At 43.6% G+C, this 72,089-nt stretch overlaps 1 protein-coding gene across 7 annotated transcripts; it reads right to left on the bottom strand.

Moving 5' to 3' along the window:
- Positions 1-36,863: 36,863 nt before the first annotated feature.
- On the bottom strand, positions 36,864-71,288 carry LOC140195236 (uncharacterized). 7 transcript variants are annotated; one of them, XM_072253247.1, is made up of 6 exons: positions 71,267-71,288; positions 61,570-62,338; positions 57,156-57,296; positions 50,167-50,231; positions 45,616-45,876; positions 36,864-37,588 (listed from the first exon to the last, which is right to left on the bottom strand). In XM_072253247.1, exons 2-6 carry the CDS (start codon positions 62,315-62,317, stop codon positions 37,544-37,546), a joined length of 1,260 nt encoding a protein of 419 aa, XP_072109348.1. In that variant the 5' UTR covers positions 62,318-62,338; positions 71,267-71,288; the 3' UTR covers positions 36,864-37,543. The 7 variants fall into 7 exon arrangements, with proteins under 7 accessions (XP_072109348.1, XP_072109344.1, XP_072109347.1 ...); XM_072253243.1 differs by lacking the exon at positions 71,267-71,288 and adding an exon at positions 71,094-71,250; XM_072253246.1 differs by lacking the exon at positions 71,267-71,288 and adding an exon at positions 66,925-67,247.
- Positions 71,289-72,089: the final 801 nt, after the last annotated feature.

The raw sequence follows: 72,089 nt of genomic DNA, 5'->3' as shown, positions 1-72,089 counted from the left end.
GGTGTTGATGAGGAAGTGGACACCAGCCACTGTGCCTCCACGTCACGTGGTGGTTTTGAAAGGTTACAAGGCTGAAATTTTAAATATGGCTTACAGTGTGCCTTTAGGTGGACATCATTGTGTGAGAAATGAGGGAAATGGGAATGAGGGGGTTCCCCTCTTCTTATTTAGTGGTGGAGATTCGATTCAGAAGGCAGTGAAGGGTAATTTTTTGGAACCTGTGTTTAGTTACAGGCCAAAAGGACCTTTGACACTACTCAGAGAACTTTGGAAGGGATTTAGTAAGCTTTGCGACTTTGCCAAGGAAAGTTTACAAAATGGTCGAGTCAAAATAAGACACTTGTTTACTGAAATTTGCCGCTGGGAGAATTGTTGGAGTACAAAATGGAGTCATGAAATCTGATAATGGAATGGAAAAGCATGTTTGCCCACTGAATCTAGACTTACCAAGATGTCAGAATTCGATTCTTTTGAAAAATATTACTGATAAGGTCCACCAGTTGGACCCAAAGCCGAAAAAACAAGTAAAAGGACTAATTGGTGTTTTGAAATGGGGCACAGGTGCAATAAATGACGTTATTATGAATTTAGCCCAGCCTATGAAATGGCACCTTCACAGAGTGAACCTTGAGAAAAGTAAAATGGCTGAAGAAGGAATTAGAAACAAGAAAGAACAAAGAAAGAGAATGGATGACGGTATTGATAGAGTGGGGAAGGCTAAATACCTTATTAAGATTGACTTGTTAAAAGGATACCAAGGTGTTCCTTAACAGAGAGGGTTAAAGAGATATCAACATTTGTGACACCGTCTAGACTGTATGAATACAATGTTTTACACTTCGTGATGAAGAATGCTCTAGAGACATTTCGAAGAATAATCAATTCAGTGATTGGAGGGTCAGGAAGTACAGGGGTCCATTTAGTGGTCTGCAATGATACATGGAAAGAAAATATTGCAGCGGTAGAGAAACTGTTTGATAGACTTTCCAAGGCCAATCTTACAGAGAACCTCGCTAAAAGTGAGTTTGGCCATGCCACAGTTACATATCTGGGTTATGTGGTGGGCCAAGGCCCAACTGGCTCCTGTACAGGCCAAGGTCCAAGCTATTGTTGAAGTTCCTGTTCCAACTAGCAAGAAAGCTTTAAGAAGGGTTTTAGGAATGGTTGGGTATTATAGAAAGTTTTATAAGAACTTTGCTGACATCGCCCTCCCTCTAACAAAACTCCTGGGGAAGAGTGAAAGATTTGAATGGAGTGACCTTTGCCAGGAAGCATTTGAATGTCTGGAAACCATCCTGTGTTATCATCCTGTGCTCAAAGCACCGGATTTTTCAAAGCCATTTTCTAGAACAACAGATATTAGTGATGAAGCTGCTGGGGCAGTACTGCTACAGAAGGGAGGGGATGACATTAAACACCCAGTAGCTTATTCCTCAAAGAACTTTAATGTACACCAGAAAAATTATTCAACTGTTGAAAAGGAATTACTAGAACTTATTCTGGCTTTACAACATTTTGAGGCCTATGATCAGAGACCTCAAAATCTTTCTGTTGCTCAGAGACCACAAAATCTTTCTGTTGCTCAGAGACCACTTGTGGTTTACATGGGTTATAATCCGTTGATGTTTCTAACTAAGATGAAGGATAAGAATAGAAGGTTGTTAAATTGGAGTCTGGTATTGCAAGAAGGTGACAAAAAAAAATCAAACATGTGAAAGGTACTGACAATGTTATAGCTGATTAGTTATCCCATTATTAAGTTGGAAATTGTACACATTTTTGTTTTGTCATCTGATGTTTTTCCCTGTATTGTTTAAAACCCTGTGATGGACATTTAAAAAAAAATCATCTTCGACAATATTTTTTTCCCTGAGGAAGGGGTATGTGAGGGGATCCAGGAGTACCCCTATTAACTGTTTGGAGAGAGACATTTATCATTGATGGTTTGTTTGGAAAGGAGAGAGAGACAGAGTTATTTACCACTGATGTGTTGCTTTTGAAAAGAGAGAGAGAGACAAAGATTAACAGTTGGACTGTCACTTTAAGGCATTGGAAGTGACTTTGGATTTTTACTGGGTTTGGAGTTGGAGGCAGCACCGAGCAGCTCGAAGGTTGCTGTGGTGACCAAAGGCAGATTGTTGATGTTACTTTCAAGGACTTGTTGCCTGCTTGCACTCCTTTACAGACAAAGGAAGGAGGGACTCTTTGAATGACAGGTGATGCTCAGCCTGGTGAAATAAATGAGAGGTCAGATGATACAGACCTTAGGACACATGATCTGGACACTGAATGAGCATTGCTGTGCCCGCAGAGAAAGTGGGTTTTTGAGGATCGATCAGGCGGATCAATCCAAATTGCTATTCCAGTTTGAGGAGAAGGGGTTGACTGGTGGGGAGTTGTCTATGTGTCCACCCTTGCCGGGGTGATAGCTCCACCACAGGAAAACCGGTCTCCCTGGTTTAAGTCACAGTCGGTGACTTGTGAAGGATTTCGGAGGACGACGAGAAGATCGACGGCATCAGCTCACCTGAAGACTCAACTCACTCTCTCTCTCTCTCTCTCTCTCCTCTCTCTCTCTCTCTCTCTCTCTCTCTCTCTCTCTCTCTCTCTCTCTCTCCTCGACTAAATACCATGAACTGAACTGAACTTTACTCAACATCATAAGACTGTATCTTTTTACCCCTAGACTTAAAGCAGCTTGGTTTTTCATACATATATATTCCACACTCACTTTTATATATAATCATTGCTAACCTGTTTGATTTATTTAAATTTATATTACTGTATTGTGTAGTTACTAATAAATATTATTACTTTATAGCAATATGAGACTCCAAAGTGTTTTCCATCTCTGCTGGTTCTTAACCCCCGTCACGGGCTACGTGACACCAGGGCCCTATATAGCTGCAACATTACCCCTCAGCTCCAAAATTCAATTCCATGATTAATGAAGGCCAATACACCGTATGCGTTCTTAACCACAGAATCAACCTACGTAGCTGCTTAGAGCGACCTATGGACTCGGACCCCAAGATCCCTCTGATCCTCCACACTTCCAAGAGTCTTACCATTAATACTATATTCTGCCATCATATTTGACCTACCAAAATGAACCACTTCACACTTATCTGGGTTCAGCTCCATCTGCCACTTCTCAGCCCAGTTTTGCATCCTATCAACATCCTGGTGTAACCTCTGACAGCCCTCCACACTATCTACAACACCTCCAACCTTTGTGTCATCAGCAAACTTACTAACCCATCCCTCCATTTCCTTATCCAGGTCATTTATGAAAATCATGAAGAGTAAGGGTCTCAGAACAGATCCCTGAGGCACACCACTGGTCACCGACCCCCATGCAGAATATGACTCATCTACAACCACTCTTTGCCTTCTGTGGGCAAACCAGTTCTGATCCACAAAGCAATATCCCCTTGGATCCCATACCTCCTTACTTTCTCAATAAGCCTTGCATGGGGTACCTTATCAAATGCCTCACTGAAATCCATGTACACTACATCTACTGCTCTTCCTTCATCAATGTCTTTAGTTACATCCTCAAAAAATTCAATCAGGCTCGTAAGGCACGACCTGCCTTTGACAAAGCCATGCTGACTATTCCTAATCATATTATACCTCTCCAAATGTTCATAAATCCTGCCTCTCGGGATCTTCTCCATCAACTTACCAACCACTGAAGTAAGACTCACTGGTCTATAATTTCCTGGGCTATCCCTACTCCCTTTCTTGAACAGAGGAACAACATCCACAACCCTCCAATCCTCCAGAATCTCTCCTGTCCCCATTGATGATTCAAAGATCATCGCCAGAGGCTCAGCAGTTTCCACCCTTGCCTCTCGCGGTAGCCTGGGGTACATCTCATCCAGTCCCGGTGACTTATCCAACTTGATACTTTCCAAAAGCTCCAGCACATCCTCTTTCTTAATATCTACATGCTCAGGCATTTCAGTCCACTGTAAGTCATCCCTACAATCGCCAAGATCCTTCTCCATTGTGAATACTGAAGCAAGGTATTAACTAAATACTTCAAACACGAGGAATTCTGCAGATACTGGAAATTCAAGCAACACAACTCAAAGCTGCTGGCGAACTTTGCCTTCTATATATTGGCAAGACCCAACGCAGACTGGGAGATTGTTTTGCTGAATACCTGTGCTCTGTCTGCCAGAGAAAGCAGGATCTCCCAGTGGCCACACATTTTAATTCCACGTCCCATTCCCATTCTGACATGACTATCCACGGCCTCCTCTACTGTAAAGATGAAACCACACTCAGGTTGGAGGAACAACACCTTATATTCCGTCTGGGTAGCCTCCAACCTGACGGCATGAACATTGACTTCTCAAACTTCTGCTAATGCCCCACCTCCCCCTTGTACCCCATCCGTTATTTATTTATGTACACACATTCTTTTTCTCTCTCTCCTTTTTCTCCCTCTATCCTTCTGACTACACCCCTTGACCATCCTCAGGGTTTCCCCCCCTCCCCCTTTTCTTTCTCCCTGGGCCTCCTGTCCCATGATCCTCTCATATCCCTTTTGCCAATCAACTGTCCAGCTCCTGGCTCCATCCTTCCCCCCCTGTCTTCTCCTATCATTTTGGATCTCCCCCTCCCCCTCCCACTTTCAAATCTCTTACTAGCTCTTCTTTCAGTTAGTCCTGATGAAGGGTCTCGGCCCGAAACGTCGACTGTACCTCTTCCTAGAGATGCGGCCTGGCCTCCTGCGTTCACCAGCAACTTTGAGTTGTGTTGTACTAAGTACCTCTGCTATTTCCTCTGGTGCCATACATACTTTCCCACTGTCACACTTGATAGGTCCTATTCTTTCACATTTTATCCTTTTGTTCTTCACATACTTGTAGAATGCCTTGGGGTTTTCCTTAATCCTGCCCACCAAGGCCTTCTCATGGCCCCTTCTGGCTCTCCTAATTTCCTTTTTAAGCTCCTTCTTGTTAGCCTTATAATCTTCTAGATCTCTAACATTACCTAGCTCTCTGAACATTTTGTGAGCTGTTCTTTTCTTCTTGACCAGATTTATTACATCCTTTGTACACCACGGTTCCTGTACTCAACCATAACTTCCCTGTCTCATTGGAACGTATCTATGCAGAAATCCACACAAATATCCCCTGAACATTTGCCACATTTCTTCTGTACTTTTCCCTGAGAACATCTGTTCCCAATTTAAGCTTCCAATTTCCTGCCTGATAGCCTCATAATTCCCCTTACTCCAATTAAGTGCTTTTCTAATTTGTCTGTTTCTATCTCTCTCCAATGCTATTGTAAAGGAGATAGAATTATGATCACTATCTCCAAAATGCTCTCCCACTGTGAGATCTGACACCTGACCAGGTTCATTTCCCAATACCAAATCAAGTACAGTCTCTCCTCTTGTAGGCTTATCTACATATTGTGTCAAGAAACCTTCCTGAACACACCTAACAAACTCCACTCCATCTCCTGGAAGTTCTGGGAGACTCCTGCATATTAATAGTGGCGCTCTGATGCCTGGAAATTATATACAATATCCCGCAAATCGATTTTTTTTGAGAGGGAGAGCGAGAGCGAGGGCGAGCATCCTGAATGGTCTTTCTTCGTGCTAAGTAGACCGATCAGTTTTCTCTGTGGGCAGGCTTTACAGTTGACCTCAAAAGTGTTGCTCTCTGCACTGTTTGCAACAGTGACTTTTCTATTGTCCATGGCGGGTTAAGACTGTAAAAGACATGTTGAGGTGAGTTTAACAGGTGTCATTCATTCATTAGCGTAGCTAACATTATTTAAACTAGCTGGCTAGCTGCTAAGGATCTTCTCTATTGATGTCCTACATCAGTGGTCCCCAACCACTAGGCCGCAGACCGGTAACGGGCTGCAGAGCATGTGCTACCGGGCCGTGAGGAAACGATATGAGTCAGCTGCACCTTTCCTCATTCCCTGTCACGCACTGTTGAACTTGAACAGAGGGTTGCCAGCTGTCCCGTATTTGCCGGGACATCCGGTATATTGGGCTAAATTGGTTTGTCCCATATGGGACCACCCTTGTCCCGTATTTCCCCCACTAAGGTAGAGCATTCCTATGAAACCTTCCGTGTCGAAATGGCGTGAAGTGAAGAAGCAATTACCATTAATTTATATTGGAAAATTTTTTCAGCGTTCCCAAACCCAGAAAATAACCTACTAAATCATACCAAATAACACATAAAACCAAAAATAACACTAACATATAGTGAAAGCAGGAATGATATGATAAGTACACAGCCTATATAAAGTAGAAATAATGTATGTACAGTGTAGTCGGGAAGATGAAGGCAAAACCGATGTGTGGAAAAAAAATCGGCACGTATGCGCATGCGCACATCACACACGCACGTACACGCATGCGCACGCAGGTGCCGGCGCAAGGCTTCATGGTCATAGTAGTCTTTCCTGGGGGGTAAAGTGTCCTGGGATTTGACTGTTACTTTTGTCCCTTATTTGGGAGTGAGAAAGTTGGCAACCCGAACTGTAAAAGACATGTTGAGGTGAGTTTAACCCTACTTGGACACCCACCCGCCCCCGGGTCAGCCAGTCCGCAAGAATATTGTCAATATTAAACTGGTCCGCGGTGCAAAAAAGGTTGGGGACCCCTGTCCTACGTGAAGATGCCAAACTCCCTGTAGACTTGCTGAAAGTTGTAATAGAATAAACATGATAATAGAAGTACATATTTTAATGTCACATTTTCTGCATATACCCAACTTGGTTTACAGATTAGACAAAATCACTAAACAAAGTATTACATACACCCTTGGAGGTTGACCGGTGGGGGGGGGGGGGGGCAATATGGGGTTGTGGGGGGCAGGGTTGCTACCTCCCTGGAATGGTTGTGCTACCTCCCTGAAATGAGTTTTTGCAGGGTGGGATGTCTGCCATCTAAACCCCTCGCTCTAGGGAGATGCCAATCGACATTTGAGAAATTAAAATCTACTACCACAACAACTCTGTTATTATTACACCTTTCCAGGATCTGTTTCCTTATCTGCTCCTTGATATCCCTGTTACTATTGGGCTGCCTATAAAAAACACCCAGTAAAGTTATTGACCCCTTCCTGTTCCTAACCTCTATCACAAAGACTCCGTAGACAATCCCTCCATGACGTCCATCTTTTCTGCAGCCGTGACACTATCTCTGATCAACAGTACCATGCCCCCACCTCTTTTGCCTCCCTCCCTGTCCTTTCTGAAACATCTAAAACCCAGCACTTGAAGCAACCATTCCTGTCCCTGAGCCATCCAAGTCTCTGTACTGGCCACCACATCATATCTCCAAGTGCTGATCCACGCTCTAAACTCATCCGCTTTGTTCACAATACTCCTTGCGTTAAAGTAGACACATCTCAAACCGTCCATCAGAGCACATCCCTTCTCTATCACCTGCCTATCCTCCCCCACACACTGTCTCCAAGCTTTCTCTATTTGTGAGGAAACCGCCTCTTCCCCAGTCTCTTCAGTTCGGTTCCCACCCCCCAACAATTCTAGTTTAAACTCTCCCTGGTAGCCTCTGTAAACCTCCCCGCCAGGATATTGGTCCCTCTGGAATTCAAGTGCAACCCGTCCTTTCTGTACAGATCACACCTGCCCCAAAAGATGATCCCAATGATCTTGAAGCCTGTATCCTTGCTCCCTGCTCCAATCCCTCAGCCACCCATTTATTCTCCTCCTCACTCTATTCCTATACTCACTGTTGGGTGGCTCAGGCAGAAGTCCAGAGATGACTACCTTCGCGGCCCTGCTTCTGAACTTCCTTCCTAACTCCCTGTAGTCTCTTTTCAGGACCTCTTCCCTTTTCCTACCTGTGTCATTGGTACCAATATGTACCACGACCTCTGGCTGTTCACCTTCCCACTGCAGGATATCGTGGACGTGATCTGAAACATCCCGGACCCTGGCATCTGGGAGGCAAACTACCATCCGAGTTTCTTTCTTGTGTCCACAGAAGCACCTGACTGACCCCCTAACTATAGAGTCCCCTATCACTGCTGTCATCTTCTTCCTTTCCCTACCCTTCTGAGCCACAGGGCCAGACTCTGTGCCAGATGCGCGGCCACTGTTGCTTCCCCCCCAACAGTACTCAAAGAGGAATACTTATTGTTAAGGGGAACATCCACAGGGGTACTCTATAGTACCTGACTCTTCCCCTTCCCCTTCCTGACTGTGACCCAATTGTCTGTCTCCCGTGGCCCCGGTGTGACCACCTGCCTATAACTCCTTTCTATCACCTCTTTGCTCTCCCCCACCAGACAAAGGTCATCGAACTGCATCTCCAGTTCCCTTAGGAGCTGCAGCTCGACACAGCAGGTGCAGATATGGCTGTCCAGGAGGCTGGGAGACTCCAAGACCTTCCACATCTGACACCAAGCACGGAACACCGCCTGGCCTGCTGAGTTCCTCCAGTATTTTGCGTGTGTTGCTCACATAATCTTATATGTTATTTGTTATATAGAGAAGTGATGAGGGGTCAGAGGGCTGGGGTCCAGGTGCAGTTTGATGGGAGTAGGCAATTTATAAGGGTCTGGGCTGCTTCTGTGCTGTAATTTTCTATCACTTTATGACTCTATAAATTAAGGAACCAATTCTCTAAGATAATATGCACTCTATGCTTCTTAACAAAATGGGTTTGGGCGGGGCCATGAAACAGTAAGGGACAGCAGGCATGGTGAGAGGTTTTGGTTTCTGAACAATGGTTGTGATGTAGGGCGGGTAATAACACATTAAATTAGAGCTGGATATACCAGGCAAGACAGTAAACAATGGGCATCTTATTCTATACCTTCATTCATTCATTATGTGCCATGTCATATGACGTGGGCGATCATGGTCTTTTCAGGACCATGGCTGTCTTGGCAGCCTCCTTCTGGGCAGTGTCTTTACAAGATGGGTGACTCCCATCAATCAGATTCAGAGATTGTCTGCCTGGTGCCAATGATCACCTGAGCAGAACTTGTGACAAGCACCAGCTGCTCATACAGTCATCCCATGGCTTCATGAGACTCTAATCGGAGGGGGGTGGGGGAGCTAAGCAGGTGCTACACCTTGCCCAAGGGTGACCTGCAGGCTGGCGGAGGGAAGGAGCACCGTACACTTCCTTTGGTAGAGATGTAACTCCACCCCGCCAGCGAAACGAGTGGTAAGTATATTGAACGAGCTGCCAGAAGCAGTGTCATTTAATAAGCACTTGGATCAATTCATGGAAGGGCAGGGCTTATAGGGATATGAGCCAAATGCAGGAAATTGAGACCAGCTGGGTGGGCACAGTTATCTGCATATTCTGATTGGGCTGAAACCCTGTGTCTGTGCTGAATTGTTCTATGCTTCAATGATGGCATCTCTCATTCCTTAAAGAAATATCATGTTCAATCTTTCATCAGAAATCAACCCCACCTAGTGGGCTTTCGCACAAAGGAAACTGTATCCTTCTTTGAGTAAGAAGATCAAATTGCAATGTCGAGGTGTGGTTTTATCAAAGGTCTGGGCAATTGTATCTTGTCTTCCTTACATTTTTCTCCACTCTCTTTGTATTACATCTTTAAAATTGATAGCTGGACCTCTAGCTCAATGATCCTGGTCACATTTAGAATGACATCTTTATCCCCTTGTTTTCCTGAAGAAATTGGGTTTGTCCAAATATATTTCTGGCTTTGAAATTACAAGGACAGCTACTTAAACAAACAGCTCAAAAGGATGAAGTGTCAGCTCACAGACCTCAATAGATATGCATCTGAACCTGACAAGACAAACACATAACAGCTATTTGTGTAAAGGCATTTCCAGGTTTGTGGCAGCCTAACTATACTGTTGCAGTTTTAATCCAAAACTTCATGCACCTATACATTTCTGTCTTCACTGGAAGGTTTTCTGCTTTCAGTTCCTTTGCAAAGCTATTCTTTAACTCTATTTAATTACCTATCCCCAGACTGGCATTAAACAGAATTCATCCTGGCGATAACTCAGAGTGTGAGAGAGTTCTGCCCATCTCCCTCATTCTTACTTTGAAGATAAGGGCAACACAATGGCACTGGTGGATCCACTGCTTCACTTCTCCAGTGACCTAGATCCAATCCTGACAGCCAGTGGTTAACTCATGCAGATCTCCACAGATGTATAGTAGACAGCATTTTCCTTGGATATCTGCAGGCTTCAGTTCGGTATCTTTTAAATGCCTTTCAAACTCATTTTGTGCAATGACTGAAACAGCCAAACCAGTGTCCAATTCCATTTTAATTAATTTGCCATTCACTTCTGGTGTAAGCTACATTGTTGTCCATTGTTAGTTTTCACACTATAAATTTCAATGCCCTCCAGAATGCATAAATTTGAAAACACTGATTGTGCAGAGCAGTGTGGACGGAGTAACCAGAGATTTCAAAAAACGCTCTCGGGACGTGCCAGAACAGATGGCCGCAGCGCAGCATTTCGTTGTTTTCTTGAACGCAACCCCCCACATAACCTAACAATTTCAGAACAGACGGCAACGAGACTGAAGCCAGAAGAGTTAGAAATCTGCTCACCAAATACTTAGACCCATAGCTTACTGATAAATAAGTATACTCCCTTTGCCCTGTTTTCTATCCTTGCTTGTATGGTGATTTACCTATTTATGCAAGTACTTCTCTGACAATAGATGTGTAACAGCCTAATGTAACATTGAATGGAAATACAAGATAACACTAATGCAGACATGTTTTATACATTTAACAAGGTGCTTTATTAATGCAACAGAGTTAGTCAGTTTTCCAATGTTCGTCGTCAGCCGGGTCATACTGTCCGTGAACTCCCTGTCGGTTGCCTCCATACGCTCCAGTATTTGTTTTTTTTAGTTTTAAGTCCTCCTGGACAGGGCCAATGAACTTAACCTGTTCTTTAACAGATTTGACATTGTGGCCCCTGCCCATCCCCCACATGAGTCATCTGTTGTCGGCCCCCAACCAACACATATTCCACTCCCCTGCTACCCTTCCTCACACTCCCCCACCCTGCTCTCATGACTACACCCCTTCCCCACACGAAACCACCAGGGTGGGCTTCACAGCTGAACAGGTGAGAAGACAGCTGAAACATCTCAACCCAAGCAAGGCTGCAGGACCGGATGGTGTCAGTACCAGGGTGCTCAAAGCCTGTGCCCCTCAGCTATGTGGAGTACTTCGCCATGTAGTCAACCTCAGCCTGAGGCTCTGGAGGGTTCCTGTGCTGTGGAAGATGTCCTGCCTCGTCCCTGTGCTGAAGACACCGCGCCCCAGCGGCCTCAATGACTACAGACCGATGGCATTGACCTCCCACATCATGAAGACTCTGGAGAGACTTGTTCTGGAGCTGCTCCGGCCTATGGTTAGGCCACACTTAGATCCCCTCCAGTTCGCCTACCAGTCCCAACTAGGAGTTGAGGATGCCATCGTCTACCTGCTGAACCGTGTCTATGCCCACATGGACAAGCCAGCGAGCACTGTGAGGGTCATGTTTTTTGACTTCTCCAGCATGTCCCACACCATCCGCCCTGCTCTACTTGGAGAGAAGCTGACAGCAATGCAGGTGGATGCTTTCCTGGTGTCATGGATTCTAGATTACCTGAGTGGCAGACCACAGTACGTGTGCTTGCAACACTGTGTGTCCGACAGAGTGATCAGCAGCACTGGGGCTACACAGGGGACTGTCTTGTCTCCCTTTCTCTTCACCATTTACACCTCAGACTTCAACTACTGCACAGAGTCTTGTCATCTTCAAAAGTTTTCTGATGACTCTGCCATAGTTGGATGCATCAGCAAGGGAGATGAAGCTGAGTACAGGGCTACGGTAGGAAACTTTGTCACATGATGTGAGCAGAATTATCTGCAGCTTAATGTGAAAAAGACTAAGGAGCTGGTGGTAGACCTGAGGAGAGCTAAGGCACCGGTGACCCCTGTTTCCATCCAGGGAGTCAGTGTGGACATGGTGGAGGATTACAAATACCTGGGGATATGAATTGACAATAAACTGGACTGGTCAAGGAACACTGAGGCTGTCTACAAGAAGGGTCAGAGCCGTCTCTATTTCCTGAGGAGACTGAGGTCTTTTAACATCTGTCGAACGATGCTGAGGATGTCCTGCGAGTCTGTGGTGGCCAGTGCGATCATGTTTGCTGTTGTGTGCTGGGGCAGCAGGCTGAGGGTAGCAGACACCAACAGAATCAACAAACTCATTTGTAAGGCCAGTGATGTTGTGGGAATGGAACTGGACTCTCTGACGGTGGTGTCTGAAAAGAGGATGCTGTCCAAGTTGCATGCCATCTTGGTCAATGTCTCCCATCCACTACATAATGTACTGGTTGGGCACAGGAGTACATTCAGCCAGAGACTCATTCCACCGAGATGCAACACAGAGCGTCATAGGAAGTCATTCCTGCCTGTGGCCATCAAACTTTACAACTCCTCCCTTGGAGGGTCAGAAACCCTGAGCCAATAGGCTGATCCTGGACTTATTTCCTGGCATAATTTACATATTACTATTTAATTATTTATGGTTTATTACTATTTATTATTTCTGGTGCAACAGTAATGAAAACCAATTTCCCCCGGGATCAATAAAGTATGACTATGACTGCGCGAGAGCCAACAGCTGTCCCTCATTTGGCAATTTCCTTTTCAGCTTTTCTATTCTGTAACTGCACAAACGTGCACTTTCTCAGCGAGATCGGACACCAAACATGTCACTTGTTTTCTGTAGATGTGTCCTGCGCATGCCCAGTAGGAGGAGATTCGCCCAAATATCCGTTTTAATGTGGACGGAGGTATTTTCAAAAACGCTTTGTGTGGACGCCTATCGTTTATTACGTGAAACTGGCATTTTCAAAATTATCCTGTCTAGTGTGGACATAGCCCCAGTTCTGTGTCACTCTAATTATCCGATTTTTCAACAGCAGCATGCAAATTAGTGCTCTTTTTGAAACTACAGTTTGACTTTTTGTCTTTTTCTCTTCCCTGTACAGTCCTTTTTGTCACAGCCCCCACTGTTAATTCCCCATTTTCTTCTAATTCCCTTTGAATGTGTCACAGTCTGGACTGTTAATTCTCCATTTTCTCCTAATTCCCTTTGATGACAGCACACCTGGTTCTCATCAAGACCTGTAGCATAAGAACCCCGGCTTTGCATCCACTTGTTGCCAGATCGTTGTTTAGCCAGTGTGGTTATTAACGTTCCTGGCCGCTTAGGATTGTGTATTCTAAGTTGTACTTCAGTACCGAGGATCACCTGTGAAACTCTGTGTCAAGATAAGTATTTTAAGTTTACCTCAGTACTGAGGTTTACCTGTGTAACTCCATCTCTCCATGTCAAGAAAAGTATTGTCTACCACTTGGCTTTCTATGCTCCGTGTCAAGATAGGTTTTGCCTGCTGCCTGTCTCCTGTTTGCCGTTCAGCTCTAGCCACTCTCATACCCTCGTCTGCATCCTAACTCAATCTCCGTGCCAGTGTCCTGCGTTTGGGTTCTCCCCATTCTTTGCAACACTGTCTGCCCAATGTGCTCTTTAAAGATTTCTACTTTGTCACATTTTCTGCAAGTTTCACCTTCAAACCTGCATTGGTCCGGTATAAGTGAGCCCCTGTAGTATCAGTAACACAATTTGTTTGGGCAGATTTCTGTTTATACGTTTCAATTCTGTTCATGCTCACTTCTGTTCCTTTCTCCAACTCAACTGCATGTCTGTTTGCAGTTTCCATGGATACACTTAAATGATCTTAAATATACTCTTTTAAATGTGAGTTGTGTTTCAGTTAGGAGCCATTTTTGAATGTTTTCTTGTAAGATTCCACAATCTAAACAATTTGTAAGTGTATCATTAAGCCCATCACTGAACTGACAATGCTCAGACAATCTCTTCAATTCAGCCACATTCACAGAAATGGACACCCCTTCCTCTTGAATCTGCTTATGAAAGCTAAGGCAGTCTGTAATCAACAATGGTTTTGGTTCTAAATGTTCTTGTATTACTTTCACTATACTAGCAAAGCTCATTTCGTCTGTGTGACAAAGACCCGTCACTGATTACAGACCGCACACGGCGCACTCGGTAAGACACTCATCCCCAGCAGTAATAGTGACTGGGTCTGAAACAGAGCTGCTGCACGGAGCTGTCTCATATAGAGGCAGCAGCAACCTGCACAGGTGTGCTGATGGTGGAGGATACCATCTTTAATTGGATAATTGAGTTAATTAGCTTTTGGTTGGTCTAGGGGGAGGGGCTTGGCAGTTATAAGCCTCAGGTTACCATGGTTTTGGGGTTAGTTTTCTTCTGTGTTTAGTCTGAGGGTGGCTATATACATTGTTTTGTCCAGTTTTTGTCTTAGGCTATAAGACCATAAGACAAAGGAGCAGAAGTTGGCCATTCGGCCCATTGAGTCTGCTCTGCCATTTTATCATGAGCTGATCCATTCTCCCATTTAGTCCCACTCCCCTGCCTTCTCACCATAACCTTTGATGCCCTGGCTACTCAGATACCTATCAATCTCTGCCTTAAATACACCCAATGACTTGGCCTCCACTGCCACCCGTGGCAACAAATTCCATAGATTCACCACCCTCTGACTCAAAAAATTTCTTCACATTTCTGTTCTGAAAGGGCGCCCTTCAATCCTTAAGTCATGCCCTCTCGTACTAGACTCCCCCATCATGGGAGATAACTTTGTCACATCCACTCTGTCCATGCCTTTCAACATTCGAAATGTTTCTATGAGGTCTCCCCTCATTCTTCTAAACTCCAAGGAATACAGTCCAAGAGCGGACAAACATTCCTCATATGTTAACCCTCTCATTCCTGAGATCATTCCCGTGAATCTTCTCTATACCCTCTCCAATGTCAGCACATCCTTTCTTAAATAAGGAGACCAAAACTGCCCACAGTACTCCAAGTGAGGACTCACCAGCGCCTTATAGAGCCTCAACATCACATCCCTGCTCCTATACTCTATTCCTCTGGAAATGAATGCCAACATTGCATTCGCCTTCTTCACTACCGACTCAACCTGGAGGTTAACTTTAAGGGTATCCTGTACAAGGACTCCCAAGTCCCGTTGCATCTCTGAACTTTGAATTCTTTCCCCATTTAAATAATAGTCTGCCCGTTTATTATTTCTGCCAAAGTGCATGACCATACACTTTCCAACATTGTACTTCATTTGCCACTTCTCTGCCCATTCTTCCAATCTATCCAAGTCTCTCTGCAGACTCTCCGTTTCCTCAGCACTACCGGCCCCTCCACCTATCTTCGTATCGTCAGCAAACTTAGCCACAAAGCCATCTATTCCATAATCCAAATCATTGATGTACAATGTAAAAAGAAGCGGCCCCAGCACGGACCCCTGTGGAACACCACTGGTAACCGGCAGCCAACCAGAATAGGATCCCTTTATTCCCACTCTCTGTTTCCTGCCAATCAGCCAACACTCTACCCACGTATGTAACTTCCCCGTAATTCCATGGGCTCTTATCTTGTTAAGCAGCCTCATGTGTGGCACCCTGTCAAAGGCCTTCTGAAAATCCAAATATACAACATCCACTGCATAATGTAATAGGTTTGTCAGGCAGGATTTTCCTTTAAGGAATCCATGCTGAGTTCTGCCTACCTTGTCATATGCCTCCAGGTTCTCTGTAACCTCATCCTTGACAACCAACTCCAACAATTTCCCAACCACCGATGTCAAGCTAACAGGTCTATAATTTCCTTTTTTTTCCTTGCCCCCTTCTTAAATAGCTGAGTGACATTTGAAATCTTCCAGTCCTCCGGAACCATGCCAGAATTTATCGACTTTTGAAAGGTCATCGATAATGCCTCCGCAATCTCCACAGCTATTTCCTTCAGAACACAAGGGTGCATTCCACCTGGTCCAGGAGATTTATCTACCTTTAGACTATTCAGCTTCCTGAGTACTTTCTCTGTCATAATTGTGACTGCTCACACTTCTCTTCCCTGCCACCCTTGAGTGTCTGGTATACTGCTGATGTCTTCCTCAGTGAAGACTGATGTAAAATACTCATTTAGTTCCTCCGCCATCTCCTTATCTCCCATTACAATTTCTCCAGCATCATTTTCTATCGGTCCTATATCTACTCTCCCCGCCTTTTACTCTTTATATACTTGAAAAAGCTTTTAGTATCCTCTTTGATATTATTTGCTAGCTTCCTTTCATAGTTAATCTTTTCCCCCTTAATGACCTTCTTGGTTTCCTTTTTTAAAAACTTCCCAATCCTCTGTCTTCCCACTAATTTTTGCTTCCTTGTATGCCCTTTCATTTGTTTTAACTTTGGCTTTGACTTCTCTTGTCAACCACGGTTGTATCCTTTTTCTATTGGAAAATTTCTTCTTTTTTGGAATATACCTGTCTTGCACCTTCCTCACTTCTCGCATAAACTCCAGCCACTGCTGCTCTGCCATCTTTCCCACCAGTGTCCCTTTCCGGTCAACTTTGGCCGGTTCCTCTCTCATGTCACTGTAATTTCCTTTACTCCACTGGAACACCGACACATCGGATTTCGGCTTCTCTTTTTCAAATTTCACAGTGAACTCAATCATGTTATGATCACTGCCTCCTAAGGGTTCCTTCACCTCCCCTCCGGTTCATTACACAATACCCAATCCAGTACAGCTGAGCCCCTAGTGGGCTCAACAACAAGCTGTTCTAAAAAGCCATCTCGCAGACATTCTACAAATTCTCTCTCGAGATCCAGTGCCGACCTGACTTTTCCAATCCACTCGCATGTTAAAATCCCCCACAATTATCATAACACTGCCTTTCTGACAAGCCTTTTCTATTTCCTGTTGTAATTTGTAGTCCACATCCCTGCAGCTGTTTGGAGGCCTGTATATAACTGCTATCAGGATCCTTTTACCCCTGCTATTCCTTAGCTCAGCCCATAAAGATTCTGCACCTTCCGATCCTATATCACCTCTTTCTAATGATTTAATATCATTTCTTACCAATAAAGCTACGCCTCCCCCTCTGCCTACCTTCCTATCCTTCCGATACACCGTGTATCCTCTAGCCACGTCTCAGTGATGGCCACAATTTCATACCTGCCAATCTGTGGCTGTACGACAAGATCATCCACCTTATTCCTTATGCTGCGTGCATTTAAGTACAACACCTTAAGACCAGTATTTGGTACTTTTCACTTTGATTTCACTGCAACTCATCCCAATGGCTACAAATTTGCTCCATCACCTGCCTGTCTTTCCTGACATCTTTGCTGCTCACTATCTTAGATTTATTTCTGTTTTCCCCTTCCTCCGCTCTGTCATTTCAGTTCCCATCCCCCTGCCAAATTAGTTTAAACCCTCCCTAACAGCTCTATTAAACTTTCCCGCCAGAATATTGGTCCCCTTCGGGTTCAGGTGTAACCTGTCCTTTTTGAACAGGTCATACTTCCCCCAGAAGAGATCCCAATTATCCAAGAATCTGAAACCCTGCCCCCTGTACCAGTCTCTCAGCCGTGCATTCATCTGCCTGATCTGACTACTCTTGCCCTCGCTAGCACGTGGCACAGGTAGCAATCCCGAGATTACTACCCTGGAGGTCCTGCTTCTCAGCTTCCTTCCTAACTCCTGGAAATCTCTCTTCAGGACCTCCTCCTTTGTCCTATCTATGTCATTGGTACCCACATGTACCAAGATAACTGGCTGCTCACCCTCCCCCTTCAGAATATTCAGAACCGGATCCGAGACATCCCGTACTCTGGCACCTTGGAGGCAACACACCATGTGGGTATCTCTATCAGGCTCACAGAATCTCCTGTCCATTCCCCTGATTATGGAATCCTCTTCTCCCTCCTTCTCTCCTGCACAACAGCACCAGGCTCAGTGCCAGAGACCCGGTCACCGTGGGCGTCCCCTGTCAGGTCATCCCCCTCAACAGCATCCAGAACAAGATATTTGTTGCTGAGAGGGACAGCCACAGGGGTGCTCTCCACTATCCGGGCATTTCCCTTCCCTCTCTTGACAGTGACCCAGTTTTCTGACCCCTGTAGCCTAGGGATGACTACCTCCCTGTAGCTCCTGTCTATCACCTCCTCATTTTCTCTGATAAGCAGTAGGTCATCAAGCTGCAGCTCCAGATCCTTAACACGGTCTCTGAGGAGCTGCATCTCGGTGCACCTGGCGCAGATGCGGCCATCAGGGAGGCTGGAGGTCTCCCAGGATTCCCACATCTGACATCCTGAACAAAGTACTAACCCTGCAGGCATGCTATCTAATTAAACAGTAAAAATAAGTCTACTCACCCACTTACCTCGCCAAACAGACTCACTTTTTAAACCATTAGCTTGTACAGTTAGCTGTGAGAGCCCTGCTGTTCCTGTCTGTCCAGGCCAATTCGCGAAAGCGGGGGGGAGAAAAAAAGATTTGGTGCTTCGCTCTCATCTCTTCCCGTTTACCGCCGAAGCCTGTTGAAGCCAAAGCCCTACGCTCTGCTCCCACTCACTCTGCTGCCCACTCTGACAGCTGCCCGCTGTATAGGGTGGTCTTCTTTTTAAACTCTTCACACTGTCCTATCTTGTTTTGAGGTAAATAAAAGCACCTCAATCTAGTTTTGCAACTCAAGCCATCTTGTTATTTTTCTTAAACAATTGACCCACAGTTTTTTGTGACAGTCTGATTTGGTTGGAGCAGTCAAAATTCGAAGCAATTTTATGCTCTTCCACTCAATACACTCAGCAAAACTGGCACTCACTTCTCATTGGCTATTTCAATTGCTTCAAAATACATCTCAATTCTCTTAGTATATGTATATTCCAATTATGTCCTGTTCAATCGAGTATGTGTATCTTTCCAATGTAACCAGCCACTTCTACATTTTTTAATCTATGATTATTAATGCCCACTACTCACTATTTATAAACCTCTGAACTTGAGAATTTTCTGCCAAAGATAATTCCTGTAAGAATAACATTTTAATAGTGAAATACAGCAACCAACAAGCCATATCGGCTTGCATGTTGTGAAAGCAGGAGGGCCAGCATTGTGGGGCTTGGATTGGCCAAGACAACTACAAGTCATTTGGACATCCATCCACCATTTGCATATCTCATCCCCTGAAATAAAGTCAACTGTAAGAGAAATAAGAAAGGTACTGGATGATGCCACAGCAGTGTTCTAGGAACATCTCCAAAATCTCAAGACAGTGCTAAAGCTATTAGAAGATTATAGGTTCAGAGCATAACGCAAAAAGTGTGAAATCTTTAAACCAAGCATCACTTATAGTAGTCACACCATTGTTGACAAGGTTTACACAGTTGTGCTCAGGAAATGTCACATGCTATGAGTGATGCAAGTGAAAATTCCATTGCCTTTATGTCACATGCTCTTACTGTTGGAGAGAAAAGTTACCCACAGATTGTCAGAGATCTTGAGTCTGATTTGGAGTGTAAAATGTTTCATCTATTACTCATATGGGAAAGAGATTACCCTCATTACTGATTGATCATCAACAATTTGTGTCCATTTTAAATCCATAGAAGGGCGTTCCATTCACAGCAGCAGTTTGATTGCAGAAATGGGTTCTGTTTCTTGGAGGACAAGATCGAACGCAAGAGGGCAACTATTCATGGAAATATTGGTAGATTGTCCCATTTACCCCTGGAAAGGGAAATACCTGAAAAATTTACAAAAGAGGACACTCTTTTGGATGTATTCTCCATAATGCAAATCGAATATCTCCCTATGAAGGCAGAGATGATCCAAAGGGAAAGCAGAAAAGACCCCCCCCCCCCCACCTCAGATCTTCATGGCAACTCAAAATGGCTGGAATGGCCAGCAAAAATCACAGCTCCTCCACATTTTTCCAGTGCTGGGATGAACTTGCCATTGACAGGGGTGGCCTTACGTGGATAAAGAGTTTGTTGTACCATCCAAGCTGACAGCTAGAATGTTGAAGGAGCTATATGCCGGTCATCTAGGCATGGCCAAAGTGAAAGCATTGACTCAAACCTTTGCAGGTGACTTGGGATAGATCAGCAAATCGAGCAGCTTGCCATGCACTCTTCTGAATGCACTTGTTGTTATCATGGATGACTTTAACTTCCCAAATATTGATTGGCACCAGATTACTTTCAAGGGTTTAGATGGGGAGATGAGCAGGACCACAAATGGCTACCAGTGCTGGACTCTGCTAAGGAAAGGAAGTGAGAAGGAAATCATTTGGGGGGAGGTGAAACCAGGACCAGATAGGGGCAAAGGTTTGAACCATGAACGTAGTGGGGAGATGTCACCAGGAGGGGAAAGGAAAAAAGATGGGTTATTGGAGGCTGCAGGGGGGAAGGATTAAAGGAAAGGGAACAGAATGGCAGGAATAATGGAGTATTAGAAGGGGAGGGAGGGAAGAGCATGAGAGAGAGGAAGATAGAACTAGAAAAGGAGAGAAAGAGGATCTTGGCATCGTCACTGAGAGGCCACCTCGGATCACTACAGTCCTACTAGTGAATGTAAGCACACAGTGCTGTTCGACAGTGAGTTCTGGGATCTGAAACCAGTGAGAAAGAAGAACATGCACTCTATTTCCAGGCCAAGATGGCATGCAGCTTGGGGGGGCAGCAGCAGGTGACAGAATGCCCTACTACCTGCTTTCCTCATCTTCTTGGTGGTGGAGGCTGTGAGTGTGGGACATGCTGATTGGATGGCAACTAGAGTGAATCTGTAGATGCCACCCACCAGAGCCGCTCTGTGGGGGGAATTAAGATTTGGAGTGTCTAATAGAATGACTGTTTTTCTTGGGTTTTGTTGGAACTGCACTCACCCAGGTAAGCAGAGAGTGTTGCAACTTGTGGCTGGTAGAAGGTGGTAAGATTTTGGAGTGATGGAAGGTGAGTTAGAGGTGCCCAAGAAGAATCTGAAGGAATGAAGTGCGACACTGTTTGAGCATCCTTTCCATTGGAGTCACAGTTGGCACCAGGTACAGGGACACAGACATTGATGGCACAGGGACCAGGTACAGGGACACAGACATTGATGGCACAGGGACCAGGTACAGGGACACAGACATTGATGGCCTTAATGGGCTGCGTTTGCACTTCGGTCTTATGTAATTGTTGATTTATTTCCAGAAATCCTGGTGACTGATCATGCATAAACGATGAGGCAGAGTTGGAGATGGTGAAATTTTAGCACAATGCTGGCTATTAAGGTGTTACGATGATTATTGGCTGGTATCAGATCCTGATATCCTTTTGGATTAATGCTAATAGCTGCAGAAATGTAGGATATGAGAAGGTCAAGTTTACAAGTGTAGCTAATAGGAGGGGGGGATGTTTTTCATTCAAAATCTCAGTAGGAAATTAGATTAGTCACTGGACCATGCAGTGGGAAAATTCTTGGTGAACCATGGGGATTGAGAGAGATTAAGTGGGGCTAGAGGTGGTGACTGGGGGAGGGAAGAGGCTTGTCTGACCTCTGTTACTTCCTTTCTCTGCCTCACTTCCTGATTTTCAGAATCAGAATCAATCAGGTTTATTATCACTGGCATGTGTCATGAAATTTGTTAACCGAGGTCTTTGCCCTCTGCTTTCCTAATGTCTTTGTAATGGTGCTGCATTATATGACACCCCTCTCCACTTCCATTCCACTCACCTTAGTGAAATATCAAGAGAAAGGAAGGGAGGAAAGAAGCTAATCGTAGCAATGAAGAGATGATTTCCCTGCATGTTTTGTCAGCATGCACTGACTCTCCCTGGGGATCAATTAAGGACCTATGCAGTGGGACATTGCCACCACTTGCACTTGATTAGAAGTTACCATTGTGCCAAAGACTCCAATGGGTAGCAGATCTCATGCTCACTGGAACTACTATTGCCTGCTCCTCAACTAGGAACTTCCCCAGGGCTCGCCATCGATCAGAAGCAGACTCATGGTTGGTTTTTAATTACTGTCGTGCAAAAGCTGAAGGTGCTTTGATTTCTTACAAGGAAGCAAACTTCTGATCTCGAGAGTCTCTGTGTCCATAAGGAACAAGCCAGGGGTACAGCTTGAAATATATCGAGGAATTTCCATCACTTGGAGTATGCCATGGATTTGGAAAGATTTCCAGGGGCTTGGGAGTATTGAACTATTCTCACCTAGTCCCTCAGGATACCCTGAGAGTCCTAATGGAGTGGAAGAAACAAAAAACCCTGAGTGAGCAATTCACATTTAACCTCAAGAAGCAACTTCTTACCATCATCCTGTGTTTTAATACTAGAGGAGTAGAACTAGACAATTCAGATGATCAAGTCTGCTCCACCATTCCACCATGGCTGATTCCGGATCCCACTCAACCCCATACACCTGCCTTCTCGCCATACCCTTTGATGCCCTGAACACTCAGGAAGCTATCAACCTCTGCTTTAGGTATACCCACGGATTTGGCCTCCACCGCAGTCTGTGGTGGAGCATTCCACAGATTCACTACTCGCTGGCTGAAAAAAATTCCTCCTTACCTCTGTTCTAAAAGGTTGTCCCTCAATTTTGAGACTGTATCTAGCTCTGGATACTGTGACGAAGGCCCGTCACTGACTACGGACGGCACATGGTGCACTCAGTAAAACACTCATCCCCAGCTGTAATAATCACTGGGTCTGAACCAGCAAGCTGCTGGCCAAGTGGCAGGGACCTTTTGAGGTTAGGCATCTACCAGATTCTCCCCTTTCGAGCTGCTCTATGGTTGGCCTGTCCAGGGGCCCCTGAATCTGCTGAAATGGAACTGGGAGGGGAAGGTGGCAGCTAATCCTGTAGAGGGACAGGGTGTTGTACAATATGTCCTCCAGATAAGGGACCGGTTGGAGCGGTACTAAGAGGAGGCCAGACTCAATGTCCTGGAGGCCCAGAAGACTCAGAAGCGGTGGTATGACCAGCAGGCATGCCAACGTGAGTTCAAACCAGGTCAAAAGGTCTTGTTGCTCCTGCCCTCCTTATAACCTCAAAAGGTCCCTGCCACTTGGCCAGCAGCTTGCTGGTTCAGACCCAGTGATTATTACAGCTGGGGATGAGTGTTTCACTGAGTGCACCATGTGCCGTCCATAGTCAATGACGGGCCTTCGTCACAGATACCCCTGGCACAGGAAACATCCTCTCCATATCCACCTTATCTTGTCCTTTCAACATTCAATAAGTTTAATGAGATTCCCCAGTATTCTTCTAAATTCCAGTGAATACAGGCCCAAAGCTGCCAAATGCTCCTCATGCCATAGAACCATAGAGCATTACAGCACAGAAACAGGCCTTTTGGCCCTTCTTGGCTGTGCTGAACCATTTTTCTGCCTAGTCCCACTGACCTGCAAATGGACCATATCCCTCCATACACCTCTCATCCATGTACCTGTCCAAGTTTTTCTTAAATGTTAAAAGTGAGTTGCATTTACCACTTCATTTGGCAGCTCATTCCACACTCCCACCACTCTCTGTGTGAAGAAGCCCCCGCTAATGTTCCCTTTAAACATTTCCCCCTTCACCCTTAACCCATGTCCTCTGTTTTTTTTCTCCCCTAGCCTCAGTGGAAAAAGCCTGCTTGCATTCACTCTATCTATACCCATCATAATTTTATATACCTCTATCAAATCTCCCCTCATTCTTCTACACTCCAGGGAATAAAGTCCTAACCTATTCAACCTTTCTCTGTAACTCAGTTTCTCAAGTCCTGGCAACATCCTTGTAAACCTTCTCTGCACACTTTCAAACTTATTAATATCCTTCCTGTAATTTGGTAACCAAAACTGAACACAATACTCCAGATTCGGCCTCACCAATGCCTTATACAACCTCATCATAACATTCCAGCTCTTATACTCAATACTTTGATTAATAAAGGCCAATGTACCAAAAGCTCTCTTTACGACCCTATCTACCTGTGACGCCACTTTTAGGGAATTTTGTATCTGTATTCCCAGATCCCTCTGTTCTACTGCACTCCTCAGTGCCCTACCATTTACCTTGTATGTTCCACTTTGGTTTGTCCTTCTAAAGTGCAATACCTTACACTTGTCTGTATTAAACTCCATCTGCCATTTTTCAGCCCATTTTTCCAGCCAGACCAAATCCCTCTGCAAACTCTGAAAACCTTCCTCACTGTCCACCACACCTCCAATCTTTGTATCATCAGCAAATTTGCTGATCCAATTTACCACATTATCATCCAGATCATTGATATAGATGACAAATAACAATGGACCCAGCACTGATCCCTGTGGCACACCACTAGTCACAGGCCTCCACTCAGAGAAGCAATCCTCCACTACCACTCTCTGGCTTCTTCCATTGAGCCAACGTCTAATCCAATTTACTACCTCTCCATGTATACCTAGCACAAAATAATCTGCAGATGCTGGGATCAAAGCAACACTCACAACACACTGGAGGAACTCAGCAGGTCGGGCAGCATCCGTGGAAAAAATGAGTCGATGTTTCGGGCCAGAACCCTTCGTCAGGACTAGGCTTCCAGCCCGAATCATCGACTCATCGTTTCCACAGATGCTGCCCCACCTGCTGAGTTCCTCCAGCGTGTTGTGAGTTGTGCATGTATACCTAGCGACTAAATCTTCGTAACTAACCTCCCATGCGGGACCTTGTATGACCTTGTCATACCTTAACCCCTTCATTTGCGGAATCTTTCTCGCGAACCTCCTCTGGGCTTTCTCCAATGACAACATATCCTTTCTGAGATAAGGGGCCCAAAACTGTTGACAATACTCCAACTGTGGCCTGACTAGTGTCTAAAGGATCAGCATTATCTCCTTGCATTTATATTCTGTTCCCCTTGAAATAAATGCCAACGTTGCGTTTGCCTTCTTTATCACAGACACAACCTGTAAATTAATTTCCTGAGAGTCCTGTGTGACGGGGTCCTGAATTATCCCTATGAATTGTGCTCAATTACCCCTATGAACTGTGCTTTAAAAAGAGAGAGAGAGAATTATCTAACACCGACATCTTGTTTTGAAAAGAGAAAGAGAGAGAGAGAGAGAGAGAGAGAGAGAGAGAGAGAAAGACTAACTTTTGGACTGTCACTTTAAGGCATGAGGAACATTTGGATTTCTGCTGAGTTGGAGAGAGTGGACACCGAGCAGCTCGTAAGTCGCTATGGTGCCCAAGGGCGGTGTTATTTGATGGACAATTGCTGTTATGATCTTTCGGCAGTGTGTTGATACTTCCTGAGGACATGGCATGCTAGTGCACATCTTACACAGACAAAGGAAGGAGGAGTTATTTGAGAGACAGTTGGTACTCAGTATGGTGAGATAAATAGGAGGTCAGATGATAGACCTCTGGCACATGTTTTTGGACACTGAATGAGCTTTGTTGTGCCCACAGAAAAAGTGAGTTTTTGGAGGATCGATCAAGTGGATCAATCAGTGGCTCTTGCAGCGTGAAAAGGGAGTGACCGGTGGGAGATTCCATGTGTCCATCCTTGCCTGGGTTCATAACTCCACCACAGGAAAATGGTCCCCTTTGTTGTGGTCACAGTCAGTGACTTTTTAAAGGATTTTGGAGGACAACGCGAATATCGACGGCGTCATCTCACCTGAAGACTCAAATCTCTCCCTCCTTCTCTCTTCATCACTACTCAACTCAATACCACGACTGAATTGAACTTTACTCATTATCGTAAGACTATCTATTTGCCCCTAGACTTGAAGAAGCTTGGTTTTCATATATACTTTCCACACTTACTTATATATAATTATTGATAACCTGTTTGATTTATCTGCATTTATATTTCTGTATTGCGTAGTTACTAATAAATACCATTATTTAATATCAATACCGGACTCTAAAGTGTTTTCCATCTCTGCTGGTTCTTTAACCTGTCACAGGGTACGTGACACTTGCACGAGGACTCCTAAGTCCCTCAGCACTTCTGATGTTTGAACTTTTTCCTTATTTAGATAATAGTCTGCACTATTGTTCCTTTTACCAAAATGCATTATCATACATTTCCCAACACTGTATTCCATCTGCCACTTTTTTGCCCATTCTTCCAATTTGTCTAAGTCCTGCTGCAATCACATTGCTTCCTCAGCACTACCTACCCTTCCACCTATCTTTGTATCATCTGCAAACTTTGCACAAGGTCATCAATTCCATTATCTAAATCATTGATAAACAATGTGAAAATTATTGGTCCCAATACTGACCCCTGAGGAACACCACTAGTCACTGGCAGCCAACCAGAAAAGGCCCCCTTTATTGCCACTAGCTGCCTCCTGCCTGTCAGCCATTCCTCTGTCCATGCCAGTATCTTTCCTGGAATGCTATGGGATTTTATCTTGTTAAGCAGCCTCGTGTATGACCCCTTAACAAATGCCTTTAAAAAATACAAGTAAATGACATCCACTGCCTCTCCTTTGTCCACTTTGTGGTTACTTCCTCAAAGAACTCCGACAGATTTGTCAGGCAAGATTTCCCTTTACAGAAAGCATGCTGACTTAGACATATTTTATCATTAGTCTCCAAGTACCCCGAAACCTCATTCTTAATAATGGACTCCAACACTTTCTAAACCACTGAGGTTAGGCTAACTGGCATGTAATTTCCTTCCTTTTGCCATCTTCCCTTCTTAAAGAGTGGAGTGAAATCGACAATTTTTCAGTCCTCCTGGACCATGCCAGAAAGATCATGTCCAATGTGTCCGTTATATTTTCAGCAATCTCTCTCAGGACACGGGGATGTAGTCCATCTGGTCCAGGTGACTTATCCACCTTAAGATCTTTGAGGTTGCCTAGCACTTTTTCCTTTGTAACAGCAATGTCATAAACCCTGCTCCCCAACACCAATGGACCTCTGGCACACTGCTAGTGTCTTCCACATTGAAGACTGATGCTAAGTACCGATTAAGTTCATGTGCTATTTCTTTGTCTCCCATTACTACCTCATCAGCATCATTTTCAAGTGGTCCAATATCAGCTCTCACCTCTATGACGACAAACCAAGTTATAAGAAGATTGATGCTGATGAGAGAGATAAGAGAGACAATGGAGAAACATTCAAAATGCTAATAAGAGAGAAGAGAGAGATTAACGAGAAAGCAACACATTTCAGAATATTGACAGACCGGTTGCTTTGAACCTGAACTGTTTGAAGTTTGATGGACAGGCGATACCCCAGCAGGGGGATAAAAAGAACAGGTTCGCTAAGGCACGACACACCACGAGATCACGAGACCCTGGAAGAGCGGTGTGCCCCCACAAGTTGGTGGAAGTTTGGAGGTCTGGTCGTGGGAACCGACCATAGACGCACAGGATGAAAAGGTATGATCGGTGGGAACCTGGTGTGTGTGTCCGCCCTTGCCTGGGTGCCCGGTTCACCGCGGAAGAACAGTCATATCCGGAATGGAGGGGTCACAGTCGGTGACCACAGAAGACATTAAAGGGGTTCGCCCAAAAGCTAACTGTGAAGAACAAAGGTCTGTCTGAATCAGATTTGCATATTATCTCTCTCTCTCTCTCCAACGGCACAACAGCGATTACTGTGAACTGTACTCAGCTGAACTGAACTCTGCGTCACTTGAGACTGATCATTTTACCCCTAGACTGTGATAGAGCTTGATTGATTCCTATTACCCTAGTTCTGTGTACATGTGTGTTTTATCATTGCTAACCTGTTGCATTTATATCCTTACGATTAGAATACTGTGTTGCTTATTTCATTAATAAAACTTTATTAGTTTCTGTTAACCAGTCTCCAACTAACTGGTCCATTTCTGCTGGGTTGGCAACCCAGTTACGGGGTACGTAACACCTCCCTTTTACTCTTTACATAACTGGAAAAAACTTCTAGTATCCTGCTTTATATTATTGGTTAGTCTACCCTCATAGTTCATCTTTTCCCTTCTTGTAGATTTTTTAGTTACCATTTGTTGAATTTTAAATGTTTCCAATCATCCAACTTCCCACTCATTTTTGCTACATTATATGCCCTTTCCTTGGCTTTTATTCAGTCCTTAGCTTCCTTTCTCCACCACAGTTGCCTACGCCTGCCATTTGAGAATTTCTTCTTCTGTGGGACATATCTATCCTGTGCCTTGTGCGCTATTCTGAGAAATTTCAGCCACCTCTTCTCAGCTGTCATCCCCACCAGTATCACCCTCCAATCCACCTGGGCAAGCTCCTCTCTCATGCCTCCGTAATTCCCTTTATTCCATTGCGATAGTGATACATGTGACTTACGTTTCTCACTCTCAAACTGTATGAATTCAATCATATTATGATCACTGCCTCTAAGTGGTCCTTTACATTAAGCTCCCTAATAAGAACTGGGTTATTGAACAACACCCAATCTAAAATAGCCTCTCCCTGCATAGGCTCAAGCACAAGCTGCTGTAAAAAGCCATCTTGTGGGCATACAACAAATTCCCTCTCTTATGATCTGGCACCAACCTGATTTTCCCAACCCCTTGCATATTGAAGTTGCCCATTACAATTGTGTCATTACCTTTATTACATGCCTTTTCTTGCTCCCTTTGCAATCTCTTTCTTTTTTTTCATTTTTTAGATTTCTTTTTTAAAATCTTCAAAAAACAATAAAATCAACAAGAACATATAAGCTCAGACATATGCAAAAATAAAATAAGCAAAAAAAAAGAAAGAAAGAGATCTAACATTAGAAGGATGCCTGCTGTACAGAGTGCTCAAAAGTGCTAGATATTAAGTCTCGAATGAGCGCCGTGAGAGATTAGCTGGGGGGAAATTGTTCATCTGCCCCCAGCCTCGTCTTGGTAGGCAAGAAATGGATCCCAGATAGCTGAAAATTTTATAATTGAATTGGTTCTCAAGAACCTGAGTCTTTCCATCTGTATGACTGAGATCATGTCAGCCAACTATCTCCGAAAAGAAAGGGGAGAGGCTGATTTCCATTCCTTCAAGATAAGTCTTTTGGCAACAATCATCCCCAGCATCAGAGACTGTTGTATGTTTGTAGGGAAGCACGGAGTGGATTGCGAACAGCCAAAAATGGCAAGACCAGCTTCCAAGGGGAAGGATCTTTTATAGTCCTTTGAGTACCAGTTAATTATTTTGGACCAAAATCCAGTCAGTAATGGGCAAAACCAAAAGGTGTGTGACAAGGTGGCCTCCATCCCTTGACATCTATCACACATTGGCGAGACAGAAGGATAAATCCTGTGCAACCTGAGTTTAGAATAATGAAGATGGTGGAAAACTTTAAACTGGATCAGTTGGTGTCTGCTGTTAACAGAGCAAGCCTGTATCACAGACAAACTCTTGTCCCAGGCAGCTTCAGATAAATCAATGCCCAATTCCTCTCTCCAGGCCTCCCTGATCTTCACAGTAGAGGCTATAGTACAACCATCAAACAAACGTACAAACTTAGAAACAAGATGCCTGGAGTCAGGAGGGTTCTTTAAGATATCAAAAAATATATGCTTCCCTGGAAGTATTTCAAAATTACAAATCTTGGATTGGAAATAGTGTCTAATTTGTAAGTAACAAAAATGTGCAAATAAGGCAGCTCAAATTTCCCTTTCAGCAGACTAAACGTTGCAAACTGTCCCTCTATGTACAGGTCTGCAATAGAAACTAGACCCTTCTCCCTCCAAGCATGGTAGGTTTTATCTGACCATGAGGGTTGAAAAGAGTGATTGAAACAGATTGGTGTTTGTACAGAGGTCTCTCTGGTAAATTCAGAACACTCCTAATCTGATTTAGAATTATTTTTCAAAAAGAAACTTAGGCTTTTTGAAGTCCCAGGCCTCTCTAACTTGGAGAACAGCATGGCTGGCAAGGAGGAATTGACAACAGAGTTAGACTCCATACATAGCCACAAGGGGGCCCCAGGGACTATGTTATCCAGAGCTCTCTGTTGCCAGAACATCAGAGCCCTAACATTGACAGTCCGATAATAATGTCTGAATACAGGTAATCCCAGCCCTCCTTCAGACTTGGGCTTTTGCAAATGAGTTTTTGAAATCCTGTGGTTCTTGTAATTCCAGATGTAAGACAAAATTATGGAGTCCAACTCTTTAAAGAATGCTGATGTAAGAAAAATGGGAAGATTTTGACAAAGATAGAGACACCTATGAAGGGAAATCATTTTAATTGAATTTATACGACCAATCATGGACAGAGGTAGGGTTTTCCAATTTTCTATATTCTGTTTAAGTTTTGAAATAAACTCCGCGATGTTTAATTTGAATATTAATTTAGGATCTTTGGGGATTGTCAAGCCGAGGTAAGTAAAGTGATCTTTACTTTGAACGGGACACGTTCCAAAAAACCCCGCGTGTAGTCGTTGGAGAGGGGCACAAAGTCACTTTTTGTCCAATTGATTGAGTATCCCGAAAGTCCGTCAAAAGAGGTGATTAAATCTAGAAGAAGAGGGACTGACGTTTCTGAGTTTTGTAAGTAGAGTATCACATCGTCAGCATATAAACTAATAAGTGTTCCAATACCCCCCACTTTCAAACCCAGAATATTTGGTGACTTATTATTTTTAGGGCAAGGGGCTCTACAGTGACGGCAGAACGGGCCGGTGAGAGAGGGCGCCCCCTGCTGGACTGAACGGTGTAGGGGACACAGAGTTGACTTGTCACCATTAGAGCACATTGGGCTGGCGTATATCAGTTTTACCCAAGATACAAATGACTCGCCGAACCCAAACATGTACAGTGACTCAAACACGTAAGGCCACTCAATCTGGTCAAAAGCCTTCTGTGCATCAAGGGATAAAATTGCTGCCCCATTAGCTTTCCCATGATCAGCATATATAGTATTAAGGAGGCATCTGACATTGGAAAAGGAGAACCTACACAGGACAGATCCTGTCCGATCAGGATGAATGATAGATGACAAATGCTTATTTAGTCGGTTGGCCAGCATTCTATCCAAATTCTGAAGTGCAATGGGCCTACAGCTGGCCCGGTCTGTTTCCCCTTTTGCTTTCCTTAAAATGAGGGAAATGTTAGCCTCGTACAATGTTCTAAGCAAGGCTTTATCTCTCTTAGAGCAAGATATCATTCTGAGGAGAAGTGGGGTGAGGATATCATAAAATTTCTTATAAAATTCACAGCCAAATCCATCTGGCCCAGCAGCCTTGCTGGACAGAAATGACTTAATGGCAGAGGTTACTTCTTCCAATCTGAAGTCAGAATCTAAGTCCACTGAATCTAGCATCACTAAGTTTCAGCATTACAAAAGAATCAAAGTTGTCATTCAAATTAGATTGAGTGGCATTGCATTTAGAAGTGTAGAGTTCACTGTAAAATTCTTTAAAGCAGTCATTTAGTCATTTACCTCCTTGGGGTTAGTTAACAGGGTGCCCGCCCTCGATCTAATGCAGTGAATTGGCCTTGAGGCCTGGGCACCCCTAAGATGCCACGCCAGGAGCCACTAGTCACTGGCAGCCAACCAGGGAAGCCCCGTTTATTGCCTTTCGCTGCCTCCTGCCTGTCAGCCATTCCTCTGTCCATGCTAGTATCTTTCCTGGAATGCTATGGGATTTTATCTTGTTAAGCAGCCTCATATATGGCCCCTTATCAAATGCCTTTAAAAAATCCAAGTAAATGACATCTACTGCCTCTCCTTTGTCCACTTTGCTGGTTACTTCCTCAAAGAACTCCAACAGATTTATTGGGCAAGATTTCCCTTTACAGAAAGCATGCTGACTTGGACATATTTTATCATTAGTCTCCAAGTACCCCGAAACTTCATTCTTAATAATGGACTCCAACACTTTCTAAACCACTGAGGTTAGGTTAACTGGCATGTAATTTCCTTCCTTTTGCCATCTTCCCTTCTTAAAGAGTGGAGTGAAATCGACAATTTTTCAGTCCCCCAGGACCATGCCAGAAAGATCATGTCCAATGTGTCCATTATAGTTTCAGCAATCTCTGTCAGGACTCGGGGATGTAGTCCATCTGGTCCAGGTGACTTATCCACCTTAAGACCTTTGAGATTGCCTAGCACTTTTTCCTTTGTAATAGCAATGTCATAAACCCTGCTCCCCGACACCAACAGACCTCTGGCACACTGCTAGTGTCTTCCACATTGAAGACTGATGCTAAGTATCCATTAAGTTCATGTGCCATTTCTTTGTCTCCCATTACTACCTCATCAGCATTATTTTCCAGTGGTCCAATATCAATTCTCACCTCCCTTTTACTCTTCATATAACTGAAAAAACTTCTAGTATCCTGCTTTATCTTATTGAATCCCCAACATTGCTCTGTTTAACTGATAATCTTTTTACTGAGGGTAGGTACAAAGCCTGTTCAAGATGTTTTGATCTTGTCTCATGCCTGAGGTCAACAATCTGTGTTAATACAAATATCTGTTTGTGGTTTTGGAGAATGATTGACGTCAGTCATGTGTTTTGCAAGCTGCAACTCTATGCCCTGCAGAAAACCACACATTTCTCAATGCAACGTTTGTTTCTTCATGAAAAGTGCTTGAAACAGTGGTGTTCATCCTGTTAAATGTGTTTCCTGTATGTCTGAAACCAATCAGGAAAACCATACACGAGAAACAAATTAGTACAGCCCTGTAGCTTTACTGGAAGGAAGCATCATTTCCACGCTGGTGGCTGGGCATTCAGATGAGGTGACGTCTTTGTGATTTGCTTAAAACATGTACAGAATGAAATTCAACTCCCCAGGCAAATGGCCGTTAACATGAGAGTTGAAACCGATTCATTGACTTACAATGTGCACAACAGTGTTGTTTGGGCGAGAGAGGAATGATCTCCAGTCTGTCAATGGAAGAAGAGATGGGTTGATTTTAACCCTCACACTGGTGGGGTGCTTTGCTAACATTACCACCCACCCCTCTTCCCACAATAGATCACAGAATCTTACTGCCGTCTGTCTATAACTGATAGAAACATATAAAACCGACAGCATAATACAGGCCCTTCGGCCCACAAAGCTGTGCCAAACATGTCCTTAGCTTAGAAATTACCTAGGCTTTACCCATAGCCCTTTATTTTTCTAAGCTCCATGAAGCCATCCAGGAGTCTCTTAAAAGACCCTATCGTTTCCACCTCCACCACTGCCACCGCTGGCAGCCCATTCCACGCACTCACCATTCTCTGCGTAAAAAACTTACCCCTGAAATCTCCTCTGTACCAAGCACCTTAAAACTGTGCCATCTCATGCTAGCCATTTCAGCACTGGGGAAAGGCCTCTGATACTCACACAATCAATGCCTCTCATTATCTTGTACACTTCTATCAGGTCATCTCTCATCCTCCATCACTCCAAGGAGGAAAGGCTGAGTTCACTCAACCTATTCTCATAAGGCATGCTCCCCAATCCAGTTAACATCCTTGTAAATCTCCTTTGCACCCTTTCTGTGGTTTCCACGTCCTTCCTGTAGTGAGGCGACATAGTACTCCAACTGGAGTCTGACCAGGGTCCTATATAGCTGCAACATTACTTCTCGGCTCTTAAACTCAGTCCTGCAATTGATGAAGACCAATCCACCATATGCCTTCTTAACCACAGAGTCAACCTGCACAGCAGCTTTGAGTGTCCTATGGACTTGGACCCCAAGATCTTTCTGATCCTCTACACTGCCAAGAATCTTGCTATTAATGCTACTTTCTGCCATCATAAATGAACCAACTCACACTTATCTGGGTTGAACTCCATCTGTCACTTCTCAGCCCAGTTTTGCATCCTATCAATGTCCCGTTGTAACCTCTGACAGCTCTCCACGCTATCCACAACACCACCAACCTTTGTGTCATCAGAAAATTTACTAACCCATCCCTCCATTTCCTCATCCAGGTCATTTATAAAAATCCCAAAGAGTAGGGGTCCCAGAACCGATCCCTGAGGCACACCACTGGTCACTGGCCTCCATGCAGAATATGACCCATCTATAACCACGCTTTGCTTTCTGTGGGCAAGCCAGTTCTGGATCCACAAAGCAATGTGCCCTTGGATCCCATGCCCCCTTACTTTCTCAATAAGCCTTGCATGGGGTACCTTATCAAATGCCATCAGGTTCATAATACATGACCTGCCTTTGACAAAGCCATACTGACTATTCCTAATCTTAATATGCCTCTCCAAAAGTTCATAAATCCTGCCTCTCAGGATCTTCTCCATCAATTTACCAACCACTGAAGTAAGACTCACTGGTCTATAATTTCCTAGGCTATCTCTACTCCCTTTCTTGAATAAGGGAACAACATCTACAGCCCTCCAATCCTCTGGAACCTCTCCCGTCCACATTGATGATGCAAAGATCATCGCCAGAGGCTCAGCAATCTCCTCCCTCACTTCCCACAGTTGCCTCGGGTATGTCTCGTCTGGTCCCGGTGACTTATCCAACTTGATGCTTTCCAAAAGCTCCAGCACATCCTCTTCCTTAATATCTACATGCCCAAGCTTTTCAATCCACTGTAAGTCTTCCCTACAATCTCCAAGGTAGTTTTCCCTAGTGAATACTGAAGTAAAGTATTCATTAAGTACCTCCGCTATTTCCTCTGGTTTCATATACACTTTTCCACTGTCACACTTGATTGGTCCTATTCTCTCACGTCTTATCCTCTTGCTCTTCACATACTGTACATGTAGAATGCCTTGGGGTTTTCCTTAATCCTGTCCGCCAAGGCCTTCTCACGGCCCCTTCTGGCTTTCCTAATTTCATTCTTAAGCTCCTTCCTGCTAGCCTTATAATCTTCTAGATCTCTATCATTACCTAGTTTCTTGAATCTCTCGTAATCTCTTCTTTTTTTCTTGACTAGATTTTCAGCAGCCTTTGTACGCCATGGATCTTGTACCCTGCATCCTTTCCACGTCTCATTGGAACGTGCCTCCTCAGAACCCCATGCAAATATCCCCTGAACATTTGACACATTTCTTCCATACATTTCCCTGAGAACATCTGTTACCAATTTATGCTTCCAAGTTCCTGCCTGGTAGCCTCATATTTCCCCTTCCTCCAATTAAATATTTCCCTAACTTGCCTGTTCCTATCCCTCTCCAATGCTATGGTAAAGGAGATAGTGATCACAATTCTATCTCCAAAATGCTCTCCCACTGAGAGACCTGACACCTGACCATGTTCATTTCCCAATACCAGATCAAGTACAGCCTCTCCTCTTGTAGGCCTATCTACATATTGTGTCAAGAAACCTTCCTGAACACACCTAGCAAACTCCACCCCATTTAAACCCCTCACTCTAGGGAGATGCCAATTAATATTTGGGAAATTGAAATCTCCCACCACAACGACCCTGTTATTATTACTCCTTTCCAGAATCTGTCTCCCTATCTGCTCCTCGATATCCCTGTTACTATTGGGTGGTATATAAAAAACACCAGTAGAGTTATTGACCCCTTCCTATTCCTAACTTCTACCCACAGAGACTCTGTAGACAACCTGTCCATGACTTCCTCCTTTTCTGTAGCCATGACACTATCTCTCATCAACAGTGCCACATCCCCACCTCTTTTGCCTCCCTCCCTATCCTTTCTGAAACATCTAAAGCCTGGCACTTGAAGTAGCCATTCCTGCCCCTGCATCATCCAAGTCTCTGTAATGGCTACAACATCATAGCTCCAAGTGCTGATCCACGCTCGACCAGTGTCCTCTGTTGATGCCCCATCCACAGGATGAACTTTCCTTTCCTGCTATCTACAAGAAGCACTACAGTGTCCCTGAAGTTTCTCATCACTAAACCATGTGTTCAGCAGTCTGTAGGACAAGGACAGCAGGTACCTGGCAATATCACCCCCTCTAGGTCACACGTCAACCTGACTGGAAATGCCATGTCATTGTTCCATTGTTGCCAGTGAGAGTATCTTCACCACAGGGTCTCTGACAGTTTATGAAGCCAGCTCCCCGCTGCCTTCTTAAGGGCAACAAGTGAGAGGTAAGAAATGCTGGAATTCCCAGGAACTGTGCATCCCACTGTTCAATACATCACCATGTGTGGGAAAGCACCAGTCCTGATGCAGGTTGTTAAACTGAAATGCTAACCATTCCTTTGCCTCCACAGATGCTACTTGACTTCCTGAGCTCCTCCACTTGTTTATCTTTTGGTCCCAATACCAGCACAGGCAGTCTCATTCTCTCTCCAACATTTTAACTGTTGTCTCTCCATTTATTCCATTCAAGACTTACAGTTCCACTTCACTTGACCAGCAGGTTGCCATAAATCCAAATTAAAATGTCAACATTATTTCTGCTGCTGGACTTAGTGTTCTGAAGACCATTGCATTGGCAATGAGATTAAAAGACACGGCCAATAACTACCAGAACTGGATGTATTGTTTCCATTGACAAAGCCTCTTCTGATGGGACATAACATATCTAGAGATAGGAATTCGTGTGTTTGTGCACTAACGCCCACTCTTGCCTGAATAACGTTGGCCACTGCAAAGAGAGGCTGTTGGATACCATGCGCAAGACCGCAAGGTGATAGAGTTGGCCTTCCAACTTCCAAACTATGTGCAATGGATTCGCAATGTAGGTCCCAGGTTTCTTCCAGAAGAGCACGAGACATCCTTGACATCATTAGTTTTCCAAGTGATGCCAAGTCAACATGGGCTATGCTAAGAGAAAACAGAGCAACTGCCAATAGTCATATTGAACTGTAATCATCCTGAGGCTTTAGTGGGGAGTTTGCCCATTTAAAAGGACATGATTGGGTCCAATAGAAATTTCCTAATATGAATACTCAATATTTCTGCAATTTTAAGCTGGATACTTTTCTTTCCTAAGTGTCAAGCCCTTCCAGTCGTGGTTTCAAATCCAGTTCTTCAACCCACGCTTCCTTCACACTTCACCATTGTTTGATGTGCACCCTACCTTTTGTTCTCACCCATAGTCAATGAAGCGCAAAAGGGCAATTTCTTCATTTAAAAATTAATCATATTTATTATTCGTCTGCCTCACATACTATTGCACTGAAATACAAAGTCATTCTTACCAATAAATAACAATATAAACACCAGAGAAAACATCAAACAAGGTTAGACTGACACACACAAAATGCTTAAGAACTTAGCAGGTCAGGCAGAATCAATGCAAATGAAAACAGTCAACGTTCCAGGTCGAGACCCTTCATCCAACTGGAAAGGAAGGGGGAATAAGCCAGAGGTACTTCTGTATTAAGAACAAGTTCTGCAGCTGCCTCACTCTGCAGGTCATCCACTGAGTGGCTGCTTACTCTGAATAACAGGTGTGTTCAACCACTACCTGGCAAAGGTGGTGAATTTGCCATAAACACTAGATGATAATGTTTGAAGGTAGGCCGATGCATCTCTGTTCTACAGCCAAGTCTAGGAAGGCTCCATGTCAGGTGGAGAAGTGCCAAACAAGAGGCACGTTGTACTTCGGTGCAATCCAGAGATTATTCTCACTGCAGCCAAGCAGCAGAGGACAGAGCCACAGTTGTAGCACAGCATCTACAGGCTAGAGTTACTGAGGAGCTGTGAGTTTGTTCTCATGTTCTGCTCAGTCTGAATCACTCTACATATTCCGGAAGTTGCAGACTCCTTCAAGATGTAAAATAGAAGCAATTGTTCAGTCAGTCTCCTTCAGTCTGGACTGGGAGGCCGTTCTGTGCTGTTTGTTGGTTCGTTCTGAAAAAGTAGAGAATGCAAAAAATGGGTAAAACTGTTTTGCTCCAGAAAATATGAGTTAAAGTTTCAAAATTGTGGCTTAAATTAGCTTTAAAAAGTTTGTTCCAAAGTGAAAGCATCTGGAAAAATTACCATAATATTGCAAAACTCTCAACACATATCCCCCCCATCATTTATCAGCTATGTCTTTAATGTAACACCAGTCCTCACCAATACCTCTGAATACAATCTGCCCACTGAAGTGATCTGGCAGACTGGTTAGTATTCTTTTCCTCTTCCCATTCTGTCTCCTATCATAATGTCATTCCCTTTTCTCGGTTCCTTTATCTAAGCCACATCTATTCTGAGGAGGAGGCCTTCCTTTCCAGAACATCAGAGGTATCCTCCTTCTTCAGAGAATGAGGTTTTCCTTCCTCCACTATTGATGCTGCACTCACCTGCATCTCCTCCATTTCCTGGGCAACTGCCCACACCCAGTCTTCCGCTGCTTTAACAGGGATAAAGTTCCTCATACTTATCTACCTCCCCATGAGCCTTCACATCCAGCACATCATTCTCCACAAGATCTAAATCTTCAATGGGATCCTACCACCAAGCACATCTTTACCCCACTCCCCTTCCCATTCTCCACTTTCTACAAGGTTGCTTCCTCTGCGATTTCCTTGTCCATTCATCCCTCCCCAGTAATCCCCCCGCCCCCCCGCCGGCACTTAGCTCTGGAAGAGGAAACAGTGCTAAACCTACCCATTCACCTCCTCTGTCACCTCCATTCAGGGCCCATAACTGTCCTTTCAGGTGAGGCAACATTTCACCTGCAAATCTATTGTTATTTACTGTGTCCAGTCTATTCGATGCAGCCAGCTCTATATTGGTGACGGAGATTGGGGGACCACCTTTGTAGAGCACCTTCAGTCCATCTGCAACAAGCAGGATTTCCCAGTGGACAGCCTCTTTCATTACAATCCCCATTCCCATTCAGACACGTCGGTCTGTGGTCTCCTCCACTGCCATGATGAGGTCACTCTCAGGCTGGAGGAGCGACACCTCATATTCCGTCTGGGTAACCTCCAACTTAGTTACATGAACATCGATTTCTCTAACCCAGTAATTTTTCCCCCTCCCCTATCCCTCTTCCTCCATTCCCCACTGTGACTTCACTCTTATCCCTCTCCTCAACTGCCTGTCGTCTCCCCATGGTGCCCCTCCTCCTTCCCTTTCTCCCATGGTCCATTCTCCTCTCCTGTCGGATTCCTTCTTCATCCCTTTGCCTTTTCCACCTATCGCCTCCCGCCTTCTCACTTCATCCCAACTCTGCCCCCCACTGGGATTTACCTTCTAGCTTGTACTCACCCCCCACTACACCCCCCCCACCTTCTTATTTTGGCTTCTTCGACCTTCCTTTCCCATCCTGACGAAGGGTCCTGACGCCAAATGCCTACTGTTTATTCCTTTCGTGGGTGCTGCCTGACCGGCTGAGTTCCTCCAGCAGTTTGTGTGTGTGTTACTCAGCACCAGGTTATTGGGTCAAAAGACAATGGATATCAAATCATGGCTTCACCTTGTCGAAGTTAAGAAAGCAAACACAACCAATCTTTTGGCTAATAAGTTGCTACATCATATTCATATCAATACATCCTCCCGGTGGACATCAGTGGAGAATGAGCAATGGTGAGACTAGGAGTATTATTGCAAAATATCTGCCCTCTTGTTCACTGTTCACAAGCTGGTGCTGAAACAGAACCATGATTTGGTCAGGATGTCAGTAAGATGGGAACAGGAAGGCTGTTGCTGTACAATGATGAATAGTTTATGAAGCTCTGTACGAGAAAACACTGTGGCTCTAAAGCAGAACAGATTTACTGTGTAAGAACAGGACTCCAGTGGCTAACACATCTGTCCAGAGGAGAACGTGTCCAATGTAAGGCAACAATTTTTTCAGAAAGGAGGCTTTCCCATTATTCACAAACAAGAGAAAAATCTGCAGATGCTGGAAATCTGAGCCACACACACAAAATGCTGGAGGAACTCAGCAGGCCAGGCAGCATCTATGGAAAAAAGTACAGTTGACATTTCGGGCTGAAACGCCGGCTGTGCTTCTTCCTATAGATGCTGCCTGGCCTGCTGAGTTCCTCCAGCATTTTGTGTGTGTTGGCCATTATTCCATGTTTTTAAGTAGTGAGCAGAACATGGGGAAGAGCTGAATAAATTTCATATTTCATCTAATATGATTAGAATCTGCATTAACAATCAGCATAAACATCTGATATGATTCGAATCCTCATTAACAATCAACACAAACAGCATTTTATTATGTTCCAGGGTACAGTTGTAACTACTAGGCAGTGAAGCATTCTGTGAGATATAGAACATGAAGTAGCTACTGTACGTCAGTCAGCAAAGTCACCAGAAATGCAGGTAAGTTGCTAGTGTTTAGGGCTAGAGAAATAGAATACAACAGTAGAAAAGTTCCTGCTAAACATAGATGGAACCTTGATCTCCACACTTCAAAGAAAACATTGCAGGATTGGAGGGAGGAAACAAATGCAAGTAACAAGGAAAATTGAAAACACCAGCGCTGAAGAGACTCAGAAACTTGGGAAAATGTTTTCAAACATGAGTGTCCAGAACAATGGGACAAAGGACAAGAATGTAACGATCACTGATGACAACTGGTAAATACACTACCAAATCTAGAATTGGAGTCACAGCAGAATATTGCTCTTCAGCCCGCTTGTCCATGCCAAACTGCATTCTGCCTCACGCCATCAACCCAGACCTGGACTACAGCTCTCCTTTCCATCTATGTACTTACCCAAACTTCACTTAAATGTTGAAATTGAACCCATATCCCCCACTTCCACTGACAGTTCAGTCCACAGTCTCACTATCCTCTGAGTGAAGAAGTTCCCCCCATGTTCCCCTAAACATAGAAACAAAGAAAATAGGTGCAGGAGTAGGCCATTCGGCCCTTCGAGCCTGCACCGCCAATCAGTATGATCATGGCTGATCATCCAACTCAGAACCCTGTACCAGCCTTCCCCCCATACCCCCTGATCCCTTTAGCCACAAGAGCCATATCTAACTCCCTCTTAAATATAGCCAATGAACTGGTCTCAACTGTTTCCTGTGGCAAAGAATTCCACAGATTCACCACCCTCTGTGTGAAGAAGTTTTTCCTAATTTCGGTCCTAAAAGACTTCCCCTTTATCCTCAAACTGTGACCTCTTGTTCTGGACTTCCCCAACATCGGGAACAATCTTCCTGCATCTAGCCTGTCCAATCCCTTTAGGATTTTATATGTTTCAATAAGATCCCCCCTCAATCTTCTAAATTCCAACGAGTATATGCCTAGTCGATCCAGTCTTTCATCATATGAAAGTCCTGCCATCCCAGGAATCAATCTGGTGAACCTTCTTTGTACTCTCTCTATGGCAAGGATGTCTTTCCTCAGATTAGGGGACCAAAACTGCACACAGTACTCCAGGTGTGGTCTCACCAAGGCCTTGTACAACTGCAGTAGTACCTCCCTGCTCCTGTACTTGAATCCTCTTGCTATGAATGCCAGCATACCACTCGCCTTTTTCACCGCCTGCTGTACCTGCATGCCCACTTTCAATGACTGGTGTATAATGACACCCAGGTCTCGTTGCACCTCCCCTTTTCCTAATCGGCCACAATTCAGATAATAATCCGTTTTCCTGTTTCTGGCACTCAAGTGGATAACCTCACATTTATCCACATTAAATTGCATCTGCCATGAACTTGCCTACTCACCTAACCTATCCAAGACACCCTGCACCCTCTTAGCATCCTCCTCACAGCTAACACTGCCGCCCAGCTTCGTGTCATCCGCAAACTTGGAGATGCTGCATTTAATTCCCTCATCTAAGTCATTAATATATATTGTAAACAACTGGGGTCCCAGCACTGAGCCTTGCAGTACCCAACTAGTCGCTGCCTGCCATTCTGAAAAGGTCCCGTTTACTCGCACTCTTTACTTCCTGTCTGCCAACCAATTCTCTATTCACATCAGTACCTTACCCCCAATACCGTGTGCTTTAAGTTTGCACACTTATCTCCTGTGTGGGACCTTGTCAAAAGCCTTTTGAACATCCAAATATACCACATCCACTGGTTCTCCCCTCTCCACTCTACTAGTTATATCCTCAAAAAATTCTATGAGATTCGTCAGACATGATTTTCCTTTCACAAATCCATGCTGACTTTGTCCGATGATTTCAACGCTTTCCAAATGTGCTGTTATCACATCTTTGATAACTGACTCTAGCATTTTTCCCACCACCGATGTTAGGCTAACCGGTCTATAATTCCCCGGTTTCTCTCTCCCTCCTTTTTTAAAAAGTGGGGTTACGTTAGCCACCCTCCAGTCCTCAGGAACTAGTCCAGAATCTAAAGAGTTTTGAAAAATTATCACTAATGCACCCACTATTTCTTGGGCTACTTCCTTAAGCACTCTGAGATGCAGACCATCTGGCCCTGGTGATTTATCTGCCTTTAATCCCTTCAATTTACCTAACATCACTTCCCTACTAACATGTATTTCCCTCAGTTCTTCCATCTTACTGGACCTTCTGTTCCCTACTATTTCCGGAAGATTATTTATGTCCTCCTTAGTGAAGACAAAACTAAAGTAGTTATTCAATTGGTCTGCCATGTCCTTGCTCCCCATAATCAATTCACCTGTTTCTGTCTGTAAGGGACCTACATTTGTCTTAACCAATCTTTTTCTTTTCACATATCTATAAAAGCTTTTACAGTCAGTTTTTATGTTCCCTGCCAGTTTTCTCTCATAATCTTTTTTCCCCTTCCTAAGTAAGCCCTTTGTCCTCCTCTGCTGGGCTCTGAATTTCTCCCAGACCTCAGGTGAGCCACTTTTTCTGGCTAATTTGTATGCTTCTTCTTTGGAATTGATACTATCCCTAATTTCCCTTGTCAGCCACGCGTGCACTACCTTCCTTGATTTATTCTTTTGCCAAACTGGGATGAACAATTCTTGTAGTTCATCCATGCGATCTTTAAATGCTTGCCATTGCATATCCACTGTCAACCCTTTAAGTGTCACTTGCCAGTCTATCTTAGCTAATTCACGTCTCATACCTTCAATGTTACCCTTCTTTAAGTTCAGAACCTTTGTTTCTGAATTAACTATGTCACTCTTCATCTTAATGAAGAATTCCACCATATTATGGTCACTCTTACCCAAGGGGTCTGTCATAACAAGATTGCTAATTAACCGTTCCTCATTGCTCAATACCCAGTCTAGAATAGCCTGCTCTCTAGTTGGTTCCTCGACATGTTGGTTCAAAAAACCATCCCACATACATTCCAAGAAATCCTCTTCCTCAGCACCCTTACCAATTTGGTTCACTCAATCTATATGTAGATTGAAGTCACCCATTATAACTGCTGTTCCTTTATTGCACACATTTCTAATTTCCTGTTTAAACCATCTCCGACCTCACTACTACTGTTAGGTGGCCTGTACACAACTCCCACCAGCGTTTTCTGCCCCTTAGTGTTATGCAGCTCTACCCATATCGATTCCACATCCTCCCGGCTAATGTCCTTCCTTTCTATTGCGTTAATCTCCTCTCTAACCAGCAATGCTACCCCACCTCATTTTCTTTCATGTCTATCCCTCTTGAATATTGAATATCCCTGAATGTTGAGCTCCCATCCTTGGTCACCCTGGAGCCATGTCTCTGTGATCCCAACTATATCATATTCATTAATAACAATCTGCACTTTTAATTCATCCACCTTGTTACGAATGCTCCTTGCATTGACACACAAAGCCTTCAGGCTCGCTTTTACAACACTCTTAGCCCTTATACAATTATGTTGAAAAGTGGCCCTTTTTGATGCTTGCCCTGGATTTGTCGGCCTGCCACTTTTACTTTTCACCTTACTACTTTTTGTTTCTACCCTCATTTTACACCCTGTCTCTCTGCACTTGTTCCCTTCCCCCTGTTGTGAAATAACTTCCTCTCTCCTAGTCTCTTTAATTTGATTCCCACCCCCCAAGCATTCTAGTTTAAAGTCACCTCAGTAGCCCTCGCAAATCTCCCCGCCAGGATATTGGTCCCCCTAGGATTCAAGCATAACCCGTCCTTTTTGTACAGGTCACGCCTGCGCCAAAAAGAGGTCTCAATGATCCAAAAACTTGAATCCCTGCCCCCTGCTCCAATCCCTCAGCCACGCATTTATCCTCCACCTCATCGCATTCCTACTTTCACTGTCGCGTGGCACAGGCAGTAATCCTAAGATTACTACCTTTGCGGTCCTTTTTCTCAACTCCCTTCCTAACTCCCTATATTCTCCTTTCAGGACCTCTTCCCTTTTCCTACCTATGTCATTGGTACCTATATGTACCACAACCTCTGACTCCTCACCCTCCCACTTCAGGATATCTTGGACACGATCAGAAATATCCCGGACCCTGGCACTAGGGAGGCAAACTACCATCTGGGTCTCTGGACTGCATCCACAGAATCACCTATTTGACCCCCTTACTATCGAGTCCCCTATTACAACTGCCCTCCTCTTCCTTTCCCTACCCTTCTGAGCTACAGGGCCGGAGGCACGGCCACTGTCGCTTCCCCCGGGTAAGCTGTCCCCCCAACAGTACTCAAACAGGAGTACCTATTGTCAAGGGGCACAGCCACCGGGGTACTCTCTATTACCTGACTCTTCCCCTTCCCCCTCCTAACCGTGACCCACTTGTCTGCCTCCTGTGGCCCCAGTGTGACCACCTGCCTGCAACTCGTCTCTATCAACTCCTCAATCTCCCTGACCAGATGAAACATTTCATCCTTCACCCTTAACCTACTGTATGACCTCTAGTTTTAGTTTCACCTAACATCAGTGGAAAGGTCTGTTTGCCTTTACAATATCTATACGCCCCCCCCCCATAAAGTTGTACATGTCTATCAATTCTCCCCCCAGTCTCCTGCACTCCAGGAATAAAGTCCTAACCAATTCAGCCTTTCCCTATAACTCTGGTTCTCAAGTCCCAGCAACATCCTTGTCAATTTTCTCTGTACTCTTTTAATCTTGATGATTTCTCCCCTGTAGTAGGTGACCAGAACTGCATACAATACTCCAAACTAGGCTTCACCGACGTCTTATATAATTTCAACATAACATCCCAACTCCTGTATGAAAGCCAGTGTGCTAAAAACACTCTTTACAACCATAACTACCTGGGAAACCACTCCCTGGGAATTATGAATCTGTATTCTCAGATCCCTCTGTTCTATTACACTCCTCAGTGCCCTGCCACTCACTGTGTAAGACCTATCCTGATTGACCCTACCAAAGTGCCACGCCTCACACTGACATGCATTAAATTCCATCTGCCCTTTTACAGCCTGTTTTTCCAGCCAGGCCAAGTCCCACTGAAAAAAAGCTCACTGTCCAGTATACACCCAATCTTGATGTTATCCACAAAGTTGTTGATCCAGTTTACCTTATAATCACCCAGGTTGTTGATGTAGATGACGTACAACAATGACCCACACTGATCCCTGTGGCACACCATGAGTCACAGGCCTCTCGTCAGTGAGGTAATCATCTACTACTACTTGCAAGCTTCTTTCACAAAGCCAATCTCAAATTTGGTTACAACCTTATTCTGAAAGCCAGGTGACTGAACCTTCTGGACCAACCTCCTATGGTGGATCTTGTCAAAGGCTCTGCTTAAGTCCATGTAGACAACATCCACTGCTTTTCCTTCATCAACTTTCCTGGTAATCTCCTCAAAAGCTCTATAAGATTGGATTTTGGATAAAATGTTGATCGTACCCTGGCTTTCAATTGGTCGACACAGCATTGAGGGCCAAAGGGCCTGTAACGTGCTGTAGATTTCTATGTTCTAAGTTCAATGACAAGAGGCTTGATGCGTTACAAGAATGATTTGGGAGCAGGGGTCGTAAAATCACACTGTACAGATAGCCATGTATAAAGGAGTGTGATCCCGTACAGAATAAACACAACTTCCTATCCACCTGTTCACTGGAGCTGAGCATCTGCCAACAGGTATCCTGGAGGTACTGGCTCCCGAAGCCTGTGATCCGCTTGATCTGATGGTCACAGACCCCTGCAACCTTTGCAGTAAAATCAAGTGTAAATGCCAGCTTGACAAGCTCGGGATTCTCCTGCAGTCCCTTGCTCTTCACCTCCTTTTTGACATATTGGTCTGCCAGTTCCTTGAAGGCGTCGTAGCTGAGGTTTGTGAAGAAAGTGGAAAGCTGGGAATCTCCTTGAAGCTGCAAAAGTACAAGTAGGATTAATTCAGCACTTGTTACCAATAACTGCTGTCGTCCTTCACCAGTGTTCCCTGATGCTAAGGATCAACACAACAAAACCAATTGCTACACCACAGGAAGTTACTGCATCAGATCCATATTAACACTTTGTACTCATGGATTCAGTGGACAAATACACTGCAATGAGGAGGGGTGAACTCTTTCAAACATCTGCCCTTGTGGTCTTGTCCATTCATAAACTGGATCGTTCAGCAGGTCAGATTCAGACAGCGTTCGTGAAGGAACAGAAGGGGATGAGGGTTAGGCTGGTAAAGACTTATCGTCTGAGGGGGAAGAACTGGAGGCAGGTGGAAATGGGGGAAAGGTGAGGAAGAAGAGAAGTGGGAAGAAGATCCAAAGGAGAGTTATAATTCCAGATTTGTTGAACTCTATGAACTTCGAAGTCTGAAAGAAAAGGAAAATGTAAACAATCGTCGCACCAAATAGGATAAAGTGGAACAGTGGGGCAAGGCAGGTTTGAATGGGTCAGAGAGCAATCAGGAGCTGACACATTCTGATAAAAGATCTTTGACCTGAAACATCAGTTTGTTATTCTTTCCACTGCTGAACGTTTCCAGCATTTCCTGACTTCACGTCCAAATAGGCTTCACTGATGAGCAGTGTACACCAAGCAGTGTCTCAATGGTGAGTGCAATTCCAGTTATATTGTTCAAACTGCTAGGCTTTCCCATCACCGTCTTTCCTTCCCACGGTAACACAGGCTCCTCAGTAGTAGCGGCAGAGTGTTAAAATGATGAGAGAGTGTGGATGTGGGATTCCTGACCTGCATCTCGTGAATTTTCACTGCATCAATACAAACGCAGGCAAGAAAGTCTGCTGCTGATTTCCATTACCCATCCACTCCCCCCTCCCCGCCCCCACCACTACATACCTACAATCAGGACTCGGAACGCGACTTCCGAGAGGCACTGAGATTTACACAGAGTGGATTGTACTTTCGGTGGGATCCATCACCAAAAATCATTTGGTAATGTCATGCCAGTGGATCTGACTGAGTTCTCATTGTCAGGGCTCTTAGACTGGGTGATGAAAGAACTTCCTTTTATCCTTATCAATCTCATAACCCCGGTACATCCACTAATGACAGCTCTGGTAGCAGTCACCTCCATATCCTTTGAGGGACAAAGTTGTCTTTTGGAGTATTGTGTGTAATTCTGTTCACCACACGACAGGCAAATGCCTTTTTAATGATTGCAAAGGAAGCCAGTGATCAGAGGCTTTTTGAAACCGTTGAAAGAAAACAAAAACTGAGGGCTCGACACTCTGTCATGACTATATTCCAATTCACTCCCCCCCCTTAATCGTTTCCTATATCAGAAATCCTTCTACAACTTTGCAAATATTTGCATAGATATTGTAAATCTGTTGTACGAAGGTTAAGGCTTCTATATTGCTCTGCCCTTGAGATCCGTGATTAATTGATTCATAGTCTTTCTCCTTGAACACTACCTCAGATCCAGACAGAGTGATGGGATGGCCTCCTGAATCAGTCATCAGCTCAGAAAGCTTGGGATAAAGTTTCTCAAGATACAATTCCACTACTCCGGACATCTAAAACATGGCCTTTACAAACTTCAGGCCAACACTACCCCTGACATCTACAACACGGCCTTTACAAACTTCAGGCCAACACTACCCCCGACATCTACAACACGGCCTTTACAAAGTTCAGGCTAACACTACCTCCGACGTCTACAACACAGCCTTTACAAAGTTCAGGCTAACACTACCCCTGACGTCTACAACACGGCCTTTACAAAGTTCAGGCCAACATTACCCCCGACGTCTACAACACGGCCTTTACAAAGTTCAGGCTAACACTACTCCCAATATTTACAATACAGCCTTTAGAAAGTTCAGGCTCAGGCTGACACTACTCTTGATGTTTTATGGTATTCTGGTTATTGTATCTGCCACTGCCAAAATCCTAGAGGGCAGTGAAGGAAGGGGCACTATTTTCCAGAGGTGTAAAATTGCTCTAACTATAAAAACAGTGTAAGGTCGCGATTTCTTGACACCAGAGCAGGTGTAAGGTGCTCTCTCCCCCGCTAGCCCGCAGGTCACCCTTGGGCAGGGTCTAGCAAATGCTTAGCCTCCTCCTGATCAGGGTCACGGGAGCAGGACAGTGATATGAAGAGCAGGTGCAGATCACAATTCCTGGTGATGTGACCACTGACGCTAGGCAGACAATCTCTGGAGGGTATTGATAATGGCTGGAGTCACCTGTCTTGTAAAGATACTGCCCAGAAAAAGGCAGTGGCAAACCACTCCTGTAGGAAAATTTTCCTCGAACAAATCATGATCATGGAAAGACCAAGATTGCCCAAGTGATACAACACGGCACATGAATCAACTATAAAAACAGGTGAAACCTGAGTAATCTGTGACAATTGACCCATGTCCTGATTCCCCAAAGGCTTTCAATTAGAAAGATGGCATACAATACATTCGCCTTAACCAGCTGGGGCATTGAGTATAGAGGTTGGCAGGTCATTTTCCAACTGTATAAAGGTTATATGGTTAGGCCACATCTGCAGTATTGTATGCCACATTACAGGGAGGATGTGGAGGCTCTGCAGAAGGTGCAGAAGAGTTTTACCAGGATGATCAAAGGGTTAGAGAGTATTGTAAAGGCCATGTTGTAGACGTCGGGAGTAGTGTTAGCCTGAACTTTGTAAAGGCTATGTTGTAGATGTTGGGAGTACTGTTAGCCTGAACTTTATAAAGCCTGTGTTGTAGACATCGGAAGTAGTGTTAGCCTGAGCCTGAGATTGCACAAATATGGATTGTACTCTCTGGAGTAACACACACAAAATGCCGAAGGAACTCAGCAGATCAGGTGGCATCTATGGAGGGAAATAAACAGTTGATATCTCAGGCCCAGAGACTTCATCCCGATAAAGAGCTTGGAGCCTAAGTGTCTTTACTGTATTTCTCTACATAGCTGTGTCCTAACCTGCTGAATTCTACCAGCATTTTGGTGTGTTGCTCAAGATATGCACCATCTTTTGTCTTTTATTCTCTGGAGCATCGGAGGCTGAAGAGAAACCTGACAGAAGAGTTCAAATGATGAGAGGCATTTCCAAAGTATCATTGTAAGATACTCGAGGGCATAGTGAGAGTGAAAAAACTTGAAGATGATGTGCAGAGCAAGTTTCTTTTTAAAAACAAAAAATGGCAGATGCCTGGAATGCACTGTCAGGGGAGGTGATGAGAGCAGATACTGTTGTCTATTTAACAGTTCAGTAACATTTGAGTAATCGTGGTTATATACCGTTTGATTAGGCATCTTGTTTGTTTAAATAGTTAATTATGGGCTATGTGTTTAAATACATGAATTTCCTATGCCATCTCACTGCCATGTGATACGCGCGCCTCGCTTAGAAGAAACATGGTTTGACTCACATTTTGGACTCCCTTGTCTTCCTTTGAATTAGTTTAATGTTTTGAAGTTACAAAACATACAGATACGATGGTCAAATTTAAGAGTCATTTAGACAGGCACATGCTGACACACATTTCTATGTTGTATTGACTATCCTGTTGTACATACTATTTATTATAAATTACTAGAAATTGCACATTGCATACTTAGATGGAGATGTTATGTAAAGAGTTTTACTCCTCATGTATACGATGTAAGTAATAAAGTCAATTCAATAAACAAATGTGATAGAGGGGTATGTACCATGTGTAGGGAAATGGGATTAGTTTAACTGGTTAGCACAGACGTCATGGCTCAAAGTTCTATGTCCTACGGTTTTCTTTCCTGCAGAGCCTTGAAACTTCCTGTGTTCACTGGGAATGTTATTAGCTGCCTGTACTGGGTAACATCAGAATCAGGTTTACTATCACTGACCTTGGTTGTGAAATCAGCGCAGTAGCACAATGATTTACAGCACCAGCAACTGGTGGGTTCATTTCCCACCACAGTCTGTAATGAGTTTGTACGTTCTCCCTGTGACCGAGTCGGTTTCCTCCCACAGTCCAAAGACGTACCGGTTGGTAGGTTAATTAGTCATTGCAAACTATCCCATCATTAGGCTAGGGTTAAATCGGGGGTAGTTGGACAGCGGCCTGAAGAACTTATTCCATGCTGTATCTTAATTAATTAATCAATCAATTAATTAATAAATAGACAGATGGATAGATAGACAGACAAACAGATGGATAGATTACTAAATAAATAAATAAACAAACAAGCAAACAGAAGCAGTAAACACATCTTACCTTTGAGTCAACATGATCACCAACATTTTGGAGTATTTCAATAATTTTCCAAATGTTATTATCTGCTGTAGAGAAAATAAGGTGGAGTATTGTCAGTACTTATTATTGAAGAATCAATGCTAGTTCAGAAACTGAGATCTCTCTGATCCTATTCTGTGTTGTAAATCTTGTGATGAGCACAAAAGTTCAAGATCTTGGGGGACTCTCAGTCTTTTTCTATCCAGTGGGTAATGTTGGAATGTTAGCCAGTCGTATTAGTTTCACAATTCCCTGGACCAATATGACTTACAATCTGACAAGCATAACTAGCACAAGACACAATTAGTATAAGGAATTTTAAAACCTAAGAAATAGACATTGAAGCCCTGCTGACTGCTCTGGTGTTCTATAAGATCATGGGTGCTCACAGCTACAGTTCGCTGCATTCGCCACACACCCTTCAATGCCTTTAATGTCTAAAAATCTGACGAAGGGTCTCGCCCAAAACCTTGGCTGTAGATGCTGCCTGATGTGCTGAATCCCTTCAGCATTGTGTGTCTGGTGCTCTGGATTTCCAGCCTCTGCAGAACCTCGAGTTTATCTAAAATCCTATCTTTTTTTGAATGTACTGAGCAATGGACCCTAGAATGTGAAATAATGCAATACCATTTACAATCAATGAAGTAACAATTAGAATTGAAGAAATATGTGGCATATTTGCTTGATAGCTAATGACCCAATAAATTAAACAGTCAAATTCGTCAGGCTGGCAGGTTGTGATTAGTGAGGTACAGCAGGGAACAATTCCTGGACCCTAGCTATTCACACACTGTTAGCTTACAGGAATAAAGTAGATGAGATTTTATATGGAGAAGCATGTAAAGAGATTTCACGAGGAGACTGACAAGCAGAGTAGTTGGCCAAGTATATGGCTGAAGGAATATGGGGGGAGGGGGTAATGTAACGCTATCCAGAAATGGAAAAGCAGAGTTTTTGTTGAATGGTGAGCACTAGTTGGAAAGAACCTTGCACACAAGTCACTAAAGTCCATCTTGGAGGCTCACCAAGCAATTCAGGAGCCAGGTGGTGTAAGTAGTATATTAGCCTTCATTATGAAAAGGATTGATTACAGCAGCTTTACAGGGCATTAGTGAGAGGGAACCTGGAGCTATACACAAGGCTTGGTGCCAAATAAATAACCTCTTCCTCAATGTCAACAAAACAAAAGATATGGTTATCAACTTCAGGGGAACTCTCGCCACTCTCACCCACATTTACATCAGCAGTGGAAACTGTGAGCGGTTTCAAACTCCTGGGAGTGCACATTACACACAACCCCTCACGGTCCCAGAACACATCTTACACAGCCAAGAAAGCTCACCTACACCTCTACTTTCTGAGGAGGCTGAAGAGAGCTGGACTATGCACATCCATACTCAGGATCTTCCACAGGTGCACAGCAGAGGGCACCCTGACAAGGTTGCTCGGTGTGGAAACTGCACTGCAGTGGACAGGAAGTCTCTCCAACAGGGAGTCATAACTGCCAACATGTCACCAGCACCAACCTAGCCACTATCAAGGACATTATACAGAAAGGTGCCAGTAAAATGCCAGCAATATCATGAAGGATCCCACTGGCCATACTCCCATCTGGGAGGGGGCCACATAGCATCCATAAAGACAAAAGGACCACCACACTCAAAAACAGGCAGTAAGGATGCTCAACATCTTCACCCAGGAACCCACCCCATCACAGTCCCGACATCAGTACTTTATTATTTCCTGTCAGTCACCTTCCATATAGACACCATTGTATAAGAACATAAGAAATAGGAGCAGGAGCCTGCCCCACCATTCAATAAGACCATGGCACCATCTACCTGCCTTTTCCCCAGAACCCTTAATTCCCTTACTATGTAAAAACCTATCAAACTGTTTCTTAAATACATTTAGTGAAGAAGCCTCAACTACTTCCCTGGGCAGAGAATTCTACAGATTCACCACTCTCTGGGAAAAAACAGTTTCTCCTCATCTCCGTCCTAAATCTTCTCCCCTGAATCTTGAGGCAATGTCCCCTAGTTCTAGTCTCACCTACAAATGGAAACAACTTTTCTACTTCTATCTTATCTATCCCTTTCAAAATTTTGTATGTTTCTATAAGGTCCCCTCCCATTCTTCTGAATTCCAGAGAGTATAGTCCCACGCGACTCAATCTCTCCTCATAGGTTAACCCCTTCATCCCTGGAATCAACCTATTGATAGTGTCATTTTATGGACCGTGTATACAATCAGTCTAAGTAAATCAGCAATCCTGTGTATTGATACTTATTGTGATTTTAGTTGTTGTGTTCTTTATCTTATTGTGTATTTTTGTGCTTCCTCGGATCCAGAGTGATAATTATTTGTTCTCCTTTCCACCTCTGTCCAGGAAATGACATTAAACAATCTTAAATATTGAATCTGAAATCTGATATAAGAAATTAAAGAAGGAGTGCAGCGAGGATTCATCAGGCTGGTCCGGGGATGTGGGGGAAGATTGAGTAGACTAGAACTGTGCTCTGTAGAGATTAGAAGAATGAAAGGAGATCTTGTTGAAACGCATTATTGCAGGGCTCCTGATGCTGCATGTGTCCCTTGACTAAGGAGTCTAGTACAAGAGGGCACAGTTCGAGAACATGAGGTACACTGTTTAGGAGTGAGATGAGGAGAATTTTCTTCACTCAGAAGGTGGTGAGCTTTTGGAATTCGCTACCCTGGGATTAGTGGAAGCTCAGTCATTATGCTGATGTAAAACAGGAGAGTGGTCGATCAGCCATAATCCTGATGAATTTTGGAGCAGATTCAAAGGGAAGGATGGTCTACTCCTGTGTACGGTTCTTGGAACACGGATCGCCGAGCTGCATAGCACAGCAACAGGTCTTTCTGCCACAAATGCGTGCTGAACGCGATGCCAATTGAACTAAACCCCTTATGCCTGAACATGATCCACATACCCCCATTCCTGCATGGTCATGTTTCAGTCTCATACCTGCTTCCACTATTACCCCTGGCAGCCCCTTCTCCACACCTACTTGTGTTAAAAAAAAACTTACTCCACATATCTCCCTTACTATATTCCCTCTGATATTTGACATCTCTGCCCTGCGATAAGGATTCTGACTGTCTATTCTATCTAAGCCTCTCAAAATGTTATTAATTTCTAACCCAAACAGCATCCTGGTAAACCTGTACTGTTTGCAAAGCTTCCACATCCTTCATATAAATAGGGCAGTCAGAATTGCATGTAGTACTCCACTCTAATCTCAAGATGGCGCCATTGAACCACAGCGACATGTGGTGAGCGGCTGACAAAACTTCCATCTCTTCTGAATTACTCTCTCTGCGATCTGCAGCCTGTAATTTCCCTTTAGGCAACAGTACTGTTGAGCCATCTTAGTGAACTAGCAATTTCACAATTTTCTCAAGGACTTGGCAGAATTAACTCTCAAGTATGCAGGGATGGCATCTGTAAGTACTTTTATACTTTATACTTTATTGTCGCCAAACAATTGATACTGGAACATACAATCATCACAGCGATATTTGATTCTCAGTGATATTTGGATGAAGGTTCAACATCATGGTCAGAAGAAGGGGAGGAGAAGACGACTGAAAAGCAGAGGAATGAAAGCTCCTTTATTTGGCCTCTTGTTAGCAAAGGTGCAGTCGCTGGAGGCCAAGATTGAGGACCTAAGGTTAAAATTGCTGTATCAGAGGTAAATGAGAAATTACTGCATTCTATTTTTCACAGAGACATGACTCACTCTGGACACACTGGATAAGTCCATAAGACCTAAAGGTTTTTCGATACACAGGATGGACCAGACTGCTTATTCAGAGAAGGCAAAAGGTGGGGTGTGCCTTTCATGATAAATTCTTTGGGGTACTCGGATGTAGTGGTCTCGTTGCACTCTTGTTCCCCCAACCTAGAACATCTAATGTTCAAGTGCCAACTGTTCTGCTTACCAAGAGAGTTCTCCTCCATGATCCTGGCCACAGTTTACATACTGCCAAAAGCCAACATTAATCAAGCAGTCAAGATATTCAATGCTGCCATCACTAAACAAGAAACACCCCACCCCAAGGCATTTCAAATCATTGTCCAGGACTTCATTTAGGCTTGTTTCAAAAGATCTCTGCCCAATTATCATGAACATAATAACACAGCACCAGGGGTCCCAACACACTTGACCAACACTACCCTATGATTAAGAATGCCTGTCTTTCCATCACACTCAACCACTACTATACAGCTATCAAGGATGTCTACCTTTCCTTGGCTGGACCACATTTTGGTAAATCTGATCACGTGACTTTCCTCCTTCCTCCATACGGACAGAGGCTAAAGAGCAAGGCTCCAGAGATAAGGGCATCCAAGAGGAACGGGTACGGGTTTGCTTTGAGTTGTTGGATTGTGCTGTGTTCAAGGACTCATCATCAAAGGACCTGAATGAATAGAGCACAGTTGTCATAGACGTTTCAAAAACAGTCATAGGCAAGTGTGACCCCACAAAATCTTTCAGAGACCCCCCAACCAGGAGCCCTGAATAAACCATGAGATCTGCATTCTTTCAAGGGCCAAATCAGTGGCATTCAGGTCTGGCAACCAATTAAGATACAACAGGTCCAGGTATGATCTCAGAAAAGTTTGCAAAGATTTGGCATGACATCTAAAACTTTGGCAAACTTCAACTTTGACAAAATAGATGTGTGGTGGAAAGTATACTGGCTAGTTGCATCACTGCCTGGTATGCTCTTGAATGGAAAATCCTACAAAAAGTAGTGAATACAGCTCAGTCCATCACAGGTAAAATCCTCCCTACTACTGAGCACATCCACATGAAGTGTTGTCACAGGAAGCAGCATCCATCATCAAGGACTCCCACCACTACCATGCTCTCTTGTCACTGCTGCCATCAGGAAGTTGTACAGGAGGCTCAGGACTCACACCAGCAGGTTCAGGAACAGTTACTACCTCTCAACCAACAGGCTCCTGAACCAGAAGGAATAACTTCACTCCACTTCACTTGCGGCATCCCAGAACCTGTGAACTCAATTTCAAGGAAACTTCATCTCATGTTCTCAATATTAATTGTTCACTCATATTTGCACAGAATATTGTTCAATGCATATTGGCTGATGTCTGTCCTGTGGAGAGCAGTCTCTCATTTGTGTTTCTTGGAATTACTGTGAATGCTCACAAATGAAACAAATCTCTTCGTACTTTGACAATTAATTTACTTTGAACTTTGGTAAGTGTTGGGCACTTCCTTATTGAGCAGTGCCAATTATACTTTTACCTTTATCTACATCTGGCCGGGCAGTCAGTGCACAAGTTCAACACATTGTCTGTGAGTCAGAAACTCTGACATTGCCATACCCCCCAGCGGGTATGGGCATGACTTTAACTGTGGTTTCAGACAACATTTATGCATGGTGCATAACCAGCAGCTATTTCACATGACTGTTAGTAATAAACAGATTACTATTAGGCCTACAGCCTGTGGTTGCAGTGCTCATGATTGCTGCTGAACAGGAACAACTTGATGAGAAAAGAAGGAGAGTTCAAGGACATGTGGCTATAGACTGGGCCATAAGCTTTATACTATCAATAGAAACGTTGTACCCTTCCCCTCAGCTATTATCTCCCAAACAGCCAAGCCATGCTTCAGTGAGTGCTTAGGCTTAATGGACAGTCATTTCTGCTAATCCAGCTCAGTGGAAGGGCGTGGCATCAGGGAAACACTGTTTGCTTCAGTGGATGCTGGGTTGGACAGCCCACCAGACGTATCATTACACAATCGCTAATGGGGGAACAGAAGGAATTCATCACTGATGTCACGGTGGATGGTGAAAGTGAAGCTGCCTTGGCTGAAGTGCCAAGAATGGGCCAAAGCCATGAAGGCTTACCTCTGGCACCAAGGAATCCCCTCAGAGAAGGGGGACAATTGGAATAAGAGCAAAGTATAACTTTAGCCCAAAAGATTTTATCAGAGCTAAATTTACGTGGGGTATGTCATTAGGACCTTCTCATTGAAAACAACCAAAAGATTCCTCTGAGTCTGGTGCATCCACTTTCATCACCCATGCTTTGCCCAGAACTTCCACCTGCATCGACACCTTAAACTGAGAGGAGCCTCATGGGATACCGACAAATACCTACTCCCACTGAGGAATTCAAAGGAAAGATGATCCTTTCACATTTCAGACTTCTAAGTGCAGCATGTCATTTAAAACAGAGGTTTAGTTGGAATTGTTTTGAAACAGGATCCTCTGCTAGAAGAGGACTGAACCCACAGGTAAGAAGAGAAGTAAGTTTGAAACCACTAACATAATGAAAACTGTGTCACAACAACTTTTGGTTATATAACACCACAAAAAACAGCAAACGTACAAAGCTGAATGACAAACAACATTTGATACTGAGCCTCTTACTTGGACAAATGGTGAACAGCTTGGTCGAAGGGTTAAGTTTCAAAAGAGATTTTGAAAGGACAAAAGCAAACTGGAGAGGTAGATGGTTAGAGAGGAGGAACAACGGAGCTTAGTGCCATAGCAACTGAAAGCACAGCCACTAATGGAGCAATTGAAATCAAGGTTGAGTGAATGGCCAGAACTGCAGGAGCTATAATATTTCATTGGTGATTTCAGAGGAATTTCTTGCTGAACAAGCAATGTTGGTGACAATTGCTCTTCTTAAGCATTATTGCAGATACATTTGGTGACAAGAACAGTTATTGAATTTGAGAGCCTACCACAATCATTTGCCTTTAAGTCTAGTGACAAATGCTGCTTGGTGCAACTGGACTAAAAGTCCATTATAAATAACCCGTTTATAAAGCAGCTGGGTATAATACACCACACAGGGAAAGACTTTACCCATCATCGAGCAGTTCTGAAAGGCTATGGTTAAATATGGCCAGTAGTCTATCGGGCATGTGTTGATGATTGCCATGATGTCACACACTCACCTGATTTCAAGCGCTGTGTTTCTAATTCCTCTGCTGTCCTTGCCCTTCCTTTATCTTCACATCCTTCAGCGGACTCTGACGTCTGCACAATCCGCTCGACTTCCTCAGAGACCTGCTCGTACAGGTACGCAGAGTCTCGTTCTGAAACGCATAGAGGTCACAAGTTCAGCTCGTTAACCATTCATGAGCCTTGCACTCCTTGTCACTGAAGTTGCTTGGAGATGCATGTTAGTTGCAACAAGAGAGCTTAGTACTGAAACCTGTGATTATTTTGGATTGAATGCCATTAGCATGAGAAGATCTTGTATCTCCTAAGAGAAAAATGGAGATGTGTTATCATTATTGGAAAGTAGTGCATAATTTAATCTAGCTACAAATTCTAATAAAATACCTAAATGGTTAAACTAACTGGGAGAAATGGCACGCGACCACAGTCTGGGTAGGCAGACCACTATAACTGAAAGATGAGGCTGGCAATCCGGTAATTGCCAGTGACTGGTTTGATAAAATCAGTATTTTTTTTATCAGAAGGATAGACATCAAAGAGTGATCACTTCCACTGCAGCACCACTGTGGTGTGTGCATCTGGCCAGTGCATAGACACTGTTCTCTTGTTGATTAAAACCAGCAGGGGTTGACCTCCTTCACCAAGAACATCAGAAAGGAACAGGAGACAATTAACTAGGAGGCATTTAAAGACATTCAACGTCCACATGATACAACAACGATAGTGCAAACAACGACATGACTGAGTTTTTAGCGCAGATTTGGGGATTGAATAAAAAAAGTGCACCCTGAATGTGACAAATGCTGAATTGTATGTGGATTCACTGGATTACGGATAGCTGCATTACCACGGTCTTGGTTTGTCTTGCAGTGTAAGCTGTCTGAATGACTATCGCCTAGTAGCACTCACATCTACGGTGATGAAATGCTTTGAAAGGTTGGTCATGGCTAGAATGAACTCCTGCCTCAGCAAGGACCTGGACCCTTTGCAATTCGTCTATCACCACAATAGGTCAATGGCAGACGTAATCTCAATGGCTCTTCACACGGCCTATGTCAGGATGCTGTTCATTCACTATAGCTCAACACTTAACACCATAATTCCCACAACCTTGGTCGATATGCTTCAGAATCTGGGCCTCTGTACCTCCCTCTGCAACTGGATCCTTGACTTCCTAACTGGAAGACCACAATCTGTGCGGATTGGTGATAACATCTCCTCCTCGCTGACGATCAACACTGGAGCACCTCAGGGGTTTGTGCTTAGCCCACTGCTCTACTCTCTCTACACCCATGACTGTATGGCTAGACACAGCTCAAATATCATCTATAAACTTACAGATGATACGACCATTGGGTGGAATCTCAGGTGGAGACGAGAGGGTGTGCAGGAGTGAGATATACCAGTTAGTCGAGTGGTGTCACAGCAACAACTTGCACTCAACATCAGTGAGACCAAAGAGCTGATTGTGGACTTCAGGAAGGGTAAGACCAGGGAATGTGAACCAATTCTCACAGAGGGATCAGAAGTGGAGAGAGAGTGAGCAGTTTCAAGTTCTTGGGTGTCAAGATCTCTGAGCATCTAATCTGGTCCCAACATATTGATGCAGCTATTAAGAAGGCAAGACAGTGGCTATATTTCATTAGGTGTTTGATGAGATTTAGTTTGTCACCTAAAACACTCAAAAACTTCTATAGATGTACCGTGGAGAGCATTCTGACAGGCTGCATCACTGTCTGGTGGGAGGGGAGCTACTGCACAGGACCGAAAGAAGCTACAAAAAGTTGTAAAATTAGTCAGCTCCATCTACCCTCTGTAGTACCCAAGACACCTTCAAGGAGTGGTGTCTCAGAAAGGTGACGTCCATTGCCAAGGACCCTCATCACCCAGGACATGCCCTCTTCACACTGTTACCATCAAGAAGGAGGTACAGAAGTCTGAAGGCACACACTCAGTGATTCTGGAACAGCATCTTCCCCTCTGCCATCCAATTCCTAAATGGGTATTGAGCCCATGAACACTACCTTACTTTTTTAATATATATTATTTCTGTTTTTGCACTAATTTAAATCTAGTTAATATGCATATATATATTTACTGTAATTGATTTACTTATTTGTTTTCTATATTATCATGTACTGGCTGCTACTAAGTTAACAAGTTTCACAACACATGCCGGTGATAATAAACCTGATTCTGATTCTAATGAATGCAGTTTATGAAATTGTATGATTCATCCGCCACTAAATGTTTGGTCTACTTACGAAACGAGTGATATTACTGATGTTAAGAGGGTATTCAGTATAGACGTAGCCTTTCCTATTCTGTATGCCAATCAGCACACAATCAGATATTACCAGCACCAGCTACAACAGCTGCAGGAAAGATTAAGAACCTCTACAAAGATGAGTCCAAAGTCTCAGCAATTTTAATGATAGGGCAAGAAAAGGTACTAGAGCTATCCAACATGGAATAGATGGTAATATTTGGATGAAAGCTTCCATAAAATTACGCTTATGATCCCTTGACATACAAGATTGTGGAATGACCTTCACCTTTATTTAATATGTTAAAATGATTTGCAGCTGAAAGAAGGTGTTTTCTATGTTGAGGAATTCAAAAGCAAAGGGACATACATAATTGTAAATGATTATCAAAATACACTACAATGCTAGAAATAAGAAGAAAACAGAAAATGCTGGAAACATCCAATGAGGTCAGGTAGCATCTATTGAAAGATACACAGTTAATGCTTAAAGTTGAAGTTCCTTCATCACAACTGGGAAAAGAGAGAAAACAAGTGGGAATGGATAGGACAAAGGCAATGTCTCAGATAAGGCAAGGTCAGGCAAGTTCTAAGTTAATGGACTTCCCTTATTATGGAAGAGGAAGGGTTAGAATGACTAGGGGAAGTACCAAAACTAAAGTATAAGGGACAACTAGGCCTTTGTTTACCATAGTTTAGAAGAATGAAGGGGAATTTCTTTGCAAGTTATAAACTTTCTACGGAACTGTACAGATGGGATGTGGGAGGAAGTTTTCCTACTGGCTGAGGCATATGAAATTAAGTTTCATAGCCTTAGATTATGAGGAGGGCTTTTCCAAGATTCAGGCTTCAAGATTGTTTAATGTCATTTCCAGTACACAAGTGTAAAGGGGAACAAAATAATTGTTACTCCAGATTCGAGATTGCTGCTGCTATAGAAGTTTTTTGGGGTGTTACTTTCAGAGGGGCTTGATGTATTTGAGTAGGAATAGAAGCAATAATGATATAGTGAGATGAGTATGTATGCAAGGATTTGGGAAAACAAGAACAGAATGTTCTGGAAATACTCATCATGTCAAGTGGCATCTGTGAAGAAAAAACTGATTTCAGATCAATGAACCTTTCTCACAGCTTTTATTTTGAAAAGTCTTTGATCTGAAATTTTAACCTTGTGTCTCTCTATGCAAATGTTGCCTGGTCTATTGTATATTTCTAGTAGTTTTTCTTTTCAGTTCAGATTTTCAGAATCTGCAATTTTTAAAATTAACGTGCGTAGGGACACAGGACATTAAGGAGTTCTGGTGAAACTCTTCAAAAGCAGGCAAATTTCAATTCCTCGCTATGCTTTTGTAACAACATGTTGCTTTGTTGCAGAACAGTCCATGAACCCATGAACAACACCTTGTTATTTCTCTTTTGCACTAATTATTTGTTTTTGTAACTTACAGTAAACTTTCTGCCATGCACTGTCCTGCTGCTGCAAAACGATTTTCATGACATACAGTACTGTGCAAAGGTCTTTGGCACATAAGTATTGCGTCGAGCTGACAGCAAGTTTATAAGTCTGGTGGGAGGAAAGGATGTTGTGTTGGGAACGGCGAGGGTGGATGCCATGGGAGGGGTGTGGGACAGGTGGCAGAGAAGGTGTGCCAGGGTGGGAGGAGGGTGCAGGTGCAGAAACACCCAGCCCTGAGACACCAGACAAGGTCATTTGATTCCAAAAAATTGGTTTATTGATCATTACAGAATGTCTCTCTGCTGCTTCCTACTCCCTCCCCTCTCCCTTCCCTTTTCCCCAACCACGATTCCCCTCTCCCTGTCCCCTTTCTCACTCTAATCCGCAATAGAGACCCATATCAGAATCAGATTTATCATCACTCACAGATGTCATGAAATATGTTTTCCTTTATGGCAGCAGTACAGTGCAATACATGAAATTACTACAGTACTGTGCAAAAGTCTTAGGCCAGGGTGCCCAACCACAAACTGTTCCAGCTGCTACCATCCATGAAATGGTACCACAGCATAAACATCAGGACCATCAGGCTCTGGGACAGCTTCTTCCACCAGGCCATCAGACTGATTAACTCATGCTGACACAACTGTATTTCTATGTTATATTTTTCTGATATATATCATACCTGATATGTTTTCTTCTGGCCTGCATCCACTGTTGAGATCCAGCAGACTGGGTCGGACATCCTTACTCTTACTGGCTCCTGGACCAGCCAACCCAATGTCTTTAACTTCAGAATTATTCCTCTTTAAAGAGAGCACTCTCCGGAGGCTATTTCTTTTCTTGAGCTTGTGAATGATGGGCAGCTCTCCAGGTGGCTCCTGGATTCCAGCAAGGTGCTGTTTTCCATTGTGTTCTGGGGGGTTTTCAGCTAGGGGAGGCCCAGGGTCTCTCAATCTTTTATGCCCATCAAATTTCTTCTCATCATTTTTCCTTTTCCACAGGGAACTCACAAATTTTCCAAAGAAGGTTTGAGACTTTTTTCCTTTTTTCCCATCTTTGCTCCTGCACTTGCTGGGTGACTTCTCCACACTTGACTCAATGTTTGAAGAGCTGGTGCTGGAAGGCATCGCTTTATCTTTATGCTTTTGACCCTCTGTTTCACTTTGCATTTTTTCTTGACCCCTGCAATGTTTCCATGGAATGTTCAGGCCAGCTCCCTCCTTGCACTTCATGTTTTTTGGTGAGACATTTCCTGGAAGAGAGCTCCATTTCATTATCTTGTTGTTGGCACCACCTTCCTTTAGACTTAAGCTGCGTTTGATGTAGACCTCGACCACTCTTCTTGGCTGGAGTTTGCTAAAGTTCAAATTCACAACGTTTTCTGAGCAACCAAGGTGGCTGGTGGCATGAGCTTCAGGTAGTGACTGCATTGCTTTAGTTTCAGAAATTCACTGTAAAAAAAAACATGTTCATTCACTAATTGATTCAAACATTCCTTCATGGAAGTTGAAGTGCATTTGGCTTATCTGCCCTCTAAACAAATCTCATTCCTCTCTCCATATGCATTCATTTTTAAATTCCCTTTTTACCCCACATATATATCCCTATTTTAAATGTCTTATGTATTTTGGTGCCAGCATATTTCCACAATGTCTGCCCTGATCATCAACCACCCATTTACACAGATCTTATTCCAGCTTTTACACTTCCATTATCCTCATCAAGTCCCCTCAGATTCTATCACCAGGGGGAATTGCCTGTGGATGATTAATCTATTAACTCTCTCATCTTTAGGGGAAACCCATATGATCAAAGGGAGAAAGTGCAAATAGGAGCAATGGTCAGGACAGAACCCAGGTCTCAGTGAGTGAGCTGCTCTATTACCTGCACCATTATGCTACAGAGCCACCCATTAACTCATTCCATGTTGTGAGAACTCTACTTTTAATTCACCTTTTTGTTTCCATTAAGCTGCTTTTCCAGATTTCTATAAAGCTTCTTTAATATACTCTGAAGAATAACCAAATAAGAAATTTGCACTGAATTACAAAAGGAGAATTGGCCCTGATTTTGTAAGGAAACGTGAGAGTCCATGTAGAACTGCCAGTTTTTTCCACCCTGCAATTCTTTGGGTTATATATGTGAAGCTCCGAATGCACTGCTGTTATTTGTGAGTCTCTCTCAGATCGTTTTTCAAACCTGGATTCTTTATGCACCAGAGAATAAATTCAGATTTTACATGACAACACACAACCAAAGAGCAACAAATCACTCAATGCAGTGAGGCAAATCTTGGAGGAGGAAGTCAAGAACTTAAATTGGAAAAGGTTGAAGGCACGATCATTGAAGAAGATAGAATAGTGGAGTAGTAAATAGAGGCAATACTGATGGCTTTACAACAGAAACTATGGAAGCATAGAATTGAAATGGAAAATAAGGAGTCTGTTCAGCCCATCACCACCATGTTAGCAGAGGTCTCCTTTTTCCCATCACTCCGAAAATCCTCTATGTCTGATGTCCTGGGACAGTGTTCGAATCCCACCATTACAGGTGTAAAATTTTAAAGTAGCTAATTAAAGAACCTAGTTTTATTTTGGCAAAAGTGGATTGACATTCCAAAAAATAATCTACAGATAAGGGAATTTTCTCCTCATATCCGGTCTGACATCGATGTGACACTTGACCAGCTATAACTGTGTCTTTGAGAATCAACTGATGCTTCAACTAGAATTTTATGCCACTCAAGTTGCATCAAAATCTGCCATGTTAAAATAAAAATAAAACCCAGCCGACTATTCAGCCCTGGATTCAAGTGCACAGCCTGTCCTCGCAGACAAGATTGTGCCTGCGTACAACGCTCCTTTGGTCGACATCTTCTTCACTTCTTTTATGTCTTTTATATTTGTTTCTCGTCTTGGATATGACTCTGGAACTGTTGGAGATCGTGTTTTGCTGTTTGGAGATCGCTTTGGTGCTTTGCCGTCTCCGAGATTCGGGGAGGCAAAGGCAGCATGAGCAAACAGCCATTCCGCCGATTAAAGCGACGAGGGCGATTGAGGTATCGTGGCGAGTGCGGGAGATCGTTTTGGTGTTCCAGTGCTCCGCAGTCCCCCGGAGGATTCCGGGGGGCAGAGACAGCATGTGCAAACTTCGTAGAAGCTTTAATCGGGGCCGATGTTTGGCCCCGATTAAAGCTTCTACTATTCGCCGACTACAGCAACGAGGGTGATTGAAGCATCAAAGTGAGAGTCGAGGGTAGGCACCGTACCGGCTGCCTGTCTTTTGATTGCTCTGGTACGCTACCGAAGAGAGGGAGAGCCTGCTGCTGCCGACAGTGCTGACCAAGTTTTTTCTGCATTTTTGGATGTGGACTTGGACTATAAAATCTTGTTTTTATATTTTGTGTTTATTCGCCCGATCTTCTCATTTTTTTGTGTGGGAGGTGGGATTTGGGGGTTGCTGTTCTTTTCTTTCTTGATTTAAATGGCTAGCGGAGAATTGAAGAATTTCAGGGTTGTATACTTTGATTATAAACTGATGATCTGAGATATCTGAGAACCGATTTTTTTTTTAATTAGGAGAGCAATCCAATGGACAAGTTAAGCCTGGCATAAATTAAACTCATGGAACTTGATCATACAATTGGCCAAACTCCTCCACCACAATCCCTGGAATATCCAGTCCCACACAAAGTGACAAGGCAGTGGTATGCAGATCGGAATAGTCCTTGGTGGGCTTAGCGTGTCGCCAGATCCTTATAGAAACTGCATAAAGAAATACCCAGCTGATTACTGTACCGCCTTCAGACAATGGCCGGTATCCTCTCATGCTGAACAAGAGTACAGAGTGTAACCAGAAAGGGGAATTTCTAGATTAGCTCACAATCAGCTCCTGAAGAACAAATGTACTCTGATTACAGCACCATCAACAGGGGTGGCCACCTCCTCTGATCCTATAATTACACCAGAATTTTTACCGCTGGTTAAAGTCAAGTTCAAAGTACCTTGAGATTCATTTTCTTGCAGGCATTTCCAGGAAGTAAAGAAATAAAAGAGAATTTATGAATTTATACACAAAGAAAGATGGAAAAATACCCAATGCACAAAAGAAGACAAATTATGCAAATTTTTAAAAAGTATTGCTGAGAACATGAGTTGTTGAATATGAAAGTGAATCAGTAGGTTATGGAATCAGTTCAGAGTTGTGGTGAGTGAAGTTATTCACACCAGTTCAGGAGCCTGATGGTTTTAGGGTAATAACTGTTCCTGATCCTGATTATTGCTAATCCTAGACACCCTTCTGAGGAACCCGACACACCAAGGTGCGACCTGGTGGTAACTGTAAAGTGGGAGACATGGTGGAACATGAGTTTTCACATTTGGGTTGAAGACAGTCTTGCTGCTTCTGATGTAGCTCATGATGCTTCATGGATATTCAGCTTTGTGCCACCCACTCCAGTCCAGCTATTCCATTCAGACTGCTGCTGGTTCCACAGAGCACACTGGAAGGCCACCCTCAGGGTGCAGGAGCAACGCCTTATATTCCATCTGGGTAGACTCCAATCTGATGGCATGAATATCGATTTCTCATTCTGATAAAAAAAATCCCTGCCCTCCCCTACTCTTCTATTCCCCACTCCAACCTCTTATCTTTTCTGAGCTGCCTATCACCTCCCTCTGCATCTCCTCCTCCTTCCCTTTCTCCTATGGTCCACTCTCCTCTCTTATCAGATTCTGTCCTCTCTAGTCCTTCACCTTTCCCACCTACCCAGCTTCACCTATCATCTTCTAGCTATCCTCCTTCCCTTCCTCTTCCCCTTTTTATTCTGGCATCTTCCCCCTTTCTTTCCAGTCCTGAAGAAGTGTCTCAGTCTGAAATGTTGACCATTTATTCATTTCCATAGGTGCGGGCTGGCCTGCTGAGTTCCTCCAGCATTTTTTGTGTGTTGCACTGGATTTCCAGCACCAGCAGAGTCTCTCTTGTTTATGATTACACAATGTTCTGTTCTGTTTGCAGTCTTTCAGCTAACGAAGGAGCCCAGGTGAAGCCCAATTACAATAATACAATGATGATAAATTTAAGTCAAAGCTGGGTATCCTGCAGCAAGTTGCTGACCTCCAGATGTCTCAAGCCTTCCTCCTCAAACATGAATGAAGATATTCACCACTCATCTCGATTGTGAGGATCCATCAACAGCAAAAGATTTAACACCTTCCAGGACAAATCAACTCTCAGTATTATCACACCATCCACCACCATAAGCAGTACAACTACTAATACTGCTTTGCAGTTACTCACCTGAGCTGGGGAACAATATCTTCCAAAACCACAACCTTTACATCTGCTGAGAGATAGCATGAAGTTGATGGGTTGAATGGTGTCTCTTTCTGTTTCATTGTCTATAAGTTAAGTTACAGAAAGAGGAAGCCTTCAAGCATGGTGGCACACCATCACCTTCCTGTTCCCCTCTCAGCCATTCACTATTTGCCTTGGAAATTTATCACCAGTCCTTCAAAGCCACTAGGTCTGAAACCTTGAATTCCTGTCCAATGACTATACTATCAGCATCTTTTACCAACAATGCCCAAATGCTGAAGAATTTTTTGAAGTAAGGAATTAGATCCTTATTGCCTACCTGAATCAGTGTAGAAGACAGACCTCTTCCCTTGACCGTAGAAAGACTGGTTCCAATATGCCTGAGCAGTTTACATTCATCATTTAGATCACAGAACGACATAACTTCCAATATGAGAACACAATGCACTCTGAAACTGATTTGTTGATTAGCTAAACAGAGGAGAGACGCAATCAAGATAAAAGTTGAATCATTTTAGTCAGGTGTTTAGATTTGCATTGGAGTCATTTTCCCTTAAATCACCTGAAACCCAGCTCAAGAAGAGAAAAAAAAACAGGAAGTAACAGATCATCTTACCTCAGGGTCAATCTGTTTGGAACAACTCTTACTAAACTCACAAACAGCTGAAACGTCATCCCGCCAATTAAAGCAGCATGACTGCATTCTTTACCTGCAACTTACCATTAACAAGAAAGAACTCGCCCAATGCCTCGAATCACCTCACCACCCAATATTGCACTCAGTGTTCTTATTATCAGAAATGTAGCAGGTCATTCATCTACAGCAAGCACCATTAAAAATAACTGAGATTTGACTGGATGATCTCTATTCCTGGCTATGGGATAAACACACCTGCACAGCTTTTACAAATACTTTGCTGTTCAGCTGAGAGAATTAATAGGGTGATAGTTTCCAAAGACTGAACAAATTTCCAATATTTCTGTGTTTGTCCTCCTGCTTGTGTCACTGTGACCAAGTCCTGCCCCCACCTTCAGCCTATCATCTGCTCAGAGTGGTTATGTTATTATGTTCAATCTATTTGCAATGCAAACAACCTGACCATTAACCTCTGATCGTATTGATTTAGAACTTACAGAAACTGGCATGCTTCCTACTTGGAACCTTCCAGCTGAGTAATTTAGCTGCCAATTCCTGTCAGGAGAAACTTTCATTTACTAAAGGCAATAAACAAAAACCCTTATCAGCAGTTATAGAGAAAGAACTTCTTTCTCCCTGGTAACAAATTACTAAAATAAAATTCATATTGAAACTACCTGGGTTTTAACAGACAGACAGGACCCTTGGTTTTTTAACTGAGATGGCTAGATAAAGGACGGCTTAAAAAGCTGTTGAAAAGTTACGGTAAATTGTTTCCAACAAAGGTCTATGACCTGAAACATTCACTCTACCTAATTACACTGTTGCAGTCTGGTCGAAAGAATACTTCGAGCATTTTCTGTTTTCATTTTAGATTTTCCACATCACCTTAGCTCTATTAATAGAATGCGGAATAAAAAAAAATAATTTGGGGGATATTCAACACATTGGGTATCACTGAAGGAGAGAGAAATAGTTAACTTTTTAGTTTAATGACCCTTTCTCGGAACGGGGAAGTGAATAGAAGGCCATCAGTCTAAAACATTAACCCTTTTCTTCCTCTGCTAGTCAACTACTGAGTACCTCCAGCATTTTCTGTTTTCAAACGTAGAACACAGACCTTTTAACTTACTCAAGATCAATCCAACACTTCTCTCCTACATCGCCCTCCATTGTTCCCTCATTCACTGTGCCTATCTAAGAGATTCTCAAATGCCCCTAATGTATTGGCCTCTACCATCACCCCGGCAGAGCGTTCTGTGCCCGTACCACTCTCAGGGTAAATTACTTACCTCTGACATTTCTTTTCACTTTCTTCCAATCATCTTAGAATTGTGCCCCCTTGCATTAGTCATTTCCACCCTGAAAAAAGATCTCTGGCTATTCACTCAATCTCAAAGGCTTTTACTATCTTGTCACCTCTTGTTGTCCTTTGCTCCAAAGAGAAAGACCCTAGCTCACTCAACCCATCTTCATAAGACATGTCCTCTGGCCCAGGCAGCATCCTGGTAAATCTCCTCTGCACCCTCTCCAAATCTTCCACATCCTTCCTAAAATGAGGCACCCAGGATTAAATGCAATATTCCAAGTATGGCTTTTATTTCAGATTTTTATTATTTAAAAAAGCAGCTGGACAATCTTTTGAATTGCTGAAATACAGAAGGCTATGGATTTAATAGATAGGTGTTCCTTCAGGAAGAAATAGCCAGAGGAGGTCGTGGGGATAAGCTCCCACTACCTATTACAGTAAATGCTCTCAATGGTGTGCATCTCTAAGAGCCTCTAACGACCAAGTCCAGCTCCTGAACTTCAGATATGGTTTAGCTACTAATCCCAGCGGTATTGTTTCTGCTGACAGGAGAAGAGGGAAAGGCAGGTTACTGGCGCCTTTAAGCTAGTCATTTGAGGCAGTTGGGGCTTGTCAGCCATGGTTGGCAGCTCATCTAGGAGAAGGAAAACTCGGATCTCAAACCTTCAATGCCTGGCGGCTATACCCACTGATAGGGAAGTCTTCGGGAATAAATCCCAGGGAAAAATCTGGAGTTGGGGTTCCTAAGACAGTCCTACGTTGAGTTCAATGCTGATTGGCAACTCCTGTGATGCCACTGGTGCCAAACTGTAATGGTCTCTGCAGTTCCTTTGGATCATCAGCTACGTGGAGAGGGGCAGCTTGTAACATGGGTCACTGCTTGCTCTTCATATCATACTGCCCTGGCCTGCATATCCTACAGAGCTAGGGTGCAATATTTATGGCCAACCCTGACCACACAGGAGGTAGATAAGTGTAAAAGGCAGCATGGCCCGTCCTTGTGCTCCATAACTCAGTGGCATTTTCTTTGCATGTGGACTTCCCGTTGTTGAACGTGGTCAGGTGAATTTCAAGCCGCTCACCTTGTTTGCTAAGAGAATAAACTGTCCAAAGTCACAGATATGAAAAGAAACATAAAAAATTACCATGGAGTGTTGAGAAATAGCATATGAATCAATAATTTAATATTAGGCATCCGTTAGTCTTGTGAGACCACGGATTTGCACCTTGGAAGGTTTCCAGGGCGCAGGCCTGGGCAAGGTTGTATGGAAGACTGGCTGCAAGTCTCCCCTCTCCACGCCACCGATGTTATCCAAGGGAAGGGCACTAGGGCCAATACAGCTTGGCACCGGTGTCGTCGCAGAGCAATGTGTGGTTAAGTGCCTTGTTCAAGGACACAACACGCTGCCTCAGCTGAGGTTTGAACTAGCGACCTTCAGATCACTAGACGAACGCCTTAACCACTTGACCACGCACCACTACTTACAATAACTACAATCTGCATTTGTATGACACTTCTAACTTATGAAAAGTTAGGCAATAGGCAGAATTTAGTTGAACAATGGGGGTATAGCTACGATAAATGCAAGCAGGCTTTTTCTGTAGAAGATGTGTGAGATTAGAACTAGGGGTCATAGGTTAAGGGTGAAAAGTGAAGTATTTAAGGGGAATGTCTTCACTCAGATAGTGGTGCAAGTGTAGAATGCACTTAGTGGATAGTTAAGGTGGAGGATGCATGTTCGAATGAAACATCATTGCAGTCAATAGCACTAGGCAGAATAATAGCTCAGAATGGACTAGATGGGCCGAAGGGCCTGTTTCTATGACTGTATAATGAAAGGATGAATAGGTGAGGATGTTCTTCTGTGCAGCACAGAAGAATGAGGGGAGATCTTATAGGTTATGAGAGGTACAGATAGGGCAAATTCATGCAGGCTCTTTCCCCTGAGGTCATGGGTTTAGGATGAAAAGTGAAACATTTAAGGGGAACATGAGGGAAACTCCTTCACTCTGAAGGTGGAGCAAGTATGGATTGAGCTGTCAGCAGAAGTGGTAGATGCAGGTTGTATTGGAACATCGAGGAGAAGTTTGGATAGGTACATGGATGGGAAGGTTTGGAGGGATATGGTCCATGTGACTAGGCCGGAGATCAGTTCAGCATAGACTAGATGGCCCAAAGGGCCTGTATCTGTGCTGTTACCCTATGACTCTAATTTGCCATTGGATTCAGTGGAGTTACTCAGAAGTGACTAAATATTTTAGAGGAATTCCAAAGCTTTGGGCCTTGTTTACTGAAGACAAGAAAACCAATGATGTAGAAGAGGCTAAGTCCCAAAGATCACTGAAACCTCGGGGAACTCCCATCAGCCAGTTTATATTGTTAAGCAGGGCAGTGACGGTTAGTGAAAGTGATAAACTGGATTGAATTCTTACAGGAAGTTACACAAACAGGAGTGTTGATGAGGCAGTGCGCTGAATACAGTCTACATGGAATTTTGCTAGGCTGTTGTCAAGAGCCAATGTACCTGACAGATCAGATCAGGGAAGTAAAAGCCCATGGAGCCAGTGTAAAATGGTGTTGGTTTCAATTTGGTTCAGTGAGAGAAAGCAAAAAATAACAGTCAGCAGGAGGTGGCTAATAAGAATCAGGTTTAATATCACAGGTGTATGTCATGAAATTTGTTGTTACGCAGCAGCAATACATTGCAATACATAATAATAAAAAACTGTGAATTATGGTATGTATATTTTAAAAGTTAAGTTAAATAAATAGTGCAAAAAGAGAAAACAAATGTTGTGAGGTAGTGCTCATGGGTTCAATATCCACTTCACTGCCTCAATAAAGCAGCCAGCATAATCATAGAACCCACCCACCCTAGACATTGTCTTCTCCCCTCTACCACTGGGCAGAAGACACAAAAGCCTGAAAGCTGAAATCACGTACCACCAGGCTCAAGGACAGCTTCCATCCTGTTGTCAGATTCTCGAATGGACATCCTTTACAGTAAGATAGACTCTTAGCCTCACAATCTACCTTGTCATGAACCTGCACATTAGCGTTTACCTGAACTGCATTTTTTGATAGCTTTGACACTTCCTGCATAGTTATTGTTTTACCTTTTTGTAGCCTAATGCACTGAGTGATGATCTGATCTGTATGAACAGTATAACCGTATGCAAAACAAGTTTTTGACTGGATTTGGTACATGTGACGATAATCAACCAATAGCAGTGAGAAAGGAATATGCACAGTCACTCTGGGGACAGATGTACTAAAGATTGCTTCATCTACAACATTTCCTGTATCTCATCTTACATTGAAAGTGGAAGAAGTAAACATTTAGTGTTACTGATTGGGAGTGGTCAAGTACACTGGTGAGATTAAAGTGCAAGGCCATACTATAAGGAAGAAGTGGCAGTCACAGTAACTTTTGCTTGAAAGTTTCTTCTCCTAATGGAAGTGACTGCATCATTTAAGGAACAGACTGAATACCTGGTGAATATTCTGCTGGGGGAAGAAGAAGAAGATGATTCTTTCACTGGCTTCCGATGCCTTGGGGAGGCGTCAGAATGTGATGAAGGTAAACTTCTAGACAGAGTGAAATTTGTCTGCTACCTGATACTTTACCCTGTGGAACTGCCTAATTGTCAATTCCTTAGAGAAGTCTCATACTCTACCCATTGTTCAGCCCAGCATTTATGCCCAAAGTTCTAGCCCGTACTTCAGAATCAGGTTTATTATCACTGGCATATGTTGTGAAAGTTGTAACTTTGCGGCAGCAGTGCAGTGCAATACATAATAAACTTAGGGGAAAACCTGAATTACAGTTAGAATATATGCAGTCTGTATAATAAACAGTTTAATTAAAATAAGTAGTGCAAAAACAGAAATTTAAAAATTAGTGAGGTAGTGTTCATGGGTCCAATGTCCATTAAGAAA

The sequence above is a fragment of the Mobula birostris genome, chromosome 3 (genome assembly GCF_030028105.1).
Source record: "Mobula birostris isolate sMobBir1 chromosome 3, sMobBir1.hap1, whole genome shotgun sequence".
Lineage (NCBI taxonomy): Eukaryota > Metazoa > Chordata > Chondrichthyes > Myliobatiformes > Myliobatidae > Mobula > Mobula birostris.
Note: the sequence above shows the minus strand (reverse complement) of the source record. Positions and strands in the feature narration are given on the sequence as shown.

What these genes read in the sequence shown, in the direction of transcription:
- LOC140195236 (XM_072253247.1), bottom strand. Translation starts at nt 62,317, where the DNA reads ATGCAGTCACTACCTGAAGCTCATGCCACCAGCCACCTTGGTTGCTCA. An exon ending in AACACAGCGCTTGAAATCAG is followed by an intron (nt 50,232 to 57,155) that starts GTGAGTGTGTGA and finishes TTTTCTCTACAG; the next exon opens with CAGATAATAACATTTGGAAA. An exon ending in GTGATCATGTTGACTCAAAG is followed by an intron (nt 45,877 to 50,166) that starts GTAAGATGTGTT and finishes GTACTTTTGCAG; the next exon opens with CTTCAAGGAGATTCCCAGCT.